This window comes from Gastrolobium bilobum, unplaced genomic scaffold, assembly GCF_033153095.1.
Source record: "Gastrolobium bilobum isolate Gb01-03AN ecotype WA unplaced genomic scaffold, APGP_CSIRO_Gbil_v1 utg20602, whole genome shotgun sequence".
NCBI classification, from domain to species: domain Eukaryota; kingdom Viridiplantae; phylum Streptophyta; class Magnoliopsida; order Fabales; family Fabaceae; genus Gastrolobium; species Gastrolobium bilobum.
Window position 1 is genome coordinate 216,681 of NW_026897229.1, and position 72,089 is coordinate 288,769.

The window sequence follows — 72,089 nt, forward strand, 5'->3', positions numbered from 1 at the left end:
GCCCTTGATCTGACCTTGACCTGACCCATAAATACTTATTTTTTGAACTGAGTTTAAATACTGACCCACTTTTATTTAGGTCAGTTTTAGACCTAACTTGTCTTAATAATGACCCATTGACCCCAAAACTTGATCCATACCCATTATGTGAAAAAAAAAGAAAAAAAAATCACAATTATGGTCATCTCTTCTCTTTGTCACGTTCTTGCACTCTACCAAAAAGGATCTCCCATATGCTTCTCGATTTTTCTTATGCTCAATCCCGAGTTTCTTGATTAATTTAAACCCATGTGGTATAATATGGCTGAATACTTGATTGATGCCATGTTTTGCTATAATGGTCTTTGTTATTGGCTATGGATTTAACTCTCTGATCCTTCCAACATCGCGTCCTTCATTTCATAACAAGCAGTAGATCTCCTTTCTCTCTATTCCTTCATTTTTTTATTTTATTTTAATGGCTTTTACATCGTAGCTTTTCAGGTAAAATTTAGGTGCATGGTAACTGAGAATTTTCATAAATGTCTCGCATAATAATCTTGAAGGCTCGCTGTCGATTGAGCTCAGTAAATTAGCAACTACTTCTTTGTCCAATTTTTATTTAAGTCATTATGTGTGGAGTTACAATTATTACTTTAATGAAAAAATTTCTATACAACCATTCTACCTATATAATATGTCGGTGTTTATCAATCTAATTCCTTTATATTTTCTATTTTCTTTGTAGTTGATAACTAAAATTATATATGTACAATCATATTAGCCAAGAGTTGCCTTTAACTAATTGATCTTTCCCTAATAATAATTGTATAATTTGGGTTTGAATTTAAGAATTTCCTATTACTAGACATTATGTAAGTTTATAATATACCATTGTTAAAATTAGTGATTTGTCATCTTAAGATGGGAAGAGCGTTCTCTCATCCTTTACTTTTCATTAATTTTCACTAATTTTGCTTCACATGTGCAGGGGGCTTAAATTTACATTCCTTTATTTATTCAACAAATATCAAATTTATATATTTTAAAATAAATAAATAATTAAATTACACGAGTTTAAAAAATAAATCAATAAATATAAAAAAAATCAAATTAAAAACATGTTTTGAAACCAAGTCAAAAACGGGTCAGGTCGAATTTGACCCACTTCAGAAACCAAATCAGACCCACTTCAAAAACCAAGTCAGGTCAGATCCGACCCAGTTCTAAACTAGTTCAAAAAAATTCAAATCAAGTCAGACCTGACTTGGATCAAATTAAACCGGGTCGGGTCAAAATACCTGACCTATAAAAACCAAGTTGGGTCGAGTCAGCACAAAAACCTGACTCGACCTGACCCATGCACACCCCTAGTTGCAATGATGAAGCTCAAAGGAAAAATGTCAGCAGCATCTTCATGTGAAAATTATATACAATGTTAGGTGAAATACGCAACCTTCTTTCTATAAGGGACTTGTTTTAGCATAAATAAGAGTTACTGTATAATACATTTCCAGATATGTGTGACACCAATATATAGGCACTCAATAAGTTTTTGAGAGAATTATTTGATGAATACATAAAGTAAATGAACATTCACACCAGCCATCCATTGTTTATGTTTTCGCTGCTCTGACTACGCTCTGTCCTTGTGCCAATTGCTTTTCCCTTTGAAGCAGCTTCCTGGTGCCGAAACCTACTGCAATAAAATATGTTATCTTCTAACCAAAAAACAAAAATATGTTATCTTGAATAAATGCCAAGTTTTTTTCTTTTTAGTTAACTCAATCTTAATTATTTCTTTGAAAGCTGGCTATGAGACTAATCCGGAGTGCGAGGCGGATCAAGAATGAAGATATTTAAACCTCTTCCAAAGTGGTATGTGGGGATCAAACCGAAGCTCTTTCCTTTCCACTTACTCAACTCCCTTTACTATCACCTGAACTACCAGTTTAAATGGCAAGCTTTTAGTTAATAATTTACGTACAACTATTGTAGTTGTGAACATATATGACAACTTTTCCTTATCACGCATATAGAAGAACTTTAACATAATTTGTATTTAGAAATGATAACAGGGTGTTATCTCACATTCAGTAGAATATTTTGGGGCTATTTGGTGGATAATGTGAGCTATGTTTTGAATTAAAAGTGAAATTGATGAAGAGTGAGTGACATATTTACAAGGTGAGCTATGACTCACCTTGGGAGCTTCCACTGGACGCCCTCTTGTGCATTGAGGAATCAAGTTCAGAGGACGTGCCATTGGCAGCCCCGAGTTCGACGCTGCTCTTAGTTGAATCAGTTTGTTCATCTTCTATTCTTTTTGTCTTTTTTTTCTTGTTTTGTTTGAAGACTTGTGTTGGATCACTTGTAGTTTTTTTTTTGGTCAATTTGTGAATGACATTGTTTCCTTCCATTTTATTCTTGGTTGTTTTTAATTTGCCGATTATGAACTAAATACTCCTAGGATTGGGTAGAGAGAGTATTTGAGATGTTATGTTGAAGTCTTTGTTACTGGAATGACTATTTCAATTTGATGTGATTTGATTAACCGAAGTGTTTATTTGATTAATCTAATTAGAATCTGGACAGTCTTAATTAGGTTCCTAGGATTCCATTCTAGAAGGAGTTCACATCTAGATCATCATTAATTAGTGTAAGTGGATTGTGTAGTGACTCATATAATCACTCATATTAGTTAATAAGCTAATTAAAAAATTAGGTAGGTGAAAATTTAAAATATTGATAAGTACTAAAATTTAAGGCTCAAAAGTTAAGTGGATAAGCATTATCTCCCACTTGGATTATGACTATTATTGAATTACAAAAGTGGATTTCAAGTCACTAATGGATGAGGAGAAGGGTGATGGGTAAGGTTGTCATTCTTAGAATTAGTGTTTAAAAGAAAATGGATAAAGAAAAATAAAAAGGGAAAAGATAAAAAAAAGTTTCATCACTTTTCTTCTTCCTCTCTCTATCCCTTTTCATTCTCTCTCTTGGGCGCCTTATCTTATACCAAGCATAGAATTTTCCTTCTTCCTTTGACTAAGTAAGGTAAGAATTGATGAACTCTTGAGGATTTCTTGATAAGAATATAAAGGGGTTAAGGTTTGAGAATGAGTATTGGATTCAAATTTCTCGTACCATTGCCGAGGTGCTTGCTTCTAGCCATACAAACTCTTCTTCAATTGACAAACCAAATCTTTTTTTCCTAGAGCTCGGAACCCTTCAAGTTGCTCCATATATATCTCCTCTTCAAGATCATCATTAAAGAATGTGGTCTTAACATTCATTTTCTCAACTTCTAAGTTCATGGAGGTTGTCATTGCTAGTACAGTTCGAACCGAAGTCGTTTTCATAACAGGAGATAAAATTTCTTCAAAATAACTCTTTTCTTTTTATTGCAACCTTTCATTATAATTCTGACCTTGTATCTCAGCTTTTGGCCATTTTTCTCATGCTTAATTTTGTAAATCCACTTATTTTTCAGAGCTCGTCTTCCTTTTGGCAGCTCGGTCAGCTCATAAGTTTGATTTTCATGTAAGGACTTTATCTCAACTTGCATTGCTTTATCTCATTCCTTCTTCTCGAAGCTCTTCATGGCCTCATCATAGCTTTGTGGTTCTCTTCAACAACAATTGTGTATTCATCAAGTAGGTATCTTGCAGAAGGTGAACTTACTCGAGTAGAGGGTCTGGGTTGTATTTCAAGTTAAGAGTCTAGCTCATCATTCTCATCTTAGACCTCTGGATGACCTGCATCCACTTGTCTTTCTTCATCACTTTCAATAGGTGGTTCCTTTTGTTGCTGGTCATTTTTCTTCATTTTCTTAATTATTTTCTCCCCTTGCATCAACTTGGAGAGGTAGGACAAGTTCTTTACTCTGTACATCAGCTTAGACTTTGGGCTTCGAGATGTCTTTGATAATCTCGTCTTCATGGAAGATCACATCTCGACTTCTCATAATTTTTCGGTTGACGGGATCCCAAATTTTGTATCTTAACTCACATCTTGGAGAACCAAGGTATATGCATTCTTTTGTCTTCGCATCAAGTTTCACACTCTTATATTTAGGAATATGCACAAAAGCTCAGCATCCAAACACTTTCAAATGATCATAGGTTGCTTTTCAACATGACCAAACTTCTTCAGGGATTTCTCATTCAAGTAGCCGTGATGGTGATAAATTAATTAAATCAACAGAAGTTCGTACAGCTTCTCCCCAAAATGAATTTGTTAACCCAACATGTAATAGGATACTTCAGACCTTTTCTTCAATAGTCCAGTTCATCCTTTTAGCAACTCCATTCAATTACGGAGTCTTGGGGGTGTCTTGTCAAGTCTTATCTCGACCTTTTTGCAATAAGCATCGAAAGGACAACAATATTCACTACTGTTAGCAGAACATATCACGTTTAGCTTCTTACCAGTCTCTCTTTCCACTATAGCATGTAATTCTTTGAAGGCTTGGAGAACTTGGTTTTTAGACTTCAACAAATACATGCATACTTTGCAGAAGTGGTCATCAATAAAAGAAACAAAGTATTGAGCCCCACAAAAGATCTCTCCGAAATGGTGCAGTGATCGATGCAAACGAGGTCAAGAATATACCTGCATCGTCTGGGCTGGTCTGGTCTTACGAACGAGACCCGATGTTTCTTTCCATTTAGGCAATGCGTGCAACTCTCCAGCACTTGGCCCTTCAACCCGGTTAGAAGTCCTTTCTTGTTCAAAATTTGGAGCCTTTTCTCTTTCATTTGGCCGAGGCATTTGTGCCACAACTTCATATTAGGTCTATCCCGAATAGAGTTGGCTTCTCCAAGATTTATATTTCCTTGCATCACATACAAGGAGCCTTCCTTCTTGCCTCGGGCAAACACTAAGTTTCCCTTGGCTAATTTCCATCTTCCACTGCCAAAATAATTTACTAACCCGACATCATTAAACTTTTCTATCGAGATTGGATTCAACAACATATGTGGTACATGCCTTACTTCCTTCAATACAAGTCGCCAATCAACATCTATGGTCAGGGTTACATCACTAACCCCAACAATCTTACTCGTGACTTGGTTTCCTTTTTTCATAACTCCAAAGTCACCACTTCTATAGGAAGAGAAGAAACCTTTGTGTGTAGTGGTGTGGAAAGAGGCACCTGAGTCATCAATCCAAGTGTAATCATCATAAGCAACATTAAGAAAATTGGTAGTCTTTGCAGTGGTGCTCTTGTCCTCTTTCTTCTTGAGCTCTATCTGATCTGCCTTCACATGTCGCTCTTCTGGTCTTTCTTCAAAGTTCGGCAGTCAGACTTTTTGTGGTCGGGCTTCCCACAGTAAAAGCAAGTCAATTCATATTTCGGCCTAGACCAACCTCTGGACTTGTCATGACCTCGGATGTCAAACCTTCTTATGTTCTCAGCAACGTTTGCTTCAGACGCGCTGGATACACCATGTTCTCTTCTCATGGATTCTTCATTCAGGAGACTGTTAGTCATACAGTGCATTATCAGTTTGCCCTCAGGAGCCGAATTGCTTAAAGTAACTACGAGAGTGTCCCAACTTTTTGGTAACGAACTAAGGAGTAAGAGAGCCTGGAGCTCATCATCAATTTTCATCTCGGTCTTAGAAAGTTGATTCATAATGCCTTTGTAAGTATTTAAATGCTCAATCATAGTCATCTCATCATTGTATTCAAGCTTCATAAGTCAATAAACTAGGCGTGTTTTATTCTTGAGAGTTTTCTTATGTATTATGGACTCTAGGTTCTTCCATAACTCATGCACATTAGTGAACTAGGAAACATGTTCAAAGATACTTTAGTAATATACTTCCTGATCATGCCCACGGCCTTTCGATTCAATATTTTCCATTTTTTCATTCTTACCTTTAGGCATCTTGGCGTTAAGGATCGGTTCATAGAGATCTTTGCAAAATAGATGATCTTCCATCAACGGTCTCCAGTAAGTAAAATTATCAACTGTCATCTTGAACATGTCTCTGTCATGGGATATTCCGCTCGTCTTTATCTCATCTTCAGAATCCTTTGAACTCGGGCTCTGATACCATTGTTAGTATAGGGTCTCTCAATCAGTGCGGAAGTGATTTGCAGGTCGGCACGTTAAGCTCGTATCTCGGCACTTGGAGGTTGGCCTGAAGTCACTAAGTCGGCCAAAATTGGAGAAATGAAGAAAATAAAGAAATGAGAGATTGACAAAAACACAACAAATTTTATCGTGGAAAATATTCTCTAATGTAGAGAAATAAAAATCAGGGGACCTAGTCCAGAAATTCTTCCACTATGTATAGTATGATTTCAAAGGATTCAAACTTCCTAAGTTACACTAGAGGTATTCTCAAACTTTACTACCAATGTCTAAAGAGGTCTCACGCTCAAACTTCTCTTCAGAGGTTTCTCACTTATCTCACTTAGCTTAGTTTTTAGCTAACTTATTATAAAGATTTTCTTATGTTTATATAGGTGAGGGGGAACCCTGCACCTTCTTCTAGAATCTTTACCAATAATGAGATGAGAAGCATTTATTGAGGCGATTGTGTTCAGTCATTGAGCCATTCACCTACAAATGTGGTGTGTAAGAACCCTAATCATTAAATTGAGATTTTAGAAATTTAATAATAATTAAAAACAGGATAATTAGGAGGAAATTTAAATTATAAAAATTAAAATCACTTTTTTTGTGAAAAGTGCAGATATTATGTGTTTCGCGGTAAAAATGCATATAGGCAAAATTACTGGAAACTTAAAAATAAATTAATGATTATTATTCTATAAATCTTATGAAATTAAAATAATAAGAAAAATGCCTAAGTTAAGTTAGAAAGAGGATTAAATGAGTGGATTAAGTGAACAATTGCCTATTATGGTTAGTGGATGATAAACTCATAGTTTATCATGTTTTTAAGGACTAAAATCACTCTTATATCTAGTCAAAAGCATAAAAACTTAGAGTTATTTGGCTAAAAAGCATGGAGTTTGAATTATTGACTTATATGAATAATTTTTGCTTGTTTTGTAGGACAATTGAGTTGAATTGGAGCATTGGAGCAATGGTTAAGCTTGAAGGACTTAACGCAATAAATGAGGAGGATCCATTTAGTGAAAATCTCCCAAAAATTACCTTTCGGCCAATTTTTCGTATCCAAGATAATGGATTTGGATTTCGTGTTCTTCATAGCAGTTGTATATCTCTCTTTTAACTTTCCGATGAGAGCAAGATCATATCTATTAGACTACTATAGCTCAAGTTATAGGCAAAATATGAAACCATATTTTTGTTATCAAAATAGCGTATTTTAACGTGCTCCAGCCAGTTTAACGCCCAGTTGCACCCCAATTAAGGCCTATTACGTGGTTTTCACTTAGAAAAAGGATTCCTATATCTATTTAAGCTATTCTTCATGAGTCTTTGATATAACTTGATACCGGAGGCATAGTTTTCATCGGAGGAGCGAGTCTTTCATGCTTTTGAGAGTTGGAGACGAGTTGGAGTCAAGATTATGCTGGAAACCTTGAAGATTTACTAACTTGTGGAAGATTTCTTGTTTTCTTGTGTTCTTGATTTCACCATGTTAGGCAAGTTTTTTTTTGTAGTTAGGGTTTGATGGAACTCAATTGAATCTTTATGTTTATGAATTAATCTTTAATGTAATTTTTCCCTTTTATGTTAAAAATGTGTCTTTGCTTAATGCCTTCTATGAATTGTTCTTGTATATTGAATTGTGACTCATATATGACAATATGGATGTTGGTATATGAATTTGGTTTGACTCATTCATCATTAATTTGTATGACTCTAGGAATAGATATATGAATTGTGTCATTTTTATGATTCTTGATATTAATGCTTAAATCCTTTTTAGAAACACCAAGGAATTAGGATTCTCTTAAGGGAGTAAAGGTTAGAATGCCAAGGGATTGAGTTATAACTAATTTAGGGGAATTGATGGGCAATATAAAAAAGGGCAATTAATTAAGGTTTTAATTCAGAACATAAAGGGACCAAATTTTACCTTATTGCTTTGTTATTTAGTTTGGTTTTCATACAATATTCGTGATCAAACTTCATTCAACTCTCTTTATTAATTGTCCAACTTAAGCGTATATAGCCAATTAGTGATTAAACTATTAATCCTCGCGGGAACGATCTCGTACTCAGTACACTTTATTACTTTTACGATCGGTGCATTTGTCGCAACAGTGGGCTTACTCAAATGACCTAAACATACTCCATCTCCTCTCTATTGTGTCTCCCTCACTTTTTGAAACCTTAGGACAACAACCCTTACCTCCTTCTCTTGGTCGACAATTTCTCTCTTGCTTTGACTCCATTATCTTCTCAAGAAACTAGCTAAAAACACTCACCATTCTCCACCTTTCATTAATCCACCATGGGAACCACTTAGAGTTTTTAGCTTTGAAAGAGAAAAACCTAAACTTGAGAGGTTTAGAATTCTGCCTTTGAGCTTGGAGGTGCCATTTCTCACCTTTGAGAGCTTGGGTCATCTCCACACCTTGTGTTGAAGTTATTTGGTGAGAAAGAAACAACCTTTGAAGTATCCATTTTCGTACATCCCACTAGCCATTGAAGAAGAGTGGTCCTATAGCCTAGAATGTCCTTCACCTTAGTTGTTTGAAGCTTCTTGGTAAGAAAGACATGACCTTTCTTAAGATTTTAATGAAAATGATATGTTTAAACTATGAAAAATTAAAGATTTCATGATTTAAAAGTGTGGGTAATGAATCCATATATATAAATGGTATACTAAGCTAATGGTAGTGTTAAGATTGTGTTTTATTGGATGTGAGTCATGCTAGATGCTATTTTGGCCATCTGTCGTGAAATATCCGGATATTAGGGCAACAATGAACCTGACATAGTAAAAATTCGATATCTCGAACTACAGAGCTCCAAATTGAGTGAGATTTGGACCTATGTAAAGTTAACACATAGGTATATAACATTATTAAATTGTAGTGCCATTGGATAAGTTTATCAGTCACAGTTTGAGTTTAAAGTCACTGCACAATATTTGAAAGTCCGGCTTGTAGTAGTCGGTTTCCGAAAGACATAACTGGAGATGTACAAATCCAATTGAGACATATAATATGTCGCTGGAAAACTTGATAGATCTATTTTAACATAATAAAATCTTAGAATTTATGGTAAAGATTTATAGTACCAGGTTTTAAAATGATAAACACGGTTCAATGCTGAATACGCCAATAAAGTTAGTTTCTTTGGATTATTCTTCAAGGAAATAACTTATAGACTTTATTGTGATAGTGAGTGTGTTGTAAGGTTTTAGGACCTTAGGAGAGTGAAAGACAAGTGAAACATTTACTACTTGAAAGGCAAGTGACATTAGCTCCTCCTACCTTGATTTGGTGTCCTTACGTAAACATTTACTACGTGAAAGACAAGTGACATTAGCTTGTCTTCCTTTAGAGTAAAAATTTATTTTTTAAGGATTCTGAAATAATGAGAGTTATTCAAATATGTCATAATTTATCCTAGGCTAATTAATGATAAAGAAATTGTAAGTAAGAGAGATTTATAATGAATATTGATTCATAACAATTAAAAATGGTAATTACTAGTTTGATGATTGTGGTATGAACTATGTTGTTGATCATACTTTCACCGTTGGAATAGGAGTGGCTAGTGAGTAGTTGGTGTCTTGACACTTTGATATCATGAAAGTCTACGAAAGGTAAGATTTCGGTCTTCAGGGTTATGTTTGTTCCGCCAAACTCCATGGGAGGATGGTTTATATATATATATATATATATATATATATATATATGGTATATTTTGGAAATGATTTGTATTATAATGCATTGATGTGCAGATGTGTTGATGTGTTTTCCACATGAAATGGCAATTCCTGAGTGTGGGGTGTAAGGTGGACTCCTTATAATTGGTATGTAGCAAGACGTTGCGTAAATCATACATGATATTTTCTCTAGCCAGTAGAATTACTGTTGCACACATGACATTGGACATATACTACATTGTTGTTATACCTGAAGTGAACTTAGGGGCGGAGGAATCTTTCTAGGACCCCTAGTTTACTAAGAAGTTTATCTCACCCCGTGTGGGGACGATGTTTTTCAGGTACTATGAGTGACGATGTTGGAGCATCTTGTGGCATGAGACCGGATAAAGATCATATCATGTCATGAGATATTTATTTCTGTAATTGTGGATTACATATGAGACATAATGTTATATTTGTGATGAGTATAAGGGTTATCTATGCTATTATATATTGAGTTTGTTTACTCTTGTTGGAGAACATGTATAAGCCTATGTCATTTGAGCATTTGTATTACTTTGGTCGTTTGATGTTATGATATATGAAATATGTTTTGTGGAATAAGTGGTTAAAGTCTTGAAATGATTTATGTTATGTATGATATATAAATGAAGGTCTATTAGATGTTGTATGAAATCTATGGAGAATATGAACATGTGTAAATAGATTACCTAGAAAGCATATGTTGAAATTATAAAGAGTTAATCATGAAAGAATTTGGTAAAGATGTACGAAAGTAAATGACCTAGATAACAAATTGCTAAGTATTATAAGCTAAGCTAAGTATGAATGTAATTCTGGTAATTAGATATCAAGTAAGGTATGGACTAGGGCATGATGCCTAGAAACATGCTAAGTTGACGACTTAAAGCGATTAATGGTCAAAAAGTATGTGATTGGATAATTATTTGAGTAATTAGGTAAATGACAATACGCAAAGAAAAATAAAAAGTTTATTCACTTTTTCATATTATTTTTTTATGGGCACTTTTCATATTATTAATTGTGAATCAATGAGTATAGTTTCCGCAATTTATTTAATTAAATATGTTGTACCTAATACCATTCTGATGTTAACAAACTAGTTCGAAACGAGATGTTACATGGTGCATGCCTAGCCACAACGCATTAAATGGAGGAACATACCCCAATAATAAATCATATAGTTTAGACCACCAATAATATGGATTAATTGGCAAGAGGTTGTATTTACCAAAAATAAAAATTGGCAAGCGGGTGTTTCATTTTAATTGGTGATTGATGTGCCTCTGGCAAGTGTGATTTTCTGTGTTAAAATTGATAAGAATTGAGTCATGCTAGAGCAATTTAAATATATATTTTCTAATTATATTGATTCTTCCTTTTCAATAATATTTCTCACCTATTGGTTGTGTTTTTACAGGAAAAAGAAGTGAAAATTATAAAAAGCTTGATGACGCGACTCCACACAGATGTATCACAGTACAATGGACAGAAACATGGCGCGGACCAGCGCCACATTGACGCGGACCCACGCCGGATTGCGAACTTTGCAGCAGAGGTTTTTGAGTGGCGCCTAGTGGCGCCAATATGGCGCCAAATTAATGAAAAAATCAAGTGGCAGTGGCATGGCGCCACTTAGCGCCAAAACCATGCCAACTAGCGCCAAAATGAAAGCTTCCAAATTCATGGCGCAAGATGGCGCCAATTCCATGCTAGGTGGAACCAATTCCATGATAGGTGGCGCGACTTTACGAGAAAGTTGTCCAGATTTTTTATTCTGGTAGAAGCGCGGCGCGAAGTAGCGCCACATTGGCGCCAACTGGCGCCGGTTTGCGGGAAATTATACCGTGCTGTGCGAGGGCAATTTTGGAAAAATAGAAGAGACTTATAAATAGGATCCTCATGACAGAATTAGGTATCTAGACCTATTCTTCTGAAGAGAGACGACGACGGTGCTCAGAGAGGATTTCTGGGATTAAGTTCTTCTTCTACCTTCTCTTTAATTTTATGCTTTCATTGAATATTGGATTTTTAGCCATGATTATGTTTGGCTAGCTTACTTTTTATTGTACTTAGGGTCACAAACCCTATGTGAACCCTTGTTACGCAGATTGATTTATAATTGCTCGTTTATATAATTATCTTTATCTCTACCCTGTTCATATTTTATATTTTCTTTATTAGAATTGATCACTCTAATAGTTGATAATAGTCTGAGGGTTAGAACCCTAGATAGAAATATTGGGGTTTTCATCCTGAAAGGAGGTAGGATAACGGTTCGTATGCATGCTAGGAATAGATGTGTATTGAATTGCGGATGCCTAAATTATTGAGTTCATCGCTTAATTTTCATGAGGGGTTGCTAAGGGATTAGGATTCCAATTGCGATTAAAGGGTTAAATTGCCAAGGGATTGAGATTTAACTAATTATTTTAGATAATAATTTATCCGAGTAATTTTATAAATGAATATTGTAAATCAATCCAAAGTAAGAAGTGGGGATCATAAGGTGAGTGCGCTCTAGCTACAATGCTTTTCTCATATTTTCACAAACCAATTCTTATTTTTATTGTCTATTTCTCATAAGCAAAAATTACAAAAACAAGTCTTTATTTTCAATTCTCACTTTCACACAAATCGACAATATTTGTCACAACCTTTGAACTCTTCCATTCTTAAAAGGAACAATTAATTGATATTCGACCCAATCCTTGTGGAGATGATACTTTACTTACTATCTATATTACTTGTGCAGTCGGTATACTTGCCGGGAAGCATCAGTGATCTCAAGTTTGAATCTTGGGTGTGTTACTCTATTAAAATTTGGTGGGGAGAGCTTAGTCACCCTTGGTGTTCTGCCCGACTAGACCAGATTAGTTGATTAATTGATAAACTAGTGGACAAATTTCAAAAACTAAAATAAAATTATATAGTTTTGAGATATTTGTTGCATGGTTGCATTAGTTAGTCTGGCAATACGTGATCTCACTTGTCCTCGTTTTAAAACTATTTTCCTTGCAATCTCAATCTTTCTTTATATTATTTTGGTAATATTTATAGAATTTTATGCTGTCGTAAACTATGTAGCACCGATACGACACGCGACACGTGACACGACACGACACGACACTCCGACACGTCAATCCTAAAAAATTATGGATTTCGACACGTTGGGACACGTTTTAATATTAAATAATATTTTTAATTTATATAGTGTATATTTCATTTAATATTTTAATTTATATAGTGTATATTTCATTTAATATTTAATAATTTAACAAAAAAATGAAACTAAATTAATAATACCCATCAACATGTTATAAAGATGGAAGCTTTAATAAAAAAAATAAGAACTGGGATGAGAGAGAGATATAATATCAGATAGAGAGATCAAATCATATTAGAGAGAAGAAGATACAACAAGAGCGTGATAGGAATTGACAACAATGATGCGGAGATGATCTCTTATCTACTTAAGGGAAAAAAGACAAAAAGACAAAATTGATATGATCAGGTGGAAGCTTTATTAATATATTTTAACTTTTAAAAAAATAAATTTTTTTAAAAAAAAATTAAAAAAAAAATTAAAAATTAAAAATAAAAAAAATTACGAAAATGCCATTTGACCGTGTCGGACACGGTCAAATTCACGTGTCGGAATGGTCAACGTGTCGAAAAAAGTCAACCGCGTGTCCGACACCGTGTCGGAGCGTGTCGCCGTGTCGGAGCGTGTCGGACCCGACTCTTCCTGTTTTTACAAGTGTCCGTGCTTCCTTGGTCGTAAATGTCTTAATATTGTTAACATGCCTTGAATATCTACAACATTGTTAAATAGATACTTCAATTTGGTAATTTAATTATTTATATTATCTTATTATTAATTATTGTAATTATTATCATCATCATTGAAGATAATTAGAGAATGAAGGAGTTTGTGGGTCTTATTTATAGAATTAAGGAGTATATGAGCCTTATTTATAGAATTTTTCAGTTCTTCCTTTTGGATTGTGATCCACTCTTCAAATATGATTTTTGAGTGAATTTATATTTTTTTGCTGGGGTAAATATTTTGTTGTTGTTGTTGTAAAATTATTGTATTATGCAGTATATTATATATTTTTTTTTTGATATTTTGATGAAAAATATATTCCAAAATTAATTTGTCATATTTAGGATTTTTGTGTGGTTTCTACTCTCCCTATATCCGTTATAAAATTTATACTCTTATACTATTAGGTACTTTAATATGTCTATTAATAAAAAATGATATACATAATTACCGTGGTTTATTTGCAACATTAATAGTGTTACTTCTATATTTTTTTTTGAATATTATATTTCTTCAATAATTTTTTGATTTAACTCATTTATATGAAACTAGTTCTTAAACTAATTTTTCGAGGCATAACATTTTTGGGAAGACGTTGTCATTAAAACAAGAAAAAATAGTGCATACCGTGTGCTTAAGGTTGTTCCTGATTCAACTTGATTGGATTGTGTAGCATGCAACTGAACATGGCTGTTATTATCAGCGACGAGGCTTGATAATATGTCTCTTTCCTGTCACATAAGTTTTAAAAATACAAGTAAATATACAAATTAAAGTCTTTATTATAAAAACCATTTGACAATTTTAAGGCATTACTATATTATAGCGATATGATTATTTAAGAGAAAACCTTGTATTCCAGTTGTTTGTTAAGCTCCTCCAAGTTGTGCACCTACCAATATATAGGTAATGAGAGAATTAATGACTAGTCATATAAAGGTACATATTGTGAGGGCAGAGTATTGAGATTAATCAAGTACAAAGTATCAACAATCTTATGCATTTTACATCTAATTATGTCAGTCAAGAGGGAGATATAAGGTGTATCAATACAAACATACTATGCAAATTATACTACTTTAATTGTTAAATTGATCTAGAAGTTTATCGGTATCGAACAAAGTTTATCTCATGCATTTTAAATCGATCTATTATAGCCTTTGGTTGTTTTGTTGGGAAATCAACTTCAATTTCCCCTTCCAAGATCTGTTAAGAATGGTCTACCACAAGCAAGAACAAATATTCCAATAACTATGCAAGAACTAAACACCAAGCAACAAAAACCAATTGTTTAATATGAAAAACCTCCTCAATGTGAAGAGTAAAATCAACAAGACTAGTTTCATAGTCCACCCAAATTCTACACTTTCAACAAAGTGAGATTACAAAGATTTCAACAACAATTACAATCAGTAAGAGCACCAACAAACAACTCAACAAGAAGTTATACCAAAATCCAGACGTACAAACAAATACAGCCTCTGTCCAAAATTTATATTTAATATTAGAAGACTCAACTCATAATTATAAAGAGTCAGACTAAAGTATTACAACCGAGAAACACGCTGACCAAATTTGAGGACGATCTAACAGCTAAACAAAGAAATCTCCCTATTTGAATCTTATTTCCCAAAACAGGACATAAATATTAACATCCCCTGTTCTCAGTTGCACTGAACCATCTTGGAATCTTCAATCATAAAGCTGAACGGTTAAAATCTATTACAAGATGTCCTCAAACTTCTATCAAAGTTTGGGCTCAATCCAACAGTTCATTTGAAAGATATAGCTCTCGAAATACTATTGCTTGCTGCAAAGTCCTCCAGGAAAACCAAATCGGGTTTGGAATTTCTAGGAATGCTACAGACCTCCAATCAACAAATGCACCGTTAGATGTGAAGAACAATGAGTAAAGAACTTGTTAAAAAAAATTTAGTTTGATCGGACAGTGGATGAAGGCAATATCTAAGCCTAAACATAACTCGCTACTTCCCTTTCTCCTGTGTGACTTTCTCTTAAATGGCTCTCTTTCTTTTTTGAATGTTGACTGACCTCTCTTCTCTCTTGTCTTCAAAAATGGATGCTGCAAACTTGTAAACCCTATTTTTTTTCATTGGGTCGGACTTGGATTTTAATGATAAAAGCCCATCATGTTCATCATTTGCTTCTTTCCTCTCTGGTGTTGAACAAAGTAGTTTTCCTAGAGAGCTCACAAATGCAACTTCTTAGGATAACAAAATGGTACAAATGGATAGTTTTCCTTAACCTCCACTTTAAGAACCTACTCATTTCTCGCAATTTAATTTTCTTCGAACACATTTTTCCCTTTAACGACACTAATATTCCATCATTCCCTGCCATACCAAACCCTTCAACCACTACTCATATCCCTAACTTAACAGGTTCACCTGCTATTGCCCATAATCATGCACCACTATAATCATATACAAACATTTGAACTCTGCCAAGAGATAACTCTCAACTAGCGACTAACGCACCACATCACACAACCCATTCCCTTGATTTTGTTGGATATATTAATGTAATCTAATAATATGTTCACATACATGCCCAATAGGTTGAAACATGGTTATTTGGGCCTATATGAGCTGGAACCCAATATTTGCATTATCTCTAGGGTTTCCTAAGTTGGAGGATAGACTACTGAGCATTCCAAACTTGATGCCTCTTGGTGTACATTTTAAGCACATTTAAACCATTCTCTCTCGAATCCATAACCTCCAACAATCTTGAAGTACTAGCTTTGTGTATCGGATTTGAGCGAGTAAGATGTCTATTCTAAGATCTCATTGTGAGAAACTCATATTTATAATTACTTTCATGATTCGACGAAAGGATTTTCCAGGATTTGAGCTTAAAGATACTGCAGATGTAACTTTTCGGTCCAGATCCCAAAAATTTCAACCATTTTCAGGAAGTGAAACCCACCGACCTTTGTTCTATTCGTCAAGACAATCGTTTTGACTGGTCACTTTCTTTAAAAGGAGGTCGGACAAAGGATATATGTCAATTTAAAGTTTCAGGTGCATTTTCTTACAAAAAGAATATTCCCTTGAGGGGAATATTCGATCAAGGAATATTTCAATAACCTGGAAATATTTCAGTGAGTTTCAGGTAATAGGGGTAGTCCTTCTTAAGCTTTTTGGACACTCCTGATTCGTTTTTAGGGTCTATTTTGGAAAATTCCAACTCTACAAAGAAATTTGATAAAAGTTAGAGTCTTTGCTTTAATTTGTGAAGTCTGTGGACTGCAAGGTGCACTATTTCTATCTTTTAGCTATGATTAAAAATGGCTAAATGTAGTTCCTATGATATTATAAAGCTGCAATCATTTGATGTTACTAAAATTCACGGTTGGAATTACATGTTCAATTTGGCATAAAATAACGTGAAATATTCTATAATGTATTAAGTGATTTTGCATCTACCGTTGAAAACATGGATGAATATCAATCGAACAAAGACAAAGATTTTTGTAGGGATTACTTGTCAAATTCTTCAAATGCTCGTCTAGCTATTACTTATAGTGAGTATAAGATGGCGAAAGAGATATGAGATCACTTGAATGTTCAATTCCAAAAACAAGAGGGGCTTTCCTAAACTCTACTAGAAAAGAAGTTCTTTGAATTCAAGTATCACCTCTCAATTAATTGAATTAGAAAACATGAGGAACAAGCTAAAAGATGGTAAATATGATATGTCTGATAATCTTTTTGTCGATCTTATGTTGAGTAAGCTACTTGTTGAATGGAGTTCTTTAAAGACTAAAAGAAAAGATTGTACTAGATGAATTAAAGAGATTTATTCATAGTAAGGATCAAAATTATTCTAGGAAGAGTTTGGAACAAGTAGGACAACAAAAGTCAGTTGCTAACTTAGTTTCACATTCCGAAAAACCTCAGAAGAAGTCCAAGTCACAAAAAGTGAATTCTCTTCATAGTTAGATGACAAAAGACTATCCTCAAAAAGAAGAAGAACGGTAAGTTTCATAACTGTAGAAAGTGGGGTCCCTGGATAGTATAGTGTAAGTTACCAAATAAGTTAAAGAATAACACACCACGAAATGAGGCTAATACATTAACTAATGAACTTGAGCCTCAAGCTTTCATTGGAATGATGAAGAATGGAAAAGCCAATGTCTCTTTTGAGTGGCAGTTGGATAGCTGAGCTACTTGTCATGCTACAATTGACAAGAATTTACTCACTGAGATCATAGAAGTGAAAGACACCACCAAATTTACAATGGTGGTGAGGTAGATGTTACTCATGCTGGAACCTCAATTTTGATGCTTTCTTCAGGTAAATTACTAACTTTGAAACATGTTAGAGTAGTAATCTTACTAAAAAAGAATTTGATATTTATGAGTTTACTTGATAAAGTCAGTATGTCTTTCTCAATAGTGAATGATAAAGTAACTTTATTTGTTAACTCATGTTATTTTGCTGTTCGTTTATAGTTAGTGGTATGTATAGGTTGAGTTTAGATACTGGGAGCATAAACCATATAAGTTCGACTTTGATTGATCCAAAGTTGTTACATAATAGACTTGGACATGTGAACTACAGAAAAATGAAACATCTAGCTAAAACTCATAATATTCCATTGGATGCCTCTATTCGATTTGACAAATGTGAAATATGTGCATAAACTAAGATCACTAGAAAACCTTTTAAGTTTGTTTTAAAAAGCACACAACTTTTTGAGCTGATACATTCTAACTTTTGTGATTTTAGATATTATGTTACTAGAGGTGATAAGAAGTATTTAATAACATTCATAGACGATTTTTCTAGATATTGTCATGTTTATTGTTGAAATTGAAAGAATAAGTTTTTGAAAGGTTCAAGATTTTCAAGTTGAGAGTAGAAAATCAACTCAAGAATACATAATGACAGGGTTCAAGGAATTTTGCGCTTTAGAAGGCATAATACTTGAAACCACTGCTCCTTACTCACCTCAATCAAATGGTGTTATCGAGCGCACAAATAGGACAATAACTAAAATGTTAAATTATATGTTAAGCTAGCATGCCTTCCTCCTACTGGGGAGAAGCGGTTCAACTGTTAATCACATCTTGAAAAGGTTTCCACACTCTAAGTTGCCTATGATACCTTATGAGATATAACATAAGTGTCCTTGTAGATATTATACTTTTAAGAATTGAGGTTGTATTGATTATGTAAGAATACAAGATCATAACATACCTAAGGTGAGATCTAGAACCATTACTTGTGTATATTTAGGAAGTGGAAAAGATAGCGCTGCAAATAAGTTTTTGAATCTATCAACTAACGCGGTGATAGAATCCAGAGGTGCATAATTCTTTGAGAATATATTTCTCGAAGATCATGGCTTAAGTGTTTCTGGATCTACAGATATGATTTTATAATCTCCCATAGAATCTGAAGCAAGCCCTTATGACACTAACCCCATACAACTGACTGTTGAATCAGTTCCAAGTAGAGTATCTATGAGAGAGAGAGAGATAGTTCCTAAAGACTTTGATGAGGACTTTGCTACTTACCATATAGAGGATGACCCATTATCGTATCAGGAAGCAATGAGATCTAGGGAATCTCTGCGTTATTGAATTATCTGAGAAAACAAGAAGTTATCTCCTTTTTTGATGTGAGATCGAATGATAACTTGGCCGATGCTTTCGCAGAAGGTATGCCTAAAGATCGATTTTTCAAAATAATGGGGAAAATGAGATTAAAGACTATGTAGAGAAGTCTTAATTACCATTTACTTACCTTCCAATTATGTGTTTTGTTGGCCAAAATGATAAGCACAATTTATATGTTTCATCGATGTTCATGGTTACTGGTTAATTTGAAAATGGCAAGTTGTCTCGTTCCAAACTTAATGAAGATAACTTAAACCTAATTCAAAGGTTCTACCTGAGAAACTTGTGTCATTCCAAACTTGATGATACAATCCCATCGGATTGAACCATTTTTTTGGTTAAATGATCTCATTCCAAACTTGATGCTAGATTATTTAAATTTGAGGGATTATAATTGTGACATTCAAAATATAAACTTTGAAATAGTTGTTTGCTTAAGAATCTTGCTGGTGTTGTTTTTAACTGAAACTTGATATCACATGACTAGGTTATTGTAAGTGACTTGACTATTAGTCCTGTTCTTTGAAACTAGACAATGATTATTCTTATACAAATAAACTTAAGTTGATGGCTCTTTGCAAAACAAATTGTTTAGACCTTGTTCATAATTAATAAAACTGGCTTAATGCTTATGAACATGATATTATAATTCTTTATGACATTAATTTATGTTCTTCTTTGATAGATGATATGATGCTAAATTCTTTCAGTAGAACAAGACATCTTTAGTAGATTATTCAACTGATTGAATTCATGATAATATGAAATTCATATATGATATTCTATAGGGGATGACCGAGATGATGAAGAGCTTAATAAGTGGGATCTTGACCAAGATGACTTACTTGAAGAATGAATTCATCATTTAGAGTGTGTAGGGTCTTGATAATTCACCTGTTATTGCCCATTTGATGGAGTCTGTTTATTTGAGACTTACATTTTGCTATCTTTATTTTATAAATATTGTTGATTGTGAACTGATTTTGAGACATATTTTGGATGTTGGGATTTGGATAAGTTTAGATTGAATCTAAAACTCTAAATATTTATTTTGGTATGTTGATCTCAAAACATATTCATGATCATGGTGGTTTATTTATTTAGATTGCAAATGATGATTGCGTTTAATATCTTACTGTTAAAACTCTTTGACTAATCCAAATTAATTGTCTTGGACTGGATGTGAATGATTCATATTTATTTGAACATTACACTGATCACTCTATTAGATTGTGTTGTATGGTGAACATAAAAAGAGATATTGTTGAATTATTAATAATATAATCCAATAATATGTTCACATACATGCCCAATAAGTGAAAGCATGATTATTTGGGCTCATATGGGCTGGAACTTAATAACTTGCATTATCTCTAGGATTTTCTAAGCTTGAGGTAACACTATTGATAATTATAATCTTGATGCCTCTTGGTGTGATACTTTAAGCACCTTTAAACCCTTCTCTCTCGAACCTATAACCTCAAACAGATTCTACCTCACTTATCAATACTCACCCAATCTATAATCTATCTTTTCTCAAACCATCAACACGTCCAAAGCACATGCCATCATATTTGGGTGATTATCACTATGGTCTTTCCTCATCCACAACATACCAATATTACCAATCTTTTTTTGCACCCATTTTCAGGTTTAGTATCCTTTATCTCAAGTAGTATTATATATTTTGTTCTCCATGCTATACATGTTTTTGTCTTAACACTTTCTCTAACAAAGAACCCAACTCTTATGCCCAAGCTTCCAAATATGCTTGTTGGCAACAAGTCATGCAAGATGAGCTTACTGCTCTCAAGCTTAATAACATATGGGTGATCACTGAACTCCCACATGGAAAACATCATATTGGATGCAAGTGGTTATACATAATGAAGCAACGAGTTGATGGTTCCATATAGCACATCTCTTCGACAAAGCATTGATTATCTTTATACATTCTCACCGGTGGCCAAGCTCACTAGTGTCTGTGTTCTCTTGTCGATTGCTTTAGCTAGGGCTAATATTTCAATAATGCGTTCTTACATGGCGGTCTCCATGAAAATGTGTACATGACTCTGCCACATTTTTCTTATTGTTCCCCCCTCACAAAGTTTGCAAATTATAAAAATCCCTCTATCGCCTCAAGCAAGTTGGTAGACAATGGTACTCTAAGCTTTCCATTACTCTCATTTCTCTCAATTACACACGGTCAAATGTGGACCACTCACTTTTCCTTCATCATTCGTGCACTTCCTTTATTGCCCTTTGGGTCTATGAGGATGACATTATCCTTGCAGTGCTTCGATGAGATTCAAAGGGTCAAATATGTGGGTTAACCCATGACCCGCAACAACTTGTGTCAAAATTTTTAAAATTTTATCTTTAATTTTTTTTTTGAATTAACTAATTTTATGGGTTGATACGCTAGTTACGCGGGTCAACCCGTGACATGACATGATAATAATTTGTGTCATTTACCCAAACTCATAATGACTCTTTTTATTCCACATGTTGACACCACTTGCATTTTAATGTGTATTGTCGCGGGTCAACTTGTAGGTCATGATACATTGTGTCACCCCTACAATTTTCCCAATTGAGATTTGATTCCTAATGCTTGCAATGTGTAGAAATTTTACATAAAAAATAATAAAATTGGTTTAACTGAAAATTCGTTATCGGTTGAACCCGATTCACCAATTTTGTGCCTGTTCAAGTTTATTCCATACTTGGACCGGACCGGTTGCGAGGTCTGGTTTATAGGTGAATAGGTCGGACTGACTCGTTTGATCCAATTTTCAAATCAGGTTGTTCTGATTCACAGGTTAGAATGTCGCGCTAATCCTTGTTTTTCAAATCCACACAACTTCCGTAATTTAATAGTGGTGATTAGACGTCCAAACTTTGAATTTTAATTTAATTATTTCTACTTTAAGTTATTATTTTATTATGCAATAACTTTATAGATAAAAAGGTGGAATGGTTGATACTGAAAATATTTTTAAAGGAAAACGTAACGCCAAATGGAGTTGGGAAGTTTACTAATTTATTTTTGAAAATTATGTTAATTTTGATATATAATATTTGAGAAATAGCTTGAAAAATATTATAAATTTGATGATCTATTTCTATTGTCAGAATTTAAGTATTTGAAATATATTATATTATTATTTAAATAATTTAGAAAATACAAATTTTTAGAATAATTTATATTTCTATTGATTTAACTTATTCTGTAATATTTGACTTAATTTTAATGGTATTAAGTTATTATTTGAATGAATTAGAGAAATTGCGAATTTTTAGAATAATTTGTATTTCTCATCCGTTATCTCTTTTACTGTTTGCAGTGTTCCATAAATTTTTGTAATTGAACCGCAAATAACCAATTCACCCTCTCTTGGTTCTCTCAATTAGCATAAGAGGTTGATTCTCTAGAAGGCCTAACATAGAGAAGTCGATTCTTGTAGGTTCAATGGTAGGAAATTTGATATCATTAAAGGGCAATCTTCGATGGGACAAAACTATATACTTAATGAAGTAACGAACACAATTTCTTGGCTATAAGTTCTTGCTTGTGATAAAGAAATGGACCAATCATTCCAAAAGGGTGAAAGATGGCAAAGAGGTGAAGAAAGCTGAAGAGGGATTCGCAAAAAATCACATGGAGTAAAATCCAACAACATAGCACCTTCATTTAGTATCTTAAGTTTAAATAATTACATACCTTTTCGCGTAATTCTTCCGCTCGTGCCATGAGCTTCTTCGTCTGCAATTTAAAAGCGAGATAATAATAATGGCAAGTACATATATGACATAAAGTTGTTATAACTAATGTAAGATCCCCCCAAACAAAAAAAGAAAAAAGAAAAATATTAAATACAGAAGAAAATGTTTTAGCTCTACGGATCTAAGGATTTGGTTTATTATGAGCACTTTATTGTTTTATCTATTTCAATCAATTTTTTTTTTTTTGGAAATATTCCAATCAGTTAATCGCTTCATGATAGTCCGACTCGGGGTGAATTCAAGATTAAGACTTTAAACTCCTTCCAAAGGTTATACCAGGGAAGGATCAAACACACGCTCTCACTCCCACCTGCTCAATTCTCATACGCCAACTTGTTGGGAACTTGGATCCCTCAACTCTGCTCAACAACCTTTTCGCGGAAGTCAATCAACAAGATCCTGTATCTCGAATATCAACAATCTTACCTCGGCCTGAACTTCACCAGGTCGGGCAGCGAAGCGAAAAACAAAAATATAAAAGGGAGAGAGAGAAAGAGAACACAAGCAGATTTTAACGTGGGAAAACCTTCTCCAATGAAGAAGTAATAATCCACGGGACCTAGTCCAGTTCAAAAGTCCACTATGAAAATAATGGATACAAAGGATCAGAATTCACCAATGTGGTAGTTAACACAACATCTCCAACAATGGCGATAATCAAACTTCCCTAGAGATGTTTCACTCAAACTCTCTCTAGAGATCTCTCAAATACAAAGCTCAAAGCTTTGCTCACAAATCTCTCAAATAATTTTCTCTATTTTTCTAACCTAGCCTCCACCCACAACTAATGAATATATAGAGAAGGTGGAATTTAGGATTTAGGATTTTTAGGAAACCCCTCAATGGGCTTGGGCTTAGCATTGAAGAAGAAAGCCCAACAAATCTCCCCCTCCAACTTCAATGCGTCGGCTTCAGCATCAATCCGGCTCCTTCACAACAGTCTTCAAATTTTCTTGTTGGAACCGGCTTTGTCATCATGTCGGACCAATTTTGGTCAGTGTGCAATTTGACGAGTTCGAGCTCTCCACCTTCCACCACATCCTGGATCCATTGATACCTCACATCAATGTGCTTGGTTCGGGAGTGATATGTCGAATTCTTTGCAAGATGATTGCGCTTTGATTGTCACAACCCAGCTCGTACTTGTCTTGATCATGACCGAGTTCCATGAGGAACTTCTTCACCCACAACATCTCTTTGCTTAACTCAGTAGCGGCAATGTACTCAGCCTCAGTTGTCGATAGTGCAACACACTTTTGAAGACTTGATTGCCAGGAGACAGCTCCTTCGGCAAATCTCATCATGTATCCCGTCATCAACTTCTTCGAGTCGGAATCTCCCTCTAAATCAGAATCCGAGTAGCCTTGCAACTCGACTGTGCCTTCTCCAAATCAGAGGCATAAGTTGGTCGTACCTCGGAGGTACTTGAAGATCCACTTCACTGCTTCCCAGTGCTCTTTGCTGGGGTTCGAAAGATACCGACTTACCATTCCAACAGCATATGCCAAGTCGGGTCTAGTGCAAACCATTGTATACATCAAGCTTCCGATAGTGGATTGGTATGGGATCTTCAGCATCTCGTCTTTGTATTCATCAGATCTCGGACATTGCTTCTGGTTCAGCTTTATGTGTCTTGGCTAGGGGGGTGCTCACTGTTTTGGCTTTGTTCATGTTGAATCTCTTCAGAATCTTCTCAATATACTTCTCTTGACTCAGCCACAGTAGCTTCTTTTGTCTATCTCGGATAATCTTGATTCCGAGAATCTGTTTTGCAGGGCCGAGGTCCTTCATTGCGAAGGATGAGCTCAACGCCTTCTTTAGGGCGGCTATCCTCGATTTGTCTTTCCCTACAATAAGCATGTCGTCAACATATAACAACAAAATCAAAAAACCTCCAGCCTCATACCTCTTCACAAATACGCAGTGGTCAGCCTCTGTCTTCTCAAATATATATATATATATATATATATATATATATATATATATATATATCTTCTAAATCACCATGAAGAAATGTCGTCTTCACGTCCATTTGTTCTGCCTCAAGGTCCATCGAAGCTGCCATAGCTAACACGGTTCGGACCGATGTCATTTTCACTACAAGAGAAAAGATCTCCTCAAAGTCTACTCTTTTTTTCTGATTACAGCCTTTCACTACAATCCGGGCTTTGTATCTCGACTTTTGCCCGTTCTCTTTATTCTTAATCTCTTAGACCCATTTATTTTCCAGAGCTCGTCTTCCGTCAGGCAACTCGATCAGCTCATAAGTCTGATTCTCACGCAGAGACTTCATCTCGTCTTGCATTGCCTTTTCCAATTCTTCCTTATCTGAGCTCGTCACAGCCTCATCATAACTCTGAGGCTCACCGTCTTCAGCAACAACGGTGTATTCATCAGATGGATACCTTATAGAGGGTCTTCTTTCTCGTGTTGGATATCTCGGCTGTTCTTCAGCTTGAGAACCCAGTTCATCATTCTCATCCAGCTAGGCAGTGTGTGCAACTTTCCAACGCTTGGCCTTTTAACCCGGTCAATAATCCTTTCTTGTTCAGGATTTGGAGCCCTTTCACACTCATATGGCCGATGCGCTTGCGCCATAGCTCCAAGCTAAGTCCATCTCTGACAGAATTGGCTTCTCTGCTATTGATCTTTCCTTGCGTCACGTACATGGAGCCTTCCTTCTTACCTCGGGCAACAACCATGTTTCCCTTGGCCAGCTTCTATCTAACACTACCGAAGTAGTTCACTAACCCGACATTGTCAAACTTGCCTACCGAGATTAGGTTTAATCGATTGTCAGGAACATGCCTTACATCTTTCAACACAAGTTAGTACCCAACATCTGTGGTCAGGGTCACATCACCGACACTAACAATCTTGCTGGTCACCTGATTTCCCATCTTCACGACTCCAAAATCATAACCTCGGTAATAGGAGAAAAAACCTTTGTGTGGAGTAACGTGGAAGGAGGCACCAGAGTTAACAATCCAGGTGCAGTCATCATATGCAACATTCAAATAATTATCCTCACCAAGGAGGAATATATCGGCATTCGAGTTGGCAGCCACCGTAGTGGTGCTCTTGTCTTCCTTCTTCTTGGGAATAATCTGATCCGGCTTCACAGAGCCATTCTTCTCGTCATTCTGCAGAGTCCATCAGTCTGGCTTCTTATGCCCTGTCTTCCCATAATAGAAGAACTTCAACTCATATTTCGGCTTTGACCGGCCTCTGGACTTTCCTCGTTTGTCACGATCTCGATCCCGACTCTTACTTCTACCCCGGGAGTCGGATTTCCCTCTGTTTTCAGCAACATTGGCCTCAGACGTGCTCGAAACACCTCGTTCTCTTCTCCTGGCTTCTTCATTCAGGAGACTATCTGTTACGACATCCATCTTTAATTTTCCTTCTGGAGCCGAATTACTCAAAGTCACCACCAGAGTATCTCAGCTTTCTGGCAGCGAGCTCATCAGCAACAAAGCCTGCATCTCATCATCAATTTTCATCTCGAATTTAGACAACTGATTAACAATACCTTTGTTGGTGTTGAGGTGTTCAATCATGCTCATGTCATCCTTGTATTCCAGCTTCACAAGTCGGCGAACCATGTGTGTTTTGTTCCTGGGAGTCTTCTTCTGAATCATGGACTCCAGCTTCGTCCACAACTTGTACGCGTTCGTGAACTTGCACACGTGCTCAAAGAGGCTTTTGTCAATGTATTTCCTGATTGTAGCTACCGCCTTACGACTCAGGATCTCCCACTCCTTATCGGTTTTGCCTGCCGGTCTCTCATCAAGAATAATAAGCTCATGTAGATCTTTGCAGTAGAGATGATCTTCCATCATCAGTCTCCAGTAACTGAAATTGTCTGCGGTTAGCTTGAACATATCTCTGTCATGGGTTATGCCACTGGTCTCCATCTCGTCTCCCTCAGAATCCGTCGAACCCGGACTTTGATACCACTGTTGGAAACTCAGATCCCTCAACTCGGCTCAACAGTCTTTTTGCGGAAGTCAATCAACAAGATCTTGGATCTCGGATCTCAGCAATTTTACCTCGGCCTGAACTTCACGAAGTCGGGCAGCGCAGCAGAAAAACAAAAATATAAAGGGGAGAGAGATAAAGAGAACACAAGAAGATTTTAACGTGAAAAAGCCTTCTCCAATGAAGAAGTAAAAACCCACGGGACCTAATACAGTTCAAACGCCCACTATGAAAATAATGGATACAAAGGATCAAAATTCACCAATGTGGTGGTTAACACAACCTCTCCAACAATGGTGATAATCAAACTTCCCTAGAGATGTTTCACTCAAACTCTCTCTAGAGATCTCTCAAATACAAAGCTCAAAGCTCTGCTCACAAATCTCTCAAATAATTTTCTCTATTTTTCTAACTTAGCCTCCACCCACAACTAATGAATATATAGAGAAGGTGAAATTTAGGATTTAGGGTTTTTAAGAAACCCGTCAATGAGCTTGGGCTTAGCATTGAAGGAGAAAGCCCAACAAAACTGAAATACCAGAATTTGGTTCATTATCTATTTCAATCATATAATTATATCTTATTGCATTAATACTCAAGTTTCATGACAATACTTGCTGCTGTCGAGCTAGTGTGAGCGTTCCGTCTAGTTGTTTCTCAAGTTTCTGCAATTCTTTCAAGCTAAGAGGCTCAAGTTCTTCTCCTTGACAATGCCTTCAAACACGGAAAAGAAACAAAATAAATAAAGGGATGAGTTTAGCATACCCTTAAATACAGGCCCGAAAAATTAAGGGATGAGTTTTTGATAAAAGTTTTCATATAAATTTCATCAAAGAATATTTTCATCCTGTTTTGTAAGGTTTTACCAAACTGACTAATAAACCCTAAGATATATCTCAAGTATATTCTATTCGTTACCTTTGTGTGCGCTCAAGAGATTCATATTCCTCTCTTATGTTTAAGAACTCCTGGTATAAGCTCTGCAATATTGCACAATATTGCTGAAACAGTAGATTGATAGAAGCGCAACCTTGTTTTGTAAAGAAGCTTAGCTTGCATTGATGTTGAACAGTTAGAAAGCAGTTCATGGCTACTTTATAGTCATAATGATCACTAGTAATTAGAGAACTTCACGGTTTCCTTTTTTTTTTTCCGCCACATATTTAAAATAAATGTTTATAGAGGGAAAAGATGATGAAAAAACCTGTGATTCATGTTCAAATAAATTGCCATCATGTGAATTGTTGTAACGACATCGGCGATACCTCTCAATGATTTTGTTAATGCTGATCATAGGAAAGAAGATTCGTTACTATTAATTGTTTAATTCGACTATTAGTGCATGATAAGATAAATGTGAGAATCATTTACGGAAAAAGTTTTCTGCCCTTTAAACACAAAAAGAAATGGTTCTTCATTTAATTGATGAACGAAAATGTTGCATATTCTTTCGCCATATATAAGGCGTTTAGAAAAACGCCTATAGCTGGTCCCAAATTTTGAGCCAGGTGAATGACTCTCTACTCCTTCAGACTCACAACATTCTTGAATATTTCAACCTTGATTCTTAACAATATTTTCTTCGCAAAGTTGTTATTTTAAGATATGAAAATAAACAAGGGTTATTAGAAAGAACCGGATGGGGTGGAGCAAGCAAAAATGTTTTTTATGGAAGCCAAGGAGGGAAGATTATAATTAAAATCCTTTATATAATCGTTAAGACGTAATATTAAGTGAGTCTGATGTTTAAAAGGTCATTGAAGATAAAGTTATATCATATTACCTAAAAATGACGTCATTTAGGGGTTGAGAGAAGTAAAATTATAATAATAAAAACGAATATAACCGTAGAATAAATTAAAATTACAAATTTTTTTTTTCAAAATCTCAAAATAACATGATTTTAGAATTAAAAGAGATAATCTATTTACGATCTCTGAAGAAATATTAAACTTATTGAATTCAGGTGTTTTTTTTTTTTTTGGTAATCTAATTCAGGTGTTTTAAATATTTTATCAAATACGCAGCAATATAAAAAAAAAAATAACCTGTAACTAAAAGTGTTGGGTTTCCTCCTTGATGCTAAGCCCAAAACTCATTGAGGGGTTTGAAAAAACCCTAAACATTCTTACTCCAATATAAAAGCATTAGTTGTGGGATGGAGGATATGTTAGCTTGAGAGATTTTTGAGGGTTTTATGAGAAAAGCCTAAAGCTTTGATTTTGAGAGCACTTCTAGAGGGAAGTTAGAAAAGTAAGACCGCTATAGGAAAGTTTGAGAGAAAACCATCATTGTAGGTGAGGTTTGAGTGTACCACCATTCTTGGTAAAGCTTGATTCTTGTAACTCATTATTTTCATAGTGAAAGCTTGATTCTGGACTAGTGTCTCGTGGGTTTTTACTTCTGCATATTGGAGAAGGTTTTCCCATGTTAAAATATGCTAGTGTCCTTCTTTGTCTCTCTCCTCTGTGTTTTTCTTTTTTCCACAGCGCTGGCCGACATGATGATATAGGCCGACCTCTGATTGAAGAGCCGAGTTCTTAGCTCGAAGATTGACTTCCGGAAAGGCTTCTTAGCCGAGTTGAGGGAATCGAGTTCCCAACAGTGGTATCAAAACACGAGTTCGACAGGTTTTGAGGGAGACGAGATGGAGACCAGTGGAATCTCACATGATAAAGATATGTTCAAGCGGACCGCAGATAACTTCACATACTGGAGACCAATGATGGAAGACCATCTGTACTGCAAAGATCTGTATAAGCCCATCATCCTTAAAGAGAAGCTTGAAGGAAAAACTGATAAGGAGTGGGAGATCCTGAGTCGGAAGGCAGTAGCCACGTTCAGGAAATATATTGACAAAGCCTATTAGAGCACACGTACGAGTTATAGACGAAGCTGTAGTCCATGATTCAGAGGAAGACTCCCAAGAACAAAGCACACCTAGTTCGCCAACTTCTGAAGCTCGAGTACAAGGACGACATGAGCATGATTGAACACCTCAACACCTATAAAGGTATTGTGAATCAGTTGTCTAAAGCCAAGATGAAAATAGATGACGAGATGCAGGCTCTGCTGCTGCTGAGCTCACTGCCAAAAAGCTGAGATACTCTGATAGTGACACTGGGTAACTCGGCTCCTGATGAAAAATTGAAGATGGATGTCATGACAAACAGCCTCTTGAATAAGGAATCCAGGAGAAGGGAATGAGGTGTAACCAGCATATTTGAGGTAAATGTGACTGAGAATAGAGGAAGGTCCGATGCATGGGGACATAGCAACTGTCGGGGTCATGATAAATCTAGAGGCCAGTCTAGGCCAAAATATGAGTTGAAGTGCTTATATAGTGGGAGGTCCGATCATAAGAAGTAGGATTGCAAGACTCTGCAGAAAGATGAAAAGAACAACACTGTGACGTCAGATCAGATTATTCCGAAGAAGAAAGAAGATAAGAGCACTATTGTGATGGCTACCAACTCGGATATCGAGATATCCCTCCTTGATGAAGATAATTATATGAATATTGCGTATGATGGCTGCACCTGGAATGTTGACTTCGGTGCCTCCTTCCACATAACTCCACACAAATTTTTTTTCTCCTTTTACCGAGATGGCGATTTTGGAGTTGTGAAGATGGAAAACCAGGTGACCAGCAAGATTATTGGTGTCTGTGATGTAACCCTAACCGTACCATGGATATCGGGTGCCGACTTATGTTGAAAGATGTAAGGCATGTTCCTTATGTGTTTGAATCTAATCTTGGTAAGCAAGATTGATGATGCTGGGTTAGTGAACTACTTTGGTAGTGGTATATGAAAGCTGGCCAAGGGAAACTTAGTTGTTGCCCGAGGTAAGAATGAAGGCTCATTGTACGTGATGCAAGGAAAGATCAATGGCGGAGAAGCCAACTCTATCCGAGATGGACCTAACTTGGAGTTGTGGCACAAGTACCTCGACCACATGAGAAAGAAAGGGCTCCAAATTCTGAACAAGAAATGATTATTGACCCAGTTGAAAGACCAAGCATTGGAGAGCAGCACACACTACCTAGCTGGAAAGCAGCATCGTGTTTCTTTTATAAGACCAGATTAACCCAGATAACACAGGTATATTCTTGACCTCGTCCATTCTGATGTCTGCTATATATCAGAGAGATCACTTGGTGGAGCTTAATATTTTGTTTCTTTTATTGATGATCATTCTCGCAAAATGAGGGTATATTTGTTGAAGTCTAGAGACAAGGTACTCCAATCCTTCAAAGAATTTTATGCTACGGTGGAAAGGGAGACTGACAAGAAATTGAAGGTGGTCCGATCTGACAACGATGGTGAGTATTGCGGCCCATTTGATGCTTACTGTAGAAGAGCTGAGACCTGACTTGAAAATAGACCCTAAGTATAGCACCTCACATTTCTAAAACATGTATTAATATAGTAAATACGAATTAAGGGGTAAGATTAATGAAAATCCTGAAAATTAAGTTAAAATACAAAGAAAGGGTAAAACGGTAATTAGCCAAACACGTAACCCTAGGAAGGTAAAATTGAGTATGAGGACTCAGATGATAAAAACAACCCTGGAAATGGATTCAGGATGAAAAATTGAGTGGTTAGGCAAGTTTCAGAAAATTCTATAAATAATGTTTTTACCTGGTAAAAATATCGCGGTACAGTTGCACCGTAAAACGTGCCGATTGAGTTTTGAGCTCTAGGTTTGGATATAAGTTATAAATGGTATATATGACTAGGAAATATGATTCTGATGAAATTTGATGGAAATTAGTAAGTTTGGGGAAGCGTGCCTATGGCGCGCGTAACAGCTTAAAACTGCAATTTCTTCGAACGACCGGAAAACTCCGGATTCATCTGATCAAGGGTAATTAATGGACAATGGTTAATGTTAAAAATTAGAGTTTCTAAATAGGTTATGAAATTACGGACATTTAGTGTAATCGGATGGAGTTTGAATTAGTTTGAAATCGCGTGAGGTGGCGGTGGGGCCCACCTCACTTAAGTCACTTAAGGCCACATGTGCATGACTATTCATCATCACCCTCACACCCTCTTTCTCTCTCCAAACCCGCGCCCATTGTGTGTAGATTTGAAACTTCTCAAAACACAACCAAATCAAGCGAAGTTTTTCTTGAAACTTGTTGGAAATCACCTCCCAAACACAATGGTAGTAGTCTTGAGCCATGAAACTCCCTAGATTTTGAGAACCCCCCCCCCCCCCCAAACCCGCGGCCATTGTGTGTAGATTTGCACTCATGGTGTTGTTTGGTTCCTCAATGGTTTACTATGTTGTGGAGGAGTCCTAGGCCAAGCTTTTGAGTAAGTTTCATCACTTTCTATTGGTTGGATTAATTGATTTAATTTCATGAACCCTAGAGTCATTTTGTATGAATTGATGTAGTTATAGAGCTCAAATGGAAATTGTGTATTAGATGAATATGTCTTAGAATGATGTCTTGGAGTGATATATGTCATAAAATTTATTGGGAAAAATTGATGATAACTTTAGTGGATTTTGTGTTGAAATCCCATGACTTTGTGATGTTGGTTGGTTTTAGGATTGTGTAATTGAATCGTTGTATGAGTTAATAATAGGATTGTATGAGGTGTGGAGTAGTTGAATTGAATTGAACGATCCTTGGTATAGGCCAATATGGATTTCGGGCAAGAGAGGAAAAATAGGGATTTGATGTTATGAAATTGTATGATTGATATGTTGTGTTGTTAAATGGTAATTAGAAGGGTTGTGTGATAGTTGGATGCTTTGAAATTCAAAGGAAAAAGTGGTTGGTTCTGTGGAATTGGTAATGGGACCTAGAGTGAAATTAATGACAAAATAATGTTGTGATGATATAGGAAGTAATTTGGCACCTAAAATGACATTGTGGTAGCCTTAGGATGCTTAAGAAAAATAAAATAAAGGAAAATAAATTGTATTTTTACACTATAATGGCTGAATCTACCATGGTGTAGGGGATGATTTTGATGTTTTGTGAATTTGATGAATTCACCGTATATTGATGATCCGTATATGGTCATTGTAGATTGCCTTACATGGATTTGAACTCTGAACCGTGAGCTCGGTGGGTTGCCCTTGGTCCTTAACCAAAAGGGATTGTGGTAAGTATTTGGAACCATGCATTTATGCTTGATAATTGGCATGTAATTGGTGAATGGAAATTAAATTGGGAATATCCTATGTGTAGGCATTTCTGTCTGTGTACCTAGCTCGGGGAAGTATTGCATTGGAGCTACGAGAAAGAGATTAGTAAGATAATCCCTTGGTACTGGGATTTGATCCCCTTTTATATTCCACCATGCCCGTTGAGGGTAATGGTAGGAAGTGTATGTAAATAATATAGGATAACATGTTCATGCATATTGTATGTGTGGTGGTACATAGGATGTACCGTGTCTCTGACCAGTAGACTGTTTGCCTTCGGGCGTTACGGACTTCCACTGGATAGGTCTCCGTGAGGGAGTTCCAGTTGACCTGGGGTCGTGGTGTGTGATTCGGATAGGAGCACACTAGGAAGTCTCGGGTGGATATGGATGGAGGGTGCCTTGGTTGATGTTCTGGGAACACACCTTGGTTTGAAACCCGTAGGCTTATATTCCGAGGCCAATAGGATGGACATTGCGTGGTTTTGGCATTGACCATTCCAGCTTCATCGTATTTTGTATCCCTATGTTTCCCTACTTCACTAAATCCCTTGCTTTATCCCGTTTTCAGATGTTATGTTATGTTATTTATATGCATCAAAGTAAGCCATTGGGCGGAGTATTCTCCAGAACCTCTGGGTTACTGAGATATATTCGTATATCTCACCCCACTTTGGGGACTTTATTTCAGGAGGTAGCAATGGTGTCGGGGCGGCGGGCAAGAAGCCCGTAGGTTGAGCATGCAGATTTTGCTTATTTTGCATTTTGTTGGCCATTGGGTCTAGGCTAGACTTAGGTCATGAATAATGCATATGATTTAGGATTATTGTTATCATTTTGCTCATGATGTATTTTGTCTAAGTTTAGTCTTTGATCATTATGTTTTATTTTGGAGAATTTATTTTGCATACTTGAAGGAAGACTGTAATATGTCTATTTGAAGTTGTAAATTGTAATATGGAGAATTCATGTAACAATGAAGTATGTAATATGATGAAAGGGAAATAGGCCTATTCTAGGATGTGAATGATGCTTTATGATTCAAAGAATGCATGCAAATGGGATCTTGTGATTGAAATAAGTTAAATTCAAAAAGTAAGTATGAATTATGTATATTGATTAAATTGGATATAAACTGTGAAGGGTTGTAAGAGCACTAAGGCATTGCTAGTCCTTGTGTGCCACCCATGATTATTAGGTACAAATTGAGGTTACAGAACACATTGGCAAATTTGGGATTTATTCGAAAAACAAACGAAACTCTGGCGAATTTTCTAGAAATTGGCAAAATTTAGGCGAACTTTGGGAGAGCATATCTCCCTCCACAGAAGTCCGTTGTGATGTTCCATATGCGTTTTTGAAGCTTGAGATGTCCTCTATCTTGTGTTAAAATTTGAGAAAATTATGGATTGGGCGTCGGCCTGTAGAAGGCAGAGAGCACAGACTGCTCATTTGGCCACTGCACATGTATCTGATCTGGAGCGAGTTTGGGAAATTTATTACCACTTCTTTTCTTGGTCAAACTAGGTGTGTGATATGTCAAATTGAATATTGAGGTGTCTAGTTTATGGTATAAAAATTTGAGATTAATTGGTTGAGTGGATGTTCCATAATAATTGATTGAGTGAAGGCTGTTTGGTGCCATTTTGAGGTTGGCTGGCAGATTTGCTTGTCCAACTTCAAACGACGATATCTGGAGCAAACGAGAACTTTATGACTCGTGTGATAGATTCCTAGAAAGGTAATTAAGTCTAGAATAACATACTAAAAGATGAGAGGCTTGTAGAATGCGGTTTTTCCGTAGAAATTCAAAGACCGAACCATGTTCAAATAGGTAGAAAACGTAAAAGTGAGATTTTAGCTAAATGGGTTTATAGGAACCCCTTAGTGACTTGAGAGAAGTAATATATGATATAAAATTATTTTAAATAATTATTCCACAAAGAGTTTACAGTTACACTCACAACTTTTATTTATTACGTTTTTTATTTTTTTAAATGCCCGCGTAATAAACGGAAAAAGTTTACTCGCATTTTTATAAATGAATTGCTGTGATTGTAACTACGCTTAATATCATAATTAATGTTAACAATACCCGTGTACAATGGGCTGTTAGAAGTGGTATCAGAGCAGGGCCTCTCATCCAGTACGGTGTGGTTCGAGGACGAACCAGGCGGAAGCTGGTGGGCATGTAACATCTCGAGTGCTGATAATTGTATGGTTAGTGGAAGAGCTAATGTACAATTGAATGTATGGTTAATGGAAGAGCTAGCGTACTATCAGTGGGAGGGGTACATGAATGAATCAAATAACACCAGAAAGAGAGGGATTCCAGAGATTGTGCTGGTATAGGATAGCACAACTGAGGATAGCTTATAAGAATTAATTGGTTCTACCTATACTAACAAGATGCATCTACTTTTCGGTAACCCGGATTGGAAGAACTCCACAGTTAAGCGTGCTTGACTTGGAGCAATTCAGTGATGGGTGACCTCCTGGGAAGTTATCCCGGGAAGTGTGCGAGTGAGGAAAAAGCACACTGAAAAGTCTCATGTTAGTGTATGGGGATAGTCGTTGATGCTTGCAAGTGGCCGGGCGTTACACTAAGACTCCACAGCTGAATGGACTTGCTGAAAGGATAAACCAAACTATTGAAGAGAAAGTCCGAAGCATGCTATCTAATGTCGGATTGCCAAAATTATTCTGAGGAGAAGCCTTCAGAACTGCTGTTGACTTAATCAATCTGTCACTATCACGACCACTTGAAGGAGAAATTCTAGAAGAAGTCTGGACAGTTCAGAAAGCGGCCTATGATCAATTAAAAACATTTGGATGTTGAGCTTTCGTGCATATCCTTAAAGATAAAAGGGCGAAACTCGATGCGAAGACTAAAGAATTTATTTACCTCGGTTCGCTGAGATGTGAATTCAAATTTAGACTTTGGGATCCAATAAATAAGAAGGCAGTGAAAAGTCGATATGTGATATTTCATGAGAATGAGACTATTCAAGACATCTTGAAGCCCAAAGTTCGGGTTACTGCCAGACGTGAATAACCCATCCCTCCTGTCCGAGCTGAAGCAGGGGGAGAAAATCAAGAGAATGAAGGAAATGAAGAGAATGACCAAGTTACTGAAAATTGAGAAATTGAGGACCGAGATGATGAGGTCCAGGATGATGAGATCCGAGATGAGCATGATGAGCCGGATTCTTAACTCATGAACAGCCCAGACACTCTACTCGAGTGAGATGACCTTCTACAAGGTATCCACTTGATGAATACACCATTGTTGCTGAAGATGGTGAACCTCAGAGTTATGATGTGGCTATGACGAGCTCAAATAAGGAAGAATGAGAAAAGACATTGTAAGACGAGATGAATTCACTACACGAGAATCAAACTTATAAGTTGATCGAGCTTCCTGAAGGAATACAAGCTCTGAAGAACAAATGAGTTTATAAAATAAAACATGAAGAGAATGGCCAGAAGCCGAGATACAAAACCCGAATTATGGTGAAAGGCGACAATCAGAAGAAAGGAGTTTATTTTAAGGAGATTTTTCTCCTGTGGTGAAATGACTTTGGTCTGAACCGTGTTAGCCATAGCGGCTTCGATTGACCTTGAAGTAGAACAAATGAATGTGAAGATAACATTTCTTCACGAAGATCTTGAAGAAGATATATATATATATATATAGAGCAACCTGAAGGGTTCTGAACTCCAGAAGAAGAAGTTGGTATGCCAATTGAAGATGAGTCTATATGGCTTAAAGCAAGCACCTCGGCAGTGGTACACGAAGTTTGAATCCTTTATGACTGATCACAAGTTTATAAAGACTCAGGTCGACTACTGCATATTTGTGAAGAGGTATGAGGTAAGGGATTTTTTGATTTTGTTATTATGTGTTGCCGACATGTTGATTGTAGGGCAAGACAAAATGAAGATAGCCGCCTGAAGAAGGCGTTGAGCTCGTCTTTCGTAATGAAGGACCTCGGCCCTGCAAAGCAAATACTCAGAATCAAGATTATCCGATATAGATAAAAGAAGCTATTGTGGCTGAGTTAAGAAAAATACACTGAGAAGATTCTAAAGAGATTCAACATGGACAAAGCCAAAACAGTGAGCACCCCCTTAGCTGGACAAATTAAATTGAATCAGAAGCAATGTCTGAGATCTGATGAAGACAAAGACGAGATGTTGAACATCCCACACCAATTCTAAAGAGATTGGAAGCTTGATGTATGCAATGGTTTGTACAAGACCTGACTTGGCATATGCCGTTGGAATTGTAAGCCGGTATCTGTCAAACCCCGACAAAGAACACTGGAAATCAGTGAAGTAAATTTCAAGTATCTCAGAAGAACAACAAAGTTGTCCCTCCGACTTGGACAAGGAAAAGCCAAGTTGCAAGGCTACTCGAATCTGATTTAGGGGGAGATGCCAACTCAAGGAAGTCGACGATGGGATATTTGACGACATTTGCAGGAGGAGCTGTCTCCTGACAATCAAAATTGTAGAAGTTATGTGGAACTTTTGACAACTGAGGCCGAGTACATAGTCGTGACTGAGGCAAGCAAAGAAGTTTCTTTCTTGTAACATCCCGAGCGCTGACGAGGGCGGGGAGTGATCGCCGGTGCAAAGAGGCACGGATTAGGAGCGGCTCCTGACAGGCTTCCAGCGGGGGGTTACATGCATGAATGAATCAAATTGACACCCGAAATAGAGGGATTCCAAAGGCTGTGCAGGTATAAGACTGCACAGTTTGGGATAGCTTATAAGAATTAATTGGTACTACCTATGCAAACAAGATGCATCTGCTTTTTGGTAGCTAGGATCGGAAGAACTCCACAGTTAAGCGTGCTTGACTTGGAGTAATTCTGGGATGGGTGACCTCCTGGAAAGTTTTCCCGGGAAGTGTGCGAGTGAGAAAAAACACACTGAAAAGTCTCGTATTAGTATGTGGGGATAGTCATTGATTCTTGAAGCGGTCGGGCGTTACAAGTGGTATCAGAGCAGGGCCTCTCATCCAGTACGGTGTGGTTCGAGGACGAACCAGGCGGAAGCTAGTGGGCATGTAACATCCCGAGCGCTGACAAGGGCGGGGAGTGATCGCCGGTGCAAAGAAGCACGGACAAGGACCGGCTCTTGATAGGCTTCCAGTGGGGGGTTACATGCATGATCGAATCGATACCCGAAAGAGAGGGATTCCAAAGGCTGTGCAGGTATAAGACTGCACAGTTTGGGATAACTTATAAGAATTAATTGGTATTACCTATGCAAACAAGATGCATCTGTTTTTCGATAGCCCGGATCGGAAGAACTCCACAGTTAAGCGTGCTTGACTTGGAGCAATTCTGGGATGGGTGACCTCCTCGGAAGTTTTCCCGAGAAGTGTGCGAGTGAGGAAAAAGCACACTGAAAAGTCTCGTGTTAGTATGTGGGAATAGTCATTGATTCTTGAAGCGGTCGGGCGTTACATTTCTAAACTTGGCCATGATCAAGACAAGTACGAGATGAGATGTGACAATCAAAGTGCAGTTCATTTTGCGAAGAATTCGATCTATCACTCCCGCACTAAGTACGTTGATGTGAGGTATCACTGGATCTGGGATGTGGTGGAAGATGGAGAGCTTGAACTCATCAGTGGAAGATGGAGAGCTCGAACTCATCAAAGTGCACACCGACCTGAATTAGTATGACATGATGACGAAGTCGGTACTAGCAAGAAAATTTGAAGATTGCTATGTGTAAGAACTCGCACCGTTAATTTTGAAAATTAATTAATTATGTGATTAATGATATAATTCCATAATTGACCCTAATAATTATGATAAGGCTTAAATAATTATGGTAAGTGTGAAATAATACTGAAAGTCGCTTTTCTGACGAAAAGTGCAGATACCGGTTCTGCCTCACGGTATAAATGCGTACTGATGAAGTATCCCGAAAAATTATGAAAAGTATGTATATGTCACTAGAATAATATATAGGACTAGCATAACAAGTTTCAGGTCAAAATAATGAGAACTGATACTGGCTAAGTAAAAGCGCGTACCAAAAAAGTACTGCGAAAAATAAAATAAAAATATGACAAATCTTAGAAAAATGAGTAGGTTCAGAATCCTAAGATTGGGATTAAAATTCTACGTGTAGCTATTAGCGCTAATACAGTGCGATTAAAACTTAAGTTGCCTATATAAGGCCTTGGCACATGATCCTAGGTCAGAATCTTTGTGCTCTACATGAGTGTTGCTGAACCTTGCTGCTGCCTCCTCCTCCCTTGGTCACCATTGCATGAGAAACCCTCCAAGCCACCTCTTTTCTTTGATTTCTTCATCTTTAAACAAGTAAACTCTTGGGTGTGAGCATTGGTGAGTGTGAAAGGTGTCATCTTCTGAGTTGAGGGTGCTGTGTGTGTGTTGGGAAGAGGTTGTTTCTGAGTTGTGTAGTTTGGGAGTCTTTCCTTTGGTTGTTGAAGCTCCAAGAAGCAACCTTTGTGAAGAAAGGACCTTGATTGAGTGTTATTTTCGTACTCCCTTAAAGTCAGCACTGTGGAACTGACTTGTGAGCTCCAAGAGCATCATTCATCTCTATTTTGGAGCTTGGGGTAAGTTGTTGAACCTTGATCATGAGTTTCTTTAGCTAAAAGGTTGGGTCTTGGCATGTTAATGACTTAAATAAGTAACCAACCAGAACATGAACCTAAGAGTGAATAAAAATGCATGCTTGGATGTCCTATGGAGTTAAAAGTTGAACCTTGGGAGTGATATCTCACAAAATTCAGAAACTGCATTCTGTCGCGAAATATCCGGATATGATATCTGTAAGAACCTGCACCGTTAATTAAAGAAATTAATTAATTAGATGTGAGAATTAGGAAATAATTCCATAATTGACCTTAATATTTATTATGAGGCTTAGATAAATATAGAAAGTGATTTATAATGTTGAAAGTCGCTTTTCGGACGAAAAGTGAAGATACCGGTTCTGCTACCCGTATAATTGCGTACCGGTGAAGTATCCCGGAAAATTATAATAAGTGCATGAATATTCCCAGAATAATATGTAGGACTTGTAAAACAAGTTTCAAGTTAAAATAATGAGAACTGGTGCCAGAACCGATACTGGCTATGGAAAAAATGCGTACCGAAAAAGTGCTGCGAAAAATATAATAAAAATATGATAAATCTTATAAAATTGAGTAGGTTCAGAATCCTGAGTTTGGGATTAAAATGCTAAGGGTAGCAATTAACGTTAATACTGTGTGTTTAATTCTTAAGTGGCTATAAATAGCCTTGGTACATGATCCTAGGTCTATTTTGGAGCCTCCACGTATGAAATTCTGGTGCTTGTGAGTCAGCCACCCTTTGCCACCTTCTTCTCCATTTTTGTGAGCCAAGGAGCTTCCTTTCTTCTTGGTTTTTTCACTAAATTGCCTTGGGCTTGTGAGAGCTTGCATGGTGAGGGAGTGTGAGGGTACATTCTGAGTTTCCAGCCACTGTGAGTGAGTGTGGGTGCTGAATTTGTGTGGTTTGGGTTGTGGGAACCTTGGAGTTTGCTTTTGAGTTTCAAGGTGTGAACTTTGTGGAGAAAGAACCAACCTTGGTGTGCCATTTTCGTGTTTGAACCAAGTCAGAACTGGAAGAGTTGTTTGGTGAGCTCCTTGAGCATTTCTTGCTGGGTTTCAAGCTTTGGTAAGTGTCACCACCTTTGATCATGAGTTTTAATGGGTAAAGGAGATGTCTTGGCATGTTTAATGAATTAAACAAGTAACCACCCTGTATATGAACCTTGGATAGAGTAAAAATGCATGCTTTGGCGTTTGGAAGTGTTAAAAATGGAACCTTGGATGGATATCTTCGCGAAATGCAGAAACTACATTCTGTCGCGAAATATCCGGATATGAATATCCGGATATGGGGTCTTTTGATATTCGAATATGGATATCCGGATATGATATCCGGATATGTCCCCGACAAATATCCGGATATTCTGGGTTCTCGAGGAACAGTGGCCTACTGTTCATCCAGAACTGATGTTTGGGGTTTGTGGACCCAAGTTTGATGAAGTTGAACTTCTGTATTAATTAACTAAGTCAGAACCCATGTGTTTTAGGGCTTGTGGCTTTGTGAGAAGCCTAAGGACGTAAAACGTAAAGAAAAGATGTTGTCTTTATTGTGTGCTTTAAGAGTATGGTTATTGATATAATGTTGGTCCAAAACAGATTGTGATTCTGCTGTGTATTGGACTTGAGCTGTGTGGACTCTTGGCATTGGGTAGTTAGCTTGCAAGGTAAGCTTTCGTGTCCTCGGTTTAGCCATTGTTGGTTCCACTATGTCCCATGGGGGGATGGTTTATATGCATGATGTTGTTTTCATGTATTGTTTTGGATAAATGCTATTGAGCTGTTATATGCGAGTGCCTTTATGATATGCATGTGGTGTTCCACCTATATGGTAAGCTTGAGTATGTGGTACATACAATAGAATGAGGCTATGGGTGAGGTGCAAGCGGTGTTCCTTGTACTAACCGTAGGTAATAGACATATTCCTGCATTTCTCTGTCCAGTAGAATAGTGATAACACACATGGCATGAATATCTGTTGCACTGCATAGTTTTGGACTTATATTGGAATTACTGCTTTTGAACTTATATCGCACATGTAAGTGAGCTTGGGGTGGAAGATCCTTGAGGACCCCTTGTCTTACTGAGATTTCTTTTTTAGAGATCTCACCTCACGTTTGGGAACACTTATTTCAGGTTCAGGTAACCCAGGGGTTGAGACCTCTAGTGGCAGGAGGTCAGAGCTGAGTTAGATATTGCTGTTAATTGCTGACATGTTGGATGCTGGATATGCCTGTTGCTTTTCTGCTTTTAGCTTCAGTTATTATTATGTTGTTGTTGTTGAGACTGCTGTTAGGCTTTGTTGCCTTATTTGGTGAGCATGAGGTTTGTCCATGCCACATTGATTGACGATGTCTTGTTTTTAGTTATGAGTCGTAATAATGTATCAGGATATTGTCCAGGCTACGTGTTGTAGTCCTGTGACATAGATACTCACTTTATCTATATATTGAGGTATTTCAGTTAGCTGTCTTTGTAATTTACATACAGGCGATATTTTTATGAAATTGATTAAATAATCAACTTGGCTAAGATTAATGACGTCATAATTGAACAGAAAAAGATATTCCGCAAATTTAATTAAGCGTGGCTTAATACGATGACATGTTAACAAACCGGGTATACACGGGGTGTTACATTTTATGGTATCAGAGCAAAAGTTCTAAGGACAAGCCTGTATGTATTGCAATAACTAAGATGTTTGGTTGTGTCTGTCTTGTGTGTTTGCTCCGTTGGGTTTTATTATGATAATGCATTTGTGATCACATTGCGTGGGCCTGATCAACTCATAATTTGTGCAACTTGTACAGAGTAATGGTAAACTCCAGGAGAACCCGCGAGACTGTTGAGAGTTAACCCGACCCGATCCTGACTGCATTAGCTGAGATGCAGGAGGCCGCTAGATTGGCCAACGTGGCAATGATGGACGCTGTTTGGGAAGCAAACCGGAAGCCCACAGAGGATGCTCTCGAGGCAAACCGTTTGGCAAACATGACCATGATGAGGGCCATGTTGGAGGAGTTGAGAACTGGTCCTGCTGTTGGTTAGTTCCCACCGCCACCACCTCCACCACCACCACCGTCGCCTCCACCTAGTCTGCAGGACGACAGCCAGAGCCATGTTTAGGGCACTGGTCATGCTACTGGGGTGATGGAACCCTATGTGGAGCCTGCGGAAGACCGTGATGTGATTGATCACCGGCTTAATGCTTTCCGCAAGCATATGCCACCTTCCTTTGATGGGTCTTACGATCCTATTGCTGCGGCGAGATGGCTTCAAGCGCTGGACAAGATCTTCTGGGTCATGCAGTGTTCAGATCCGCAAAAGTTGATGTTCGCGACCTATATGCTGGAGGTCGATGACCATGAGTGGTGGACGAACATCTCTCATGCTTTTGAGATGCAGGGTCATGTGATGACATGGCCATTCTTTGAGGACTGTTTTCTGGGTCGGTACATCTCGTATGATGCACAGGAAAGGAAGCAGGGGGAATTCGACAGGTTGGTGCAGGGCTCGTTGTCTGTTGACGAGTACCTGGCCAAGTTCAATGAGCTGGTTACATTTGCACACTTTCGGATGGAGAGGCCTACTCCGATCTTCTTGGCTGCTAAGTTCCGTAGGGGACTTAGTGAGGATATTGCAGGTTACCTCGCTGGTTTTGCATCGAGAGACTTTGGGACACTGGTGCAGCAGTGTCGGGACATCGAGGAATTTTGCAGTGCGAGCAAGGCCAAAGGGCCAAGGTTGCTGAGACAAAGGTTGCTGGTAGTTCCACTTCTTGGAGGGACAGGAAGTTTGGGAACAAAGGTAAGGGGAAGCAGATGGCGGCTTGGCAAGCGCCAAATCAGTTCAAGAGGACTTCTGCTCAGGGGAGTGCAGCGAGACCTCCTGCTCCCAGATGCTCTGGTTGCGGGAAAACTCATTTTGGGTCGTGTTCTTCAGGCCAGTTGATATGCTTCCAGTGTGGCAAGAAGGGCCACTTTTCCAGAGACTGTCCGTCGTCGATGGCGAGAGCTGCAGCTGTGCAGGCAGTTCCATAGCAGAGGGTTTCCCTTCCACCACCAGCGACATCTGCAGTGCCACCTGCTACTGGGCGAGTTTACACCCTGGATCGTCAGCAGTTGGACAAAGCTCCGAACCTTGTCAGAGGTACCGTTATCATTGGTGGATCATCAGTGGATATTTTGTTTGATTATGGGGCTACGCATTCTTTCATTGCTACCCCGATTACTGTGGGGCTTGAGTTGCCCATGTCTGTGCTTTCTCCACCGTTGCGGATGACCACCACCACCGGAGAAAGGTGACTCTACCACTGTTCATCGCGATGTGGCGTTTTAGTGGGATGGCCGTGACTTCTCGGTGGATCTGATAGGATTACCGATAGCCAACTTGGAGATTATTCTGGGCATGGATTGGTTGTCTAGAAGTTGTGTGATGATTGACTGTTGTGCCAAGCGTGTGGCGATGTCTTAGTGTGAATCCACAGCCAGTTCCTCGCCGTATATTTCATTGCTGCAGGCTAGGAGAGCCTTGAGAGCAGGGGCATTTGGCTATGTCATGTTGGGAGGTTTGGTGAGTGGGGCACAGGAGAATATCGCTGACATTCTTGTGGTGAGGGAATTTCTCGAGGTGTTTCCTGAGGAGATTTCTGTGTTTCCGCCACAGAGGGAGATAGAGTTCTCCATTGAATTGTTGTCTGGTGTGGGGCCTTGTTATTAGCTCCATACTGGATGTCGCCACCAGAGTTGGCAGAGCTGAAGAAGCACATTGAGGATCTTTCAACGAAAGATTTCATCCGACCGAGCGTGTCTCCTTGGGGAGCGCCAGTCATCTTTGTGAACAAGAAAGATGGGACAATGCGATTGTACACCGACTACAGGCAGCTGAACAAGGTGACAATCAAGAACAAGTATCCCCTTCCGCGTATTGAGGATTTGCTAGATCAACTCAGGGGTGCTTGCATGTATTCGAAGATTGATCTCCGGTCCGGATACCATCAGATTCGGGTGAAGCCGGAGGATGTCCCTAAGACCGCATTTCGTTCGAGATACGGTCACTTTGAGTATTTGGTGATTCCTTTTGGACTCACAAATGAACCCGTAGTGTTCATGGATTACATGAATCGGATTTTCCAGCCGTACCTGGATAAGTTCGTGATCATCTTCATTGAAGATATCTTGATTTACTCCAAGATGGAGGAGGAGCATGATGAACATCTGAGAATTGTGCTGCTAGTGCTGAAGGAGAAAAAGCTTTACGCTAAGCCTTCTAAATGCGAGTTTTGGCTCAAGTCCGTTAAGTTTCTTGGGCATGTGATTTCTGCTGAGGGAGTCGCAGTGGATCCCAACAAGATAGAGGCAGTGATGGATTGGGCGAGGCCCAAAACTGTTTATGAAGTTAGGAGTTTCTTGGGTTTGGCCGGGTACTACAGTCGCATGTGATTTCTTGCCGTTGACTCGCCTTACTCGTAAAGAGACTCCGTTTGTGTGGACTCACGAGTGTGAGGAATGCTTTCAAGAGTTGAAGGAGAGATTGACTACCGCACCTGTGTTGATCCTTCCTGATCCTGATGAGCAGTTTGGGCTTACTGTGATGCTTTTGGAAAGGTGTTGGGATGTGTTTTGATGTAGACTAGTAGAGTTGTTGCTTATGCTTCGAGGCAGTTGAAGCCTTATGAGGAGAACTACCCGACTCACGATTTGGAGTTGGCTGCGATTGTTATCGCTGTTCGGTATGCAGTTTGCTGTGTTCAGTGACCACAAGAGGTTGAAGTATCTGTTTGATCAGAAGGAGCTGAACATGAGACATAGGAGATGGATGGAGTTTCTGAAGGATTACGACTTTGAGTTGAAGTATCATCCTGGCAAGGCCAATGTGGTAGCTGATGCTCTGAGTCGGAAATCCGTGAGTCTATCCAGTTTGTTGATTGGTGACTTTGATGTCATTGAGAGATTTTGAGACCTTTCGGTGACTTCCTTGTTTAGGGGTGCACATCTCGAGATGGAGACTGTGAGAGTCAAGAATGAGCTTAAGGAGAAGATCCAAGATGCACAAGTGTAGAGAGAGTGCCTGGACTACGTGAAGAACCAAGACGGTGTGTCTTGGAATGAGGATGGACTTCTGTTGTTTCAGAAACAGATCGTGGTTCCTCGAGGTCCTGACCGAAGAGGTTATGGCGGAGGCCCATAAGGGCTAGTTCACTGTTCATCCTGGTGCTACAAAGATGTATCAAGACTTGAAGAGGAATTTCTGGTGGCCGGGAATGAAGAAGGACATATCTGTGTATGTGTCCAAGTGTTTGATTTGCCAGAAGGTGAAGATAGAACACCAGAAGCCGTCTGGTAAGCTTAAACCTCTTGAAATTCTGGAATGGAAATGGGAGAGCATTTCCATGGACTTCGTAGTGAGTTTGTCTAAGACTTAGGCGAGTTGTGACTCTATCTGAGTCATTGTGGAAAGACTGACGAAGTCTGCCCATTTTCTTCCAGTGAAGGTGAGCTTCACTACAGAGCAGTTGGCCAAGCTTTATGTTCGCGAGATTGTGAGGCTTCATGGGGTGCCCGAGAGTATCATCAGTGATAGGGACCCGAAGTTAACATCTCGGTTCTGGGAGGCGCTGCAGGAGGCTTTCAGTACGCAGTTGAGATTGAGTACCGCCTATCACCCCCAGACTGATGGACAGACTGAGAGGACCATCCAGACCTTGGAGGACATGTTGCGGGCTTGCACGTTGGAGCAGGGCTCGGCATGGGATAGGTACCTTCTGTTGGTTGAGTTTTCTTACAACAACAACTTTCATGCTAGCCTGGGCATGGCGCCCTACGAGGCGTTGTATGGTAGGAGGTGTCGGACTCCTACCTGCTGGTCTGAGGCTGGAGATAAGGAGATTTTTGGCTTGAAATTTGTCCAAGATACCACCCAGCAGATCCAGATGATCAGAGAGAAGCTAAAGCAGGCGCAGAATCGCCAGAAGAGTTACTACGATGTCAAGCATCGTCCACTGGAGTTCAGTGAAGGTGAACACGTGTTTGTGAGACTTTCACCTGTCACCGGTGTTGGACGGGCACTCGGAGTGAGGAAGCTGAACCCGCGATTTATTGGGCCATACCAGATCCTTGGTAGAGTAGGACCTGTTGCCTACCGGTTTGCCTTGCCTCTGAACTTGGCCAACATCCACGACGTGTTTCACGTGTCTCAGCTTCGGAAATATGTAGGAGATCCTTCGCACGTGGTGCAACCGGATGATGTGGAGGTTCAGGAGAACTTGAAAACTCCCGTCGGACCACTCAAGATTCTCGATCATGGCAAGAAGCAGCTGAGGAGCAAGACCATTCTGATGGTCAAAGTGCAGTGGACCGGAAGAACTCCTAAGGAGTGTACTTGGGAGCGAGAGGACGAGCTTCTCCGGCAGTACCTTGAGTTTCGAGACAGGTATGTTTCTGATTTTGAGGACAAAATCCTAAAATGGTAGGGTGAATGTAAGAACCCGCACCGTTAATCAAAGAAATTAATTAATTAGATGTGAGAATTAGGATATAATTCTATAATTAACCCTAATATTTATTATGAGGCTTAGATAAATATAGAAAGTGATTTATAAAGCTGAAAGTCGCTTTTCGGACGAAAAGTGCAAATACCGATTCTGCTACCCGGTATAATTGCGTATCGGTGAAGTATCCCAGAAAATTATAATAAGTGCATGAATATTCCTAGAATAATATGTAGGACTTGTAAAACAAGTTTCAAGTTAAAATAATGAGAACTAGTGCCAGAACTGATACTGGCTATGAAAAAACGCGTACCGGAAAGGTGTTGCGAAAAATATAATAAAAATATGATAAATCTTGTAAAATTGAGTAGGTTCAGAATCCTAAGTTTGGGATTAAAATGCTAAGCGTAGCAATTAACGTTAATATTGTGTGTTTAATTCTTAAGTGGCTTTAAATAGCCTTAGCACATGATCCTAGGTCTATTTTGGAGCCTCCACGTATGAAATTCTGGTGCTTGTGAGTCAGCCACCCTTTGCCACCTTCTTCTCCATTTTTGTGAGCCAAGGAGCTTCCTTTCTTCTTGGTTTCTTCACCAAATTGCCTTGGGCTTGTGAGAGCTTGCATGGTGAGGGAGTGTGAGGGTACATTCTGAGTTTCCAGCCACTGTGAGTGAGTGTGGGTGCTGAATTTGTGTGGTTTGGGTTGTGGTAACCTTGGAGTTGGCTTTTGAGCTTCAAGGTGTGAACTTTGTAGAGAAAGAACCTACCTTGGTGTGCCATTTTCGTGTTTGAACCAAGTCAGAACTGGAAGAGTTGTTTGGTGAGCTCCTTGAGCATTTCTTGCTGAGTTTCAAGCTTTGGTAAGTGTCACCACCTTTGATCATGAGTTTTAATGGGTAAAGAAGATGTCTTGGCATGTTTAATGAATTAAACAAGTAACCACCCTGTATATGAACCTTGAACAGAGTGAAAATGCATGTTTTGGCGTTTGGAAGTGTTAAAAATGGAACCTTGGATTGATATCTTCGCGAAATGCAGAAACTGCATTCTGTCGCGAAATATCCAGAAATGGATATCCGGATTCAGAGTCTTTTGATATCCGAATATGGATATCCGGATATGATATCCGGATATTGATATCCGGATATGTCCCCGACAAATATCCGGATATTCTGGGTTTTCGAGGAACAGTGGCCTACTGTTCATCCAGAACTGATGTTTGGGGTTTGTGGACCCAAGTTTGATGAAGTTGAACTTCTGTATTAATTAACTAAGTCAGAACCTATGTGTTTTAGGGCTTGTGGCTTTGTGAGAAGCCTAAGGACGTAAAACGTAAAGAAAAAGGTGTTGTCTTTATTGTGTGCTTTAAGAGTATGGTTATTGATATAATGTTGGTCCAAAACAGATTGTGATTCTGCTGTGTATTGGACTTGAGCTATGTGAACTCTTGGCATTGGGTACTTAGCTTGCAAGGTAAGTTTTCGTGTCCTCGGTTTAGCCATTGTTGGTTCACCATGTCCCATGGGGGGATGGTTTATATGCATGATGTTGTTTTCATGTATTGTTTTGGATAAATGCTATTGAGCTGTTATATGCGAGTGCCTTTATGATATGCATGTGGTGTTCCACCTATATGGTAAGCCTGAGTGTGTGGTACATACAATAGAATGAGGCTGTGGGTGAGGTGCAAGCGGTGTTCCTTGTACTAACCGTAGGTAATAGACGTATTCCTGCATTTCTCTGTCCAGTAGAATAGTGATAACACACATGGCATGAATATCTGTTGTACTGCATAGTTTTGGACTTATATTGGAATTACTGCTTTTGAACTGATATCGCACATGTAAGTGAGCTTGGGGTGAAAGATCCTTGAGGACCCCTTGTCTTACTGAGATTTCTTTTTTAGAGATCTCACCTCATGTTTGGGAACGCTTATTTCAGGTTCAGGTAACCCAGGGGTTGAGACCTCTAGTGGCAGGAGGTCAGAGCTGAGTTAGATATTGCTGTTAATTGCTGACATGTTGGATGCTGGATATGCCTGTTGCTTTTATGCTTTTAGCTTCAGTTATTATTATGTTGTTGTTGTTGAGACTGCTGTTATGATTTGTTGCCTTATTTGGTGAGCATGAGGTTTGTCCATGCCACATTGAGTGACGATGTCTTGTTTTTAGTTATGAGTCGTAATAATGTATCAGGATATTGTCCAGTCTACGTGGTGTAGTCCTGTGACATAGATACTCACTTTATCTATATATTGAGGCATTTCAGTTAGCTGTCTTTGCAATTTACATACAGGCGATATTTTTATGAAATTGATTAAATAATCAACTTAGCTAAGATTAATGACGTCATAATTGAACAAAAAAAGACAACACCGGGTATACACGGGTGTTACAATATCCGGATATTGATATCCTGATATGGGGTTGTAAATATCCTGATATTGATATTCGGATATGGGACTTGTGATATCCGGATATGAATATCCGGATATGTCCCCGAAAAATATCCAGATATTCTGGGAATTTCGAGACAGTGATTGTTCTGTGTAGACAAAACTGTATCATGGGAACTGTACCATGGGGGAATGGTTTATATGCATCATGTGTTTTTATGTATTTATATATGAAATGCTGTTGAGCTGTTATGTGCAAGTGCTTATAATATGCATGTGTTGCTCCACCTAGACGGTAAGCCTGTGTATGTGAGAGACATACCATAGGGTGATTCTGTGGGTGGGTGCAAGTAGTGACTTACACTGATTGTAGGTAATAGACATATGTAAACCCTGCATTTCTCTGGCCAGTAGAATAGTTGACACACATGACATGATTATTCTGCTGCATTGCACTGATTTTGGAACTTATATTATATTACTGCTTTTGAACTTATATTGCACATGTAAGTGAGCTTGGGGTGGAGAAATCCTTAAGGACCCCTAGTCTTACTGAGATTTCTGTTTAGAGATCTCACCTCACGTTTGGGGCACATATTTCAGGTTCAGGTAACTCGGGGGTTGAGACCTCTGGCGGCAGGAGGCCGGAGCTGAGTTGAGATTGTGCTTTATGATGATATGCTTGGATAATGCTTGGATGCAGACCTGCTTTATAGTTATTGTCATGTTGCTGTTGTTGAGACTGCGGTTGGGCTTTGTTGCCTTATTTGGTGAGTATGGGGTTGTCCATGCCACATTGATTGACTATGTCTTATTTTAGTTTCGAGTTGTATTAATGTATCAGGATTCTGTCCGGGCTACGTGTTGTAGATCCGTGACTTAGATACTCACATATTTATATTTATGAGGTTATTCAGTGTAGCTAGCTGTCTATTTGCAATTTACATACAGGCAATATTTTTAAAAGTGATTAAGTAATCAACTTGGTAATTGATAATGACGTCATAATTGAAAAGAAAAAGTTATTCCGCATGTAATTAAGCGTGGGTTAATCGATGACATGTTAACAAACCAGGTATACACGGGGTGTTACACTATGAAGGTGCTGGGTTACTACTGAAGCCGACACATTAAAGTCGGAAGAGGGAGATCTGTTGGGCTTCCTTCTTAATTCTAAGCCCAAAGCCCATTGAGGGGTTTGAAAAAATCCTAAACCCTAAACCTTCTTCCTCCTCTATAAAAGCATTAGTTGTGGGTTGGAGGATAGGTTAGCTTCAGAGATTTTTGAGGGTTTTGTGAGAAAAGCCTAAAGGTTTGATTTTGAGAGCACCTCTAGAGGGAAGTTAGAAGAGTAAGACCTCTCTAGGGAAGTTTGAGATAAAACCATCATTGTAGGTGAGGTTTGAGTGTACCATCATTCTTGGTGAAGCTTGATTCTACTAACCCATTATTTTCATAGTAAAAGTTTGATTCTGGACTAGTGTCCTGTGGGTTTTTACTTTTTCATATTGGAAAAGGTTTTCCCTTGTTAAAATATGTCAGTATTCTTATCTGTCTCTCTCCAATCTGTTTTTTGTTTTTTCGCTGCGCTGGCCGACCTGATGATATAACCCGACCTCTGATTGAAGAGCCGAGTTCCTAGCTCGACGTTTGACTTCCGCAAAGACTTTTCAGCCAAGTTGAAAGAATTAAGTTCCCAACAAAAAGAACATGTGATCAAAACTTTAAGAGTTAAAACATTCATGTGATTTAAATATAAATAAATAATTTTTCATGCATATACTCTCACGTAGGGATATCATCATAGTTTGTATTGATAAATGGAAAATAGAAAAAGCAAAGTGAAAAAAATAAATATTAATGATTTGATTTAAACAAATCATATATACATATGCAAGTTTATTTTTATGTATAATTAACATAATTCTTACAATTATAGTTCATAATTTTTTTTTGGGTATGCTGCTCATAAATTGTATTAACACGGTAAAAACGGGCGCCTATTAATATTTACAAATATCTATGCTTAAATTATTATTTTTCATTGGTTTTCTAAATCACCATCAATTAATTAGTTTTTTATTCAATTTAAACCTTAATGAGTTATATCTTTATCTTTAACTCGTATATAATCGAGGACAGTTTAGAAAATTATATTTAAAATTGTGAGAGTATGAATGAACAAAATCATATAAGAAAACAAAATCATCATTTCTTAAGCGAATTTATTTATCTATTTTTAATATCTATTGATAGAAAACTAGAGAAAATAAATAACTTTATAATATTTAAAATATATTTTGCAAGAATATTATTATTCATTTTATTGTCTATTTGAAGATATTCGATCATCAATCTATAAGCAAAATTTAATTGAAGTATATTACTTTTAGAGTATATATATAGGCACACACATTTTATATATAATTTGGGTCATGTAGGAAAAGCTTTTGTTTAAGTCTTTTTCTTATCGATTAAGGTCCATATATCAATATTCTTTTCATCCTTCGTATACCACATTTTTGTATGGGATCGAATTGATTCTCTGTGCATGCAGGGATTGAAAATGACATGAAATTTACATGAAATTTTAATTTTATTATAGATATAACATCTCTGTAAACTAAAACATACAAAATTAGTATCCGTAAAGCTAATGCTTTCTTTCTTTCTTTTTTCTTTTTAAAATAAAAACACCAATAAGTCTAGTAGTGTATGTCCAATGATAAACCTGATACATACCCGTGCGGTAAATAGCTAGAAGACCGCAACTTAATTTATTGTTTTTTGAACAAGTCGTAAAAAATCAATTCAATCCAAAAGTTTAAATTGTTGATGTGAAGATCTGTCAATCATTTATATACTTTTTTAACATGGTCCACTTACCTGTGCTAAGAAAAGAAATTCTACAAAAAAAAATAGGGGACAATGAGGATCGAACCCGGGACACGAAGCTCTGATTCCATGTAAAGAACCAATTCAACGTAAAAGTTTAAACTGGTGAGTGAAGGTCTTTTTAATGGTTTATATATCTCTAACACGTCTCCTCACAAGAGAGCATATTGGACTTGAAGAGTGGATAATGCATCAAGTCCGGTGAGAATCGAACGCGTGACACCGAAGCTCTAATACTATGTAAAAAATCAATTCAATCCAAAAGCTTACGATTAAATAAAGGCCAATCAATGATTTATATACTTCTCTCGCACAAGTTTACAAAATTAAACTTACACTTGTTTACACCTCTCACATTCAGTGAAAGACAATTCTTATTATGATAAATTAGCTGGTCCAATATTGACCACATATCTAAGCGAACATCCAGATGCAAGCTATACAGCTTAATTAAGCTAGTTGTCTCCATCTAAAAATTTTGTTTCTTTGTCAATGATATATATATATATATATATATATATATATATATATATATTTGGGAGACAATACTATTGGGAACCTATGTCGACCTTTTTCATAAATATAATCTCATTCTACACTAAATTGTAAAATGTTAATCATACTATACATTCACTATAATAGCCAACAAACTCTCATCTGATATAAGATTAGTACGCAATTAATTTTCGAATAAAGATCTGTTAGAAAAAAAAGAGATAAGCTTGTAGGGGTAAATAAACAAAAGAAAAGGAAAGAAGAGGAAGAAAGAAAAATTACTCAGTGCTGCTGTACTGAAAAATCTTGCCACGGCTTGAAAGGATGATAAGGGCAACTTCAGCATCACATAACACAGAAAGCTCAAAAGCTTTCTTCAGCAATCCACTCCTGCGCTTTGAGAAGGTTACTTGGCGGTTGATCTTGTTCTCTATTCTCTCTAGAACCACCCTCCCTCTTCCCATGCTTTTGCTTCCTCTCTCTCTCTCTCTCACACACACACACTATACTCTATAGTACTCTTCTCCCTTATCACTTTATATATTCAACTGCAGAAAGGATAATGAGAAAACACATGCATAAGGGGAATCAAAGATAATACTAAGTAATATTCCATATTCTCCCTCTGTCTACTAACTGACCACCCTTTTTCCCGCATTATCAGGATAAGAAAGCATCGTAAAGCAAAGGTTTATGTGATTTACTAAGGACAGTTTCCGAAATATAATTAGATATAAATAAAATTAACCATCAAAATTGAAAATATAACTTATTATGAAATAAAATTAATTAACCATCAAAATTGAAAATATAACTTATTATGAAATAAAATTATATATATATATATATTAATGAGAGGATGATGCAGAAATAATGGTAAAATTATTCTTTTGTGATTGAAAGGACACGAGTTCGAATCTAAGAGATAGCTTATTTACAATTATATAAAATAAGACTCTGTATAAGGATTATTCTTACTCATCCTCGCTAGTCAAGGTTTAATGGAAGTGATTTATATATATTAATGTTTCTTTATGAGATATATTTATGGGTGCATTGGATGTTCTGTTACAGATCTGCAACTCATTTTTAACTATGTACTCCCAATAGTATATAGTTATAATATTAAAGTTATTTTTTTAATTATTTATTTTCTGAAATATATAATTAAAAAATGATTACATGAATGAATAGTACCATTTATGCAACATGATTCTTATAATTCCGTATATTTATATCATACAACCTTAACATCTTGGAGTTAGGAGAAAAATATAAAACAACTTGAAAAAAGAAAAGAAAATTATATTGTATGAAAAAAAAGTTAAATTTCTAAATGCCCTATGTATCTTTTTCCCCAACCAAAAAATGATGTAGTTTTAGATTAGAGGGGATAATTTTATTTCTTTAGACATGATAAACACTTTATATATGTGTGTCACAACCCCCAAATTATTTTCTAAATTGTCGTGGTTGAATTCCGTTACTAGATCAATGAAACATTTTGCCATAGGGCAGAACGAGGAACAGTGACCAAAATCTCACTGTTCATTAACTTTTTTACTTAAATGTCATGCGAACAGTCTTATTTCTCAATCTGTCACGGGGGCGAGTTCGCTATCCGGTGTAGCGAACTCAGTTTGCTGACGTGTCACATTTCTAGTGGACACCAAGTTCGTTACACGGGATAGCGAACTTGGTTTTAACCAAGTTCGTTACCCTATGTAGCGACCTTCAAACTTTTTTTTTTTTAATTTGGTACTTGTTATCCACTAGAAATGTGACACGTCAGCAAACCGAGTTCGCTATACCGGGTAACAAACTTGCCCACGTGACAGATTGAAAAATAAGACTGTTCGCGTGGCATTTAGATAAAAAAATTGATAAACAATGACACTTTGATCACTGGACACGAGTCCGATTGACTAGGTAAGATGGCTTTAGGCGTGACAAATTGAAAAATATTTTTCCAAATATGATATTTTGAATTTATTTTTTTTACCAAAATTAAGGTGACATTTTGGTGGTTGTTTCTATGTACTAAGTGTTAGAGCAAATAAAAGGACTGAAAAAGGAAAAGTATAAAAAAAATAATTCATCTGGGTAATGTGTATGCCACAAAATGGTAACCTTGGATTTTCTCCTTTTCATGATGAAGCTTTTTTTTCTTTTGAATTCATCCACTCTGACAGGTAGAGACAGGGTGTGAAGCAATGTCAAGTGTTTTCACTTACGAAGAAAATAAATGGGGACATTAACACGTGTCGAGCAAGGTGTGCAGAATTTTAACATAAGCTTCATTTTCAATCATAATAGCCATTAAAGTGTTTGCCGTTTGTTTTCAATTTGGTTTACAATGTCTTCTTTCTTGGTGATCGATTCCCAGTCAGAGAGTCACTTCAATCCCATCTACAAGCCAATTGCTACTTTAAGCCTTTTGCAACTTTACCCTAGATGCTGTTGGACCTTCAGATATTATTATGACCTGTGTCCATTCCCACTGAGCTTAGCCACGTTTCAGAACCCTAATGGCTCTTTGCCACGTCAGTGTTGCATACGTAGGTACTCGGCCAATTGGAACACGACACCTTTGTAGCTCAAAGAAGTGTTGTAGAGATTTCCGTTTTTTACGATTGCTTCGTTGTCATATGGCTATATCAAGATGAAGAAAGGGTACAAGACCCCCACATTTTGTGTAGCCAAGAATTCATGTTTTTCGATAAAGTGTAAAGATTTACTGTTTTTAACATCGGAAAAATGTTTATCATTTTAAATGACATAATTTATATCATTTTATTTTCATAAAAAGATAAGATCTACACCTTTATTTATTTTTTTTGTCAATTTTCTCCCTTCTTTTATCTATCTCTTTCTCTCTTTTAAAATGACACAACCTTACATCTTTAAAATGACATATACTTTACCTTTTTAATATTATAGGAAATAAATTTATTTTTTATATATACATAAAACTATGTTGACTCATATATATATAAGAAAAAAAAATATGAACATAATATACTTTTATGAATATATAGAAGATATATTTATTTCTTACGATATGAGAAACATTAAAATCTAAAGTATAAATCCATAAAATTTTTAAAAGGATTATGCATTAAATTAAATTATTGCATTTATTTTGATTAATTTTTTATACATTTAACCTTACTTTTGTTTTGGGAATTTTTTTTGGTACCCGTAATTAGGGTACCAGTAACATGGCCGCTGTCAACATTGTTATTAATTAATTTATAATTTTTTGTAAATTCTAATTAACCTGTAAACTGATAAAATAACTGTCGTTATTTATGATGCTATTCTCACAACTTATTGCATTTATAAAGAGGAAAAAGAGTTTCTTATGTTACTATAAACCGAAACTTATACACAGCTGACTCATAAATCAGAGGAAAAAGAAAAATAAGGAGAAAGAAAATAATTAATGATGGGATCCATTTGTAGTTTTGAGTAAGCTGCAGATGCATTTAAATTTGCAGTAACATACAAAAATATTTCCTTTATAAAGGAGACTAAGGATATTCTAACTACTAAAAATTATTACTACTAACTTACTACTCATCACATCATCATTGGATCAAAGAGAGAGAATGTTAAAATATTTTTGAAGAGAGAGAAAATGTTAATCTAACGATGATTAGATAGGTAGTAAGTTGGTACGTAGTAAAAAATTTTGGTAGTGAGAATATCCCTCCTCTATAAAAGAAGCCATAACAAATTTGCTATGCTCACTTAAACAACCTTGTACATTAAATTAAACTTGTTTTTTTAGTTTGATTTATCGAACCTAAGAGATGGCAAAACGAGTTTGGCTTGGCAGACCAACCTCCCCCCTCCAATGGGGCGGGTGAGTTATGTTTTACAATCCGCTAATCCACTTGACTCGTTTTGCCTAATCTATCAACCCTCCTAACCTGTATTTTTTTTTTTTTTGAACTTTCACTTTACAACTGTTAAAAGTAGGGCGAGACGGAATGAGGTTTTCAACCCATTTTCAAAAGCCAGACAAAATGGATTGACTTATTTTTTGACGTATTGATAGAAGGGAAGAATGAGACGGGACAGGACAAGACGAGTTGCCCACTTCGGCATCTGCGCGGTGAAAGAAAGAATAAGAAATTCTGAAAATGGGGATCCGTAAAAGATGAAGTCACTTTATTTTTATTTTTTGTAAATAGAGATGAAATCACTTTAGGTTTGATATGTAATAGAAGGGAACTTTAGTGGCTTTTTTCGTCTCTTTCATTGGCCGCTGGAATTTATTCACTCAGAAAGCATTTGAATGGTGGTTGTTATATGCATATGTGTGTATTTTATATGTAGCCTTAGGATATTTTACTGTCATGTTTACTAGTTTATGGGTAATTTAGTCTTATTGCATCATTTACTAAAAACGTTGCGTTTCAGCCATTATATTAAATCTGATTGTCATTCACTATAATTCAATAATCGATTTGCTCTCTCTTGTTTACAATATTCAGTTTTCTATATTCCTTGTGAAGAAGCTCTAATAGGGTTTTTCATTCGAAACCCATTGTGACCTTTTTTATCTTGCTTCTGGTTATTTTCTGGATTGGTTCTCTTCTATTTGTTATTTCTGCTGTGATTGCAGGTTCCAATCGTCTTATTGGTGGTGTTCTTGAAGAGGACAGATTCAGGGTTGGTTCATTTAAGGAGCTCCACGTGGTGCAAGAAGAAAATGCTCTTGTGTTGTGGATTCCTGGTAACATAAGCATTTGCGTGTGTGAATCGCTATGCTATTGTGTTTGTAGTAGCATGACTATATTTGGTTTCTTGATTTGGTATGTCTAATATTTGGGGCTTTAGGGATTTTCTTGGGGGATTTGGTACTTTAGCTTGAACTGAATATTGTGTATCCTTTTTCTTTCTATTTTTCATAGTGCAAGTACTAGGGAGTGGACTCCCTGATTGATCCTTGACGTAGGAAACTTGGTAACACAAGTTTCTGAACAAGTAAAAATCATATGTGTGATTTTCTCTCTTTACTTTTAAACTGTTTACAGAAACCAATTTCTTCCACTGTAATTTCAACAATTGGTATGTAGAGCTTAGGTTGCGTGTCTCTTTTACCTGTATCTGTGCTTTGTAATTGCTGCTACAAGTTGATTGCTTTCGTTCTTGCAATTGTTTATTGCATTCTTCATTTTGTTTCTGCAATTACTACTGTTTTTAAGTTCTTTATATCAAGATCATTATCTGTTATTTTTTCCGCTCTCCCCTTCTTTCTTGTATTACGTATGTTCTTGTTGCTGTCTTGGTCGCTGGAATTCATCAAGATGGGCACTGCACGCGTGGAGGTAAAGAAATACGATGGCAAAGGAGACTTCAATATGTAGAGGAAAAAAATGAAGGCTGTATTGGTGAACCAAAAGTGTTACAAGGCCTTAGGTGGTGCTAGGGATCTGCCTGCCACCATGAGTGCTGAGGATAAGCAGGAAATGCTGGAAACTGCGTTCAGTTTGCTAATTTTGCACTTGACCAACAATGTACTTAGACAAGTGGATGATGAAACCACGACTGCCAGGGCTTGGTTAAAGCTGGAATCCCTTTTCATGACTATGTCCTTATCAAACAAAATTTATCTTAAGAAAAAACTGTTTGGATTTAAAATGGACTCTGATAAATCATTAGATGAGAACTTAGATGAATTTAAGAGGATAACCATACGCTTGGCTAATACGGATGAGAAAATCTCTGATGAAAACCAAGCCATTATACTCCTAAATGTCTTGCCTGATGCTTTCAAGGATGTGAAAGCTGCAATTAAGTGTGGTAGGGAGTCTTTGTCCCTTGAGGATGTGTTGCAGCCTTTAGGTCTAAGGAATTGGAGATGAACTCCAATAAAAAGGCTCCTGTAAAGGCCCTGAATGTCAAAGGGGAACTTAAAAAGAAATCCCAGTTTAACAAGAATAAGGGAAATAATAATAATCATAATAAAAACAAGTGAAAAACTACTCTTATGCTACATGTGATAACTTTTTCTCCTACACACCCTTCGATAACTGTGCCACATTTTTCTTTTCTTTTCTTTTTATTTTTCAGATGGTGGAGCCCACAAATTTATCTTTATGACATGAGAAAACTTATCTCCTTTAACATGAGATTAATAAAACCCTAAAAACAAAGACCACAGTAAGCAAAATTTAACCTGTTGGTTATGCCACAAGGAAGGGCACATGTAAAAGAACTTCCCGGAGAAGGGAAAGCAACAAGTTGCCCCTTCTAATAACCGCAAGACAGACTATGCAAATGTGTTGAATGGTTATGAGAGTGGTGAGCTACTGATCATGTCTGATAACTCCACTGATTTGGAGTGGGTGTTGGATTCTGGGTAAACATTTCACATGACACCCACGAGAGAGTGGTTAAGTGGTTTTAAACCATTTGAGGGAGGTAAAGTGTTAATGGAAAATGATGATACTTGTCAAGTAACAGGTATTGGGTCTGTCAGTTTCAAGACGGGTGATGGGACTATTAAAGTCTTAAGGGATGTGAGACTTGTCCCTACCCTAAGAAGAAATCTAATATCCTTGGGGATGTTAGACTTGAATGGATACACCTTTAAGAATGAGAAAAGAACTCTAAAGGTTGTTAAGGGGTCTAGGGTGGCTATGGTGGTTAAGCTAGTGAATGGGTTGTATATTTTAGATGGTGAGGCCGTAGGATTGGAGTCTTGTGTGGCCTTGAAGAGTTCTGATCTGCCGCTTCTTTGGCATAAAAGATTAGGGCATATTAGCAACCAAGGATTGCAAGAGCTATGTAAACAAGGGATCCTTCCTTTAAAGAATTTTTCTCCTCTTGACTTCTATGAGAGCTGCATCTTAGGGAAGTCCCATAGGCAAAGCTTCACAGCAGCCAAGAATCAAACAAAAGGAACCCTTGATTAAATTCACTCTGATCTTTGGGGTTCTCCCAACATTCCTAGTTCCCTTTCGGGTTGCCACTATTTCATCTCCCTTAGGTGGTGTTTGGTTCACATGTATATTTTAGTTCACTGGGGAAATGTAATTACTGGGGATTCACAGGGAAAGTGAATTAGATGGGGAAGTTAAAAAAAAGTTGTTTGGTTGGACAAAATTTTACCTGGAAAATTTTTCAAAATTTTGTAAAGCTATGTTTGGTATGGCAAAAAATATAGATGGGTAAATGGTATAAAATTACAAATTTATCCTCAATACACTTCCTATTAAACATACAAGTGGAGACCGTATGCCATTTGGGGGACTTGTGTGCTAAGTCTACATTTTAAAATTGTACCGTTTTCTTTTCTACAAGATATTGTGCTCGCGCGGCATAGACTAATTTCTTTATGGAGCACCGTGCACCATAATTGAAAGTAAACTTCAGCTTTCAAATCATTTTCACCAAAGAAGTTTTCAATGTAAGATGGACTACTACTTTCTCATATGTGTGAACAGCTCAGATGGTTTACTACCTCCAACTGCACTAAAAGCAGAAAAACCACCACTTCCTTGGCTGCTAAATGCCCCAAACCCACGCAAGGAAGACAAGCCAACTCAATGCTCGCTGCTGACCACACAAGGATGTCTCTTGCCTTTTCAAGGGTACAATGGGTGTGAAAAAAATTTGTGAACAGTGGTTTAGCTGGGTTTTCATAAAAAACCACCTACAAATAATCTTTCTAAATAGTGCGGAAACCAATCATTCGAGACAAAGTTGAAAAATCAAGGGAAATTGCATGGATGAGATTTTTGTGTTAAACCGTTGAACCAAACATTAGCTTTCTGGAAAGCCACCTTCATTTGCATAAGAAACTTTTGAAAAGCAGTGAACCAAACACCACCTTATAGACTCCTATTCAAGGAGGGTGTGGACCTATTTCCTAAAGCAAAAAGATCAGGCTTTTGATTGCTTTAAGGAATGGAAGGTTGCTGTTGAAACTGAGAAAGGCATGAAGGTTAAGGTACTTAGGACTAATAATGTAAGAACTCACACCGTTAATTAAGGAAGTTAATTAATTAATTATGAGAAATTAGGAAATAATTACATAATTGACCCTAATAATTATGATATGGCTTAAATAATTACGGTAAGTGATTAATAATGCTGAAAGTTGCTTTTCTGACGAAAAGTGCAGATACCGGTTCTGCTCCTCGGTATAAATGCGCAACGATGAAGTATCCCGGAAAATTATAATAAGTGCATGAATATTTCTACAATAACATATAGGACTGTGATTTCAAATTTCAAGTTAAAATAATGAGAACTGGTGCCAGAACTGATACTGGCTATGTAAAAGCGCGTACCGGAAAGGTGCTGCGAAAAATAAAATTAAAATATTATAAATCTTGGAAAAATGAGTATGTTCATAATCCCAAGTTTGAGATTAAAATGCTAAGAGTAGCTATTATTGTTAATACTGTGTGATTAATTAAGTGGACCTATATATATACTAGGGCACAATGCCCTAGTCGAAATTCAAACACTCCCACGTAGAGTTGCTGGTGCTATTTGGAGCTGCAACCCTTCATTACGCTATTCCATTGCATTCTTCTCTTGAAACCAACCAAGTCTTAGCCTTTTCTCTTGATTCTTCCTCTTTCATCTTGTGTGCACTTAAGAGTATACATTGTGAGGGAGAAATGCACCTTCTTGCTGAGTGTAGCTTCTGAGTTATGTTGCTTGGGGCTGAGTTTGTGAACTACCTTGGTGGAGGCTTTGTTCATGTCTTTTGTGGTGCCAAGAAGTGATCTTTTGGCTTAAAGGACCAAGCTTGGTGGTCAAATTCGTGTCTTTTGATAGTCAGAACCTTGGTGCTGTGTAGAGGACCCCTAGTGTGCCTCATTTTCAGAGTGTTGAGCCTTAGAGGTATACCATGATCATAGCATTGTGTTTTTGACGTTTTAAGCTTATTTAATCGATTAAAAAGAGAAACTTTAACCATTTGAGTAAAATAATGTGTTTTTGAGTTCTTAAGATGTTGTTGAATATCTGTTTAGGGAGTCATTGGACTCCCAATCGCTTTTGGACCCTTAAAAGCGGGATTATGCAGAAGTCTGTTCGAATTTCTGCATTCTGTTGGAGAAGTATTCGAATACTTTTCGTGTAGTATTCGAATACTTGTTCTCTGGTAATCGAATACTCCTTACTGGAGTATTGGGATACTTTTCTGGGAAGAAAAGTATTCAGATACCTTTGAAGAAGTATTCGAATACTGGAAAGTATTCGAATACAGTGAGTTTTTGTATTCGGATACTGTGGTATTCAGATACTTGGGATGTAGGTATTCGAATACCTTGTGGTATTCGGATACTTTAGTGAAAGAGATCGAATACTTTCTGGAGACAAGGAGTATTCAAATACTCATCGGGGAGTATTCGAATACCTCATGCAGAAACAACATAAAATGACTTAAAATGGGATAAGAAGCCTTAATCACTTAATGTAACATTGGTGAATGGTTATTGATGATTATTACTGTATAAACAGATTGTGATTGTGCTATTTGTGGGCTTTGAGCTAGTGTGGACTCTTGGCTTGGATTGTTAGCTTGCAAGGTAAGCTTTCGTGTCCTCGGTTTAGCCATTGTGTGGTTCCACCATACCCCATGGGGGAATGGTTTATATGCATGTTGTGTTTACATGCTTTGACAATTGAAAATGCTGTTGAGCTTTATGTGCAATTGCTTATAATATGTATATGTTGTTCCACTTTGACGGTAAGCCTAAGTATGTGGCGTCATACAAGACGGTGACACTGTGGGTGGGTGCAAGTGGCGTCTTGCACTAGTGTGGGTAATAGACATATTCCTGCATTCTTTGGCCAGTAGATTAGTATTGCATGACATGATTATCTGCTGCATTGCACTATTTTGGAACTTATATTGTTAAATTGTTTTGAACTTATATTGCACATGTAAGTGAGCTTGGAGTGGAAGATCCTTGAGGATCCCTTGTCTTACTGAGATTTCTGTTTAGAGATCTCACCCCACGTTTGGGGACCTTATTTCAGGTTCAGGTAACCCAGGGGTTGAGACCTCTAGCGGCAGGAGGCCGAAGCTTTGTTGATTGATGTTTATCTGCTTACGCTTGGATGCTGGTGTTTGACTGTTGATATCATGCTTATAGCTTCATTTGATGTTATTGTTGAGACTCTGTTGGCTATGTCGTTTATTTGGTAAGCATGAGGATTGTCCATGCCACATTTCCTCGACTCTCTGATTTTAGTTTTGAGTTGTATTAATGTATCAAGATACTGTCTGGGCTACGTGTTGTAGTTCCGTGATTTTAGATACACATTTATTTTATCTATTGAGGTATTTCAGTTAGCTGTCTTTTGCAATTTACATACAGGCGATGTTTTATAAAATTGACTAAGTAATCAACTTGGCTAAGTCTAATGACGTCATAATTGAAAAGAAAAAGATATTCCGTATTTTTAATTAAGCGTGGCTTAATATGATGACATGTTAATAAACCGGGTTACAGATAATGGTTTTGAATTTTGCAATAGTCAATTTTTTTATTATTGTAAGGAACATGGCATTTCTAGACATAGAACATGTGTTGAAACACCTCAACAAAATGGAATAGCTGAGAGAATGAATAGAATAATTTTAAATAAAGTTAGATGCATGTTATCTGAATCTAGCTTGGGTAAAATCTTTTGGGTTGAGGCTGTTTCAACAACATGCCATGTGATGAACAGATCTCCCTCATCTGTTTTAGCCTTTAAAACTCCCATGGAACTTTGGAATAATAAAATTCCTAATCTGAACTACTTGAAACCTTTTGGGTGCTTGGCCTATGTACATTTTAAGCAAGATAAGCTTGGGCCAAGGGTATTAAAAGCTGTTTTCATTGGTTACCCTAAAGGCACAAAGGGTTTCATGTTGTGGCTGATTAGTGAAAAGAAATGTATAATTAGTAGGGATGTTACTTTTGATGAGCTAACTTTCTACAAAGATATTTTGCAGGTTAAGGAGCAAAATAACCACCCTAATAAGGTCCAGCTTGTAACACCCCGTATATATCCGGGTTGTTATCATGTCATCGTATTAAGCCACACTTAATTTAAAATTGCGGAATATCTTTTTCTTTTCAATTATGACGTCATTATCAATTATCATCTTGATTACTTAATCATTTTTCAAAACATTGTCTGTATGTAAATTGCAAATAAACAGCTAACAGAAATACCTCATTAAATAAGTAACATAAGTATGTCTCTAGTCATGGAACTACAACACGTAGACCAAACAACCTACTAAGTTATACAACTCAACTCAAAGAACTAACATAAAGTGGCATGGATAAACCCCATGCTCACCCAAATAAGGCATCAAGCCCAACATAAGGCTCAACATCAACAGCATAATAATAAGGCGAAAAACATAAACAACATCCAATCCAGACATGTCACCATAAATATAATAGCAATATCATCAGCTAAGCTCTGGCCTCCTGCCGCCAAAGGCATCAGCCTCCATATTACCTGAACCTGAAATAAGCGTCCCAAACGTGGGGTGAGATCTCTAAACAAGAAATCTCAGTAAGACGGACCCCAAGCTCACTTACATGTGCAATATAAGTTCAAAAGCAGTAGTTCAATATCAGTTCCAAAATCAGTGCAATGCAACATATATTCTTGTCATGTGTGTTATAACTATTCTACTGATCAGAGAAGTACAAGAATACGTCTATTACCCACACAGTATCAGCCCATGTTGTACCAGCCCATGCTGTACCCGCCCACAGGAATACCCCATGGCTTCCTGTTTAAACAGAACACCACATACATATCATATAGCATTTACACTTAACAGTTCAATAGCATTTCCGCAAAACAATACATGAAAACACATCATACATATAAACCATCCCCCCATGGGACATGGTGGAACAAATAATGGCTAAACCGAGGACACGAAAGCTTACCTTGCAAGCTAGCTATCCAAGCCAAGAGTCCACAATACCTCAGAGTCCACAAACAACAAGATCACAATCTGTTTGGATCAACAATATTATCAATATTTATGCACAACAAGCATAAGATTTAAAAACAACGCTCTTCCTTTACGTTTTACGTTTTACGTCTTTAGACTTCTCTCATAGTCATAAGCCCTTTATCACTTGATTCTGACTTAGTTTAATTATTACAGAAGTCCACATAAGTTGATCATGGGTCCACCAACCCAAAATGACACTCTGTATGAACAATACCGTAACTGTTTCGAAATTCCCAGAATATCCAGATATTTGTCGGGGGCATATCCGGATATCTCTCTGCCAATATCCGGATATCAATATTCGGATATTCAGGTCCCCATATTCGGATATCATATCCGGATATTTTGCGACAGAATGCAGTTCTGCATTTCGTGAGATATCCTTCCAAAGGTTGGGTTTTTAACCCATTCCAACGTCCAAGCATGCATGTTTAACCTCTTTTAAGTTCATATAACAGTTGGTTACTTGTTTAACTCATTACACATGCCAAGACAGCTCTTTTAACCATTAAAACTCATGATCAAAGGTTGTAAAGCTTACCCAAGCTTAAAACCGAGCAAGAAGGTGCTCTTGGAGCTCTCACTTCAGCTCCAACAATATGACCAGCAAGAGGAACGAAAATGTCAACCAAGCTTGATCCTTTCTTCACTAAGAAAGCTTCTTGAAGCTCAAAAAGCCAAGACTATGGCTCCTTCTCCACAAAACAATGAAGTCAACCCTCAAAAACAGAACCTCCAACTCAGAAAATGGTGCACTCACACCCTCACAAGGTTGCTCTCAAGTGAAAAGCAAGCTAGGGATGAAAAAAATGAGAGGAAATATGAAGACTTGAGACATTTTCAAGCAAAGGAGGCTAAGGAATTGAGGTGGCAGCAGCTGAGCACCAAAACCCACGCATGATACACCAGCATTTAGACCTAGGATCATGTGCAAGGCCTTATATAGGCCACTTAAATTTTAATCGCACAATATTAGCGCTAATTGCTATGCTTAGCATTTTAATCCCAAACTTTGGAATCTGATCCAACTCATCTTTCTAAGATTTATCATATTTTTATTTTATTTTTTGCAGCACCTTTCCGGTATGCGCTTTTCCATAGCCAGTATCAGTTTCTGGCACCAGTTCTCATTATTTTAACTTGAAACTTGTTTTACTAGTCCTATTTAATATTCTAGGAATTATCATGCACTTATTATAATTTTCCGAGATACTTTTTCGGTACGCATTTATACAGAGTAGCAGAACCGGTATCTGCACTTTTCGTCCGAAAAGTGACTTTTTGCATTATTAACCATTTTCTATATTTGTTTAAGCCTCATAATAATTATTAGGGTCAATTATGGATTTATTTCCTAATTTCACACAATTAATTAATTAACTTCCTTAATTAACGGTGCGGGTTCTTACACAGCTGGAGGTGGAGCAATCTGCCCATATAAGACAGAATGCTAATATTTTTGATCTGGAAGAGGATCATGAAGATTCTTCTGAAAATGAACAAGAAAATACTTCGGACACCCCTTGGGAACTAGAGACTGAAAATAATCAGCAAGAAGAAGTTCCTACTGATTATTTGTTGTCCAAGGATAGAGCTAGGAGGCAAATAAGACCTCATAGCATATTTGCACATGTTGATATTATTGCTTTTGCTTTGCAGGTTGGAGAATTGATGGAACAAGAGGAACCAACAACCTACATGGAGGCAATAAAGACAAGTACTTCGAAGGAATGACATGCAGCAACGAAGGATGAAATGGATTCACTAATAAAGAACCAAATGTGGCTCTTAGTGGACAAACCTCAACATAAGTGGGTAATTGGATGTAAGTGGGTTTTCAAAAGAAAACATGTTGTCCCTGGTGTAGAAGGATCAAGGTATAAAGCTAGGGTGGTAGCCAAAGGCTATGCCCAAGTGGAGGGGGTAGATTATAATGATATTTTCTCTCTTGTAGTTAAGCAGACTTCTATTAGGCTTCTGTTATCTGCTATAGCTATTTTCAATTTAGAATTAGAACAACTAGATGTTAAAACTACCTTTTTGCATGGTAATTTAGAGGAGCAAATTTTTATGGAGTAGCCTGATGGCTTCATAAAGAAAGGCTCCGAAGACAAAGTCTGCCTTCTTAGGAAATCCTTATACGGCCTGAAACAATCACCTAGGCAATGGTACAAAAGATTTGATGACTTTGTGATATCACAAGGTTTCAATAGGTGTAGTTATGATCATTGTGTATATTATTTGAATGCTGATGATGATAGCTGTGTTTACTTGCTTATCTATGTAGATGATATGCTCATTGTTTCTCATAACATAGATAATATTAATAAGCAAAGGAAATGTTGAAAAGGGAATTTGATATCAAAATCTTAGGCCCAGCTAGAAGAATTTTAGGCATGGATATTTTTAGAGATAGAGATGCAAGAGTGCTCTCTTTATCTCAATCACATTATGCGAAAAAGATTTTAAAATTGTTTGCTATGCGTTTGTCCAAGCCTGTGAACACTCCTTTAGCTGCCCATTTTCGTTTGAAACCTGTATGTGGTGAATTAGATGAAACAGAATCTATTTACATGCAAAAAGTATCTTATTCAAATGCTATAGGAAGCTTAATGTATGCTATGATAGGCACTAGGCCTGATATTGCTCATTGAGTGAGTGTCGTAAGCAGATTTATGTCTAAACCAAATAGAGAATATCAGAATGCTGTAAAATGGATTTTTAGATACTTAATGGATCTTGTGATAATTGTTTAAATTTTACTACTGATGATTCTAATTTGTTTGGTGTTAGAGGATATTGGGATGCAAACTATGCAGCTGATCTGGATAAGAGAAGATTAGTGACTGGCTATGTCTTCACGGTTGGAGGGAACATGGTTAGCTGGAAATCAAATCTCCAGCATGTGGTGACCCTCTCAACAATTGAATCAGAGTATATTGCATTGACTGAGGCAATCAAAGAAGCCTTATGAATTAAAGGTATTGTATCAGAATTGAGACTTGGTAAGGATGTTCCCAAGGTTTTTTGTGACTCACAAAGTGCTATTCACTTGTCCAAAAATAGTGTCTTTCATGAAAGGACCAAACACATAGATGTTAGGTTGCACTTTATTAGAGACATTATCTCTAATAAGCAGGTTGAGGTGGAGAAGGTCTCCACTTCGTGGAACCCTACTGACATTTTCACCAAGTTTGTTCCTGCAAACAAGTTTAAGGATGCCTTAAGCTTGTTGAAGGTTTTGGGTCAATCTTGTTGAGAATATATGCTCAACGAGGCTATCTCCAATTACTGGTACTTGCATGCTACCTTATGAAAATAAGGTGGAGTTTGTTATATGCATATGTGTGTATTTTCATATGTAGCCTTAGGATATTTCACTGTCATGTTTACTAGTTTAAGGGTAATTTAGTCTTATTGCATCATTTACTAAAAACATTGCGTTTCAGCCATACTATTAAATCTGATTGTCATTCACTATAATTCAATAATCGATTTGCTCTCTCTTGTTTACGATATTCAGTTTTCTAAATTCCTTGTGCAGAAGCTCTTATAGGGTTTTTCATTCGAAACCCATTGTGACCTTTTCGATCTTGCTTCTGGCTATTTTCTGGACTAGTTCTCTTCTGTTTGTTATTTCTGCTGTGATTCCAGGTTCCAATCGACTGATTGGTGGTAAACTTGAAGAGGACAAATTCAGGGTTGGTTCATTCAAAGAGCTCCACGTGGTACAAGAAGAAGATGCTCTTGTGTTGTGGATTCCTGGTAACCTGAGCATTTGCGTGTGTGAATCACTATGCTATTGTGTTTGTAGTAGCATGGCTATATTTGGTTTCTTGATTTGGTCTGTGTAATATTTGGGGCTTTAGGGATTTTCTTGGGGGCTTTGGTACTTTAGCTTGAACTGAATATTGTGTATCCTTTTTCTTTCTATTTTTCATAGTGCAAGTACCCCAAGTACGAGGGAGTGGACTCCCTGATTTATCCTTGATGAGGAAACTTGGTAACACAAATTTTTAAACAAGTAAAAAGTCTGTATGTGTTTTTCTCTCTTTACTCTTTTTCTGTTTAAAGAAACCAATTTCTTTCACCGTAATTTCAACAGTGGTAGTATCAAGAATTCAAGCCTAACATACAGAAAAGATACGTTCGTAATATTAAAAATAAGTAGTCAACTAAAATTAAATTAAAAGAAAAAAAAAATCAACTAAGAATTATAATACATCCGATAAATGAATACTGTTGGTTTATTGGAAAGGTACACGTATCCTTTAAAAAAGTAAGAATGCTGCTGAAAGGTTATTTATTTCTAAGGAAAAAGATTTTTCTTTTTAAATTATATAAGTTGTGTCATTTTATTTTCACAAAAAGGTAAGATTTATATTTTTTTCCACTATTTTTTTTCATGATTTATTTTTTTTCTCACTTAAAATAATATAATTTTTGTTATGGACCAGAGATAGGCCCACAATGGTGAAAAGCCCAACCCGCGTAAGCCCAGTGGTAAGCTCTATAAATAGGGACTAAAGACCAAAGGTATGAGGATCTCTCTAACCTTATTTTATTAAAGACACGACAATGCACACACACACACCCTCTGGCTCAGGCCATCGTAGAGTGTGTAGTGATTAGCTGCCCCTAAGATACCTAACTCATAGGTATCTAGAGAGAAAGCCCTAGGTCCAATATCAAAGACCCGACTTATTGTCGGACAGATCTGCTCAAGGCAGAACATTGGCGCCGTCTGTGGGGAGTCCCACTACCAAGTGATCAAAAGCCACGATGGTGAGAGCAACAAGAAGCGGTTTTCGACAGCAATCAAGATCGAACTCCAGGATCCAGCCTATTTCTCTAATCAGAGAAAATCCTGTAGATCAGCGGCAGATAGATATCGATGCGGTGCATGTGAGTGAGGTGCATTCTGATTCGGCATCAACTCCAGCTGTCAATCCATACACCCAGTATCTACAAGGGTTACAACCATTGGAGGAGCAAGCGACGGAGACTATCCGAGCACCAATAGGTACAGTTAGCGATCCGCGAGTAACAGATTTGGCTGTTGCTGCAGTACTTCGGAGAATGCAGGAGATGGAGACGAGACACATGTTGGAAAAGGAGGAAGCTGCCAGACAAATGCGAGAACTGGAGGCTCGAGTTGGTCAAGCCACCAACCCGAATCCGGAGCGGGCCATAACGCGGGTGATGAATGACCTGCGAATTGCAAACACCCAGGCAAACCCTGATGGGCCACAGGCCCAGGAAAGAGGGGTTGGAAACGCCGGCAGCCGGCCTCAAAGAAGTACCCCCAACGTGGTCCATGATCAAGGACCCGGGTTTCTCAACAGGAACATGGGGCAACTGGGGAGACCAAACCCGAACCCGAACCCGAACGATGTGTCCGGGGTCTACAGGAGGAAATATCATAGGGGACAATATAATGATAGCCCCTTTGTGGACGAAATTGTGGATGCACCATATCCGGAGAATCTGAATTTGTCTGAAATCCCAAAATATGATGGAACGCAAGACCCTCAGGTGCATTTGGATGCCTTTGATACGACAATGTACATTAAGGGGATTGAAGAATCGCTGATAACCCGGTTGTTTGCAACCACTCTGACAAGAGCAGCTCAATCATGGTTCTCCTCTTTACTAGCAGGGTCCATCAGGTCATTTGAAGAATTCGGAGGCAGGTTCTTGTTGAATTTTGCTACAAGCAAAAAACAGCCCAAGTCTGAATTCGTGTTAGGGAAAATAAAGCAGCAACCTGGCGAATCCTTGCAGAAATATTTGGATCGATTCAAGATGGCGGCGTTGCAAGTGCTCGGCCTCTCTGAAAATGTTCACCTTCATTTGGTGATTGCCGGCCTTCACAGATCCTCCAGGTTAGCCAAGTCCGTTTATAAAGACCCAGTACGAACTCTGGTTGAGTTCACTGCTCGTTCCAAAAAATACTTGGAGCTCGAACATATGGAGATCGAAAACGCGGATCCAAGGCCGCACCAAAGCCAGACAGAAAAACCCGGAAGTCGAAAACAAAATGATTTCTGGGGTAAGAGACATGAGGAGAAAAGTTTATCTAGAGTAAGATTTGACAGGTATACGCCTTTAAATTCCTCCAGATCACAGATCTGGAAGGAGGTGGCATCCACCGAGATGAAAAGGGTAGATAGATCTCGGCCACTACAGAATCAAGCCGGGCTTGATCAATCGCGATATTGCGCATTCCATGATGGCCCTGGTCACACAACCGAGGAGTGCTGGGATCTTAGAGACTCAATCGAAAGATATATCAGGAAGGGAAAGTTGCGTCGGTATCTCATCCGAACTCAAGGATGGAAGAACAATAAGAAAAGGAAAAGAGGACGGCCGATGAGCCCGAACCGAGAGAAGAAGTTCAAAGATGAATTCCGATGTAAGAAGTCGGCCAAAGAAGACGATGAATTTGTGGAGCCCGAGTTCGAGTGCAATGTTATTAGTGGAGGATTTGGTGGTGGAGGTGATACCATGAACGCCAGAAGAAAATACTTAAGAGAGGTGCTTTCGATTCGAGAACGGCCTAAATTTAAGTTAGAAGAACCAGAGGCACCACTGCTGTTCTTTACAATAGCAGAATTGGAAGATGTCATGCCAGGACATGTTGACGGGTTAGTCATCACCGGGACACTAGTTAATTGTAAAGTCAAGAAAATGTTCGTGGATAACGGCAGTTGTGCTGACATAATTCTATGGTAGGCATTCCAGAAAATGAACTTGGATGTGGAGGATCTGAAGCCTTGCAACACGGCTCTGATGGCTTTCAATGGCTGCGACACCATTCCCAAGGGGTATATTGATCTGAGACTCACCTTGGGAACAAAGGAGGCTTACAAGTCAGAAAGAGTAAGATTCATTGTTGCTGATTTCCCATCGGAGTATAACGTAATTTTGGGAAGACTAACAATCCACGGTTGGGATATGCTGGTCTCC

At 37.5% G+C, this 72,089-nt stretch overlaps 1 protein-coding gene across 2 annotated transcripts; it reads right to left on the minus strand.

Moving 5' to 3' along the window:
- Positions 1-1,457: 1,457 nt before the first annotated feature.
- LOC133305010 (MADS-box transcription factor 6-like) lies at positions 1,458-53,595 on the minus strand. 2 transcript variants are annotated; one of them, XR_009750713.1, is made up of 9 exons: positions 53,393-53,595; positions 28,246-28,327; positions 27,960-28,021; positions 27,656-27,755; positions 22,999-23,040; positions 14,477-14,518; positions 14,254-14,357; positions 6,498-6,556; positions 1,610-1,675 (listed from the first exon to the last, which is right to left on the minus strand). XR_009750713.1 is itself a non-coding variant. In XM_061505114.1 (8 exons), the coding sequence occupies exons 1-8, from the start codon at positions 53,572-53,574 to the stop codon at positions 1,576-1,578; spliced, it is 714 nt and encodes a 237-aa protein (XP_061361098.1). In that variant the 5' UTR covers positions 53,575-53,595; the 3' UTR covers positions 1,458-1,575. The 2 variants fall into 2 exon arrangements, 1 of the variants encoding a protein (XP_061361098.1); XM_061505114.1 differs by lacking the exon at positions 6,498-6,556 and having other exon boundaries at positions 1,458-1,675.
- Positions 53,596-72,089: the final 18,494 nt, after the last annotated feature.

Coding starts and splice junctions, on each gene's coding strand:
- LOC133305010 (XM_061505114.1), bottom strand. CDS start 53,574: ATGGGAAGAGGGAGGGTGGTTCTAGAGAGAATAGAGAACAAGATCAAC. Junction 28,328..53,392: donor TTTCAGTACAGCAGCACTGA/GTAATTTTTCTT, acceptor TCCTATGATCAG/CATTAACAAAATCATTGAGA. Junction 14,519..22,998: donor CGGAAGAATTACGCGAAAAG/GTATGTAATTAT, acceptor ATATATTGGTAG/GTGCACAACTTGGAGGAGCT.